Raw genomic sequence first — 72089 nt, forward strand, 5'->3', positions numbered from 1 at the left:
GCTTTTTCCACTGTAAAGTGTCAATTCAGAAAATGGAAAGAAGCTCCTGGCTAGGGACTATAACTGCAGTCAAAAGAAAGAGACTGAAGCTAGAAGGACTCAAGTCTGGACTCACAGTCTGTTTTTGAGTTTGGGGGGAGAAATTGCTATGGACTAAAGTAGGAGGTGAAACTATCCCTGTGTAACTTTATACCTATATACACCACTAGAGGGGGCAATTGCTCCACATCGGTGGTCTCTCTGCTTGGCTGAGAAGGTACTTACTAAGGTGAGAGACCCCTGAGGTCCCAAGGGTCATTTTAGCTCTCCCCTGCCCAAGTGTGGCCTGCATTTACTTAGCAAATATCACCCAGTTTTGGATGAGGGAGGCATGCAGGCATCATCTTGTGCCAGGCAGCTGGCTGTTTCCCCCCACTCTTAAAGAACTCCAGAAATAGACTCCAGCATCTCCCTTGGCTGCTGTTACAAGGCTGTCAGTGTTGGCTGCTGGCCACCCATAGGCCCTGAGACAGGAGCCAGGTAAGGGCAGATAACCCTCCCCATCCCCACCCTTCACTCTGGGTGATGGTGATGCAAAGGGAGAAGTGGCTCCTCCCTCCTGCCCAGGAGACCCAGGCACCCGCTTCCATCCTCTGGCCACCTCAAAGGCCATGCCTGAGAGCAACACTTAAACCCGTGGCCTGCGCACCCAGAGCCCGGAGCCCCTTCATCTGCCTCTTGAGCTCCTGGTCCTCAGAAGCACCCTTTGTGGGGGTGAATTTGGGCTCATGAGAAACCCCATTTAGAATCTACTCCCACCCCTCCTTGCCCCCAATGCATCTGTCTTTGCTTCATTCCATCTGGTGTCCTCAGAGGAATGGCTAATTAAATTGAAAAGAGCTGGCCTATTTTTGGTGTTTTTCAGAGAAGACCGAGAGGAATAGCCACAAAGTTTGGAAAGAACCCCAGGGAGACTGAAAAGTCCTGGAGTTGGCTGGTTGTTCTAAGATTGGCGGGTCCTAAGTCCCGTAGGCTGTCTGCTCCAATTAAGGTTTCCCATCCCAGTCTCTGGGTCATCTGATTTGGGAATGGGGTAAAACCTGGAGGAAGGGGAAATATTCTCCTGGGGGTTCTTGATTCACTCCTCCCAGAAGAAGAGACAAGCTCGTTTATTGGGCTTTGTTTTTTGTATTTTGGGTTTTTTTTTTTTTTTTCTGCCAAGTCAGAACAGCAACTGTACCAGTTTTGGGGAACAATACTTGTTCTCTGGAGAAAGATGGCAGGAGTTGGGGTGAGGGGGTGAGATGTGGAGGGGAGGCAGGGTGGAGCAGAGGTACAAATCTCTATCTTAGGTTCCTTTACTTGCATTTGAACAAATATTGTTTCCTCCCAGAAAATGACTTTCTACCCAGAAAGAAAACTCATTATGTTACCCTCCTATGTGAAAACACCCTTTGGCTTTTTATTTATCTGCTTAATTGATAAACTCCATAACTGGACCTATAGCGTTTCCTTTAAGTCAACCCAAGCCTTTCTCACCAGATTCAGTTCCTTCCATCCTGTGTTCTAGACACCGTGAGTGTTTCACCATCCTTTTTCACCTTTTGCTGTTCCCACACATTTCAAGACCTCTGCTAGGAATTCCCTTCTCTGCGTAGCAGATTTTAATTGTTGATGGACTTGCAGTGCACTTTTACCTCTCTGAAGCCTTTTTTTTTTTACACTTCTAGGAATTAGTCACTGTTTCACTCTGAGTCTCCAGAACTTTCATAATAGCTCCATCATACCTCTGACCAAACACATTATAGTGATTTTTTTTTTACGTCTCTGTTCTATGTAAAATATTTGCTCCTTGAGCAAGGAGTGAGTTTTATCCATCCATATAGCCTGATCTCCAGCACGGAGCCAAGTGAATATTTACTGATGAATTGCTTGATCATCAGGACATCACTCTGGGAAGTGGAAGAAATCTGTCCTCTAGAGAACCTAGTAGGGAAGATAGTTCAGAAAGTTCAGGTAGGCAGTTCAGAAATTGATCCTTCCCAGGTGAGGTGAGAAGTCGTGTGTGGAGTCAGAGAACCACAGTCAGGTGGGTGCCTTTGTCCATGGCTGTTATGTAAAATTTCAGGCGTGAGAGGGGCGCCTGGGTGGCTTAGTCGGTTAAGCGTCCGGCTTTCGCTTGGGTCATGATCTCGCGGTTCGTGGGTTTGGGCCCCGCGTCAGGCTCTGTGCTGACTGCCAGCTCAGAGCCTGGAGCCTGTTTCAGTCTGTGGCTCCCTCTCTCTCTGACCCTCCCCTGCTCACACTGTCTCTCTCTCTCCTAGAAATAAATAAAACATTAAAAAAATTAAAAAAAAAAAATTTCAGGCGTGAGAGATTTGAAACTTGACCTTGGGTGGATCCAGTTGCTAAGTAAGTGGCATTCTGCTACAGTGAAAGACAGTACTCCCAGCTCTTCGCTCACCTGTCCCCCAAGCCCCGTCTCACATTCCCACTTCATCCAAGAAGCCTTCCCTGAATATTCCTGCTCCTGCCTCTAGCTGGACTGCTAGGTTCTTGAAGTTCTATCGTCATTGGACAGCACAATCATGGCGCATGTTTTGTGTCCCCACATTGTTAGTCGGTGCTGATGAAATTGCCTGCTTAGGATCATAGAGACTGTGTTGTACGTACTCTGCCCCTGCCCCTCTGGATCTGCTCCCACTGCTCTCCACTGGGCTCTGTGCCCCGGAAGTTTGGCCTCTTAGGATTGCACCAGCCTGATTCTCTTCTCCTCTGGCTTTCAGTTAGGTTTGGCCAATGGGAGGCATAGGAGTAAGTGGAGATGGCAGCCCGTTCTGCCCCTTGCTTCTTTCCTGCTGGCCAGAGGTTGGCAGTGTTTCTCTTCCTCAAAGGCCCTCTGTGGAGTGGCCACCACCTTCTCCTCATTGGCAGCCATGCCTCTGAGATTGCACCAACCGGTCCCTCCCCTTGGCCAATGTGGCTATCTCCTGGGTACTTAGTGTCCCCTGATAGTTTCCTATCACCCTACTCCAGTCTTGTAAATAGCCTCTTCATCAGATTCTCCCCATTATTTCACTTTGAGTGGGAATTAGACACGATGGCCCTACCCTCTGGTGTAGCTCCGAGCCTGTAGGTTTCTCCAGATGGCCGCTCAGTGTTGGTGCTTGGGCCTGAAATTATTGATCACTTTCCAGGAGCTTTACATGCATCTGCATATGTCCCACTCCCCTCTGATTTCTTAAATGTTCCAGCCAGAGAACATGAACATTTGTCCCCAACCTGAGGAGTAACCTTCAGGGAGTTTGGGGTTCCATAATAGTCCCTGAAGTCACAAAGAATCCTGTCCTTTCCAATATGTTCCCTGTTTTTCTGAACTAGTTAGAGCTACAAACATGGAATGGCTTTTTGTTTCTTTTGGGGGGGGTCCCAGTTTCTCCCTTGAGCAATCAACCATCAAGTCAATAATCTTCAGTGCTGTAGAATGTGCCCCTGCCTTCCCTCTCCCCCACCTCCATTCCCCAAGTTCAGGCTCCTTGAGTTCAGGCTTCTCAGGACCTGCAGCTCCTGGGTTCTGGGACTCCCCGTTCAACAGCACCATATCATCCTGCGGGAAGCAAGTTTTCGGACCCCTCGTGATCTCCAGACCACTATCCAGACACCCACTGCGATGAAACAGGTGCACTTGAGTCTGCACACTTTCAACTGTAATACACGGGCATCTGTCTTACCAGGAGGACTGGAGCCAACGGGCCTTCTGGCTCAAGGTCCCCCAACTTCTCAGGAGCTCAGAGCTGAACAAGGAGGGCTTTCGCTTGCTGACTTGCTTCACCTAGTTCTGAGACTTCAGTAAAAACTCTTCTCCTGGGAACCTCTCTGTGTGCTGTCCTAGTTTGCCTAGGGGGCCCTCAGAGCCAGATCCAAAACCAGCTGCCTAAAGGGAAACTGAGGCCGAGAGAGGAGAGGCAGCTGCGGCCCTGAGTGGCAGGAGAGCGTGGCTGGGGGACGGGAGAGGGGACAGGTGTGCTGTTGAAGGTCATCAAATGCTGACATTCTGAACTGAGAGGGTTGGAGATGAAGATAGGAGTGCGTGCAGGGGAACAAAGCAATGGGAAAGAAAAACTATCGGGGGCATGTGTGCATGCACGCACACTAGAAAAAGCTTTGGCCAAATTAAGACTTGTGGAGCCAACCTCTCTCCCTTCAACTCCTCTGCCTACACTGCCCCACTGTGGGTTATCACCCTCTCCCAGCGCCAGGACTGGGCGCTGATTGTTTTGCCTGGGGTAAAGACCCACTGACTGCGCCCCTCCCCCCCACACCTCGGCCTGAATTGCCCCTTCCCACTCTGCTCCCGTTCCACCCGGGCCGCATAAAGGAGAGCTGGCACCCTCGCCCACGTAGCACCTCCTGCCAGATTGAGACACTTGAGCTGGGAGATTACCGGAGCTCTCTTTTTAACCATCTCAGCTCATGTGACTGGCTCCGGTCCAGGCAGACAGATGCGGGCCAGCACTGCAGGCAGGGCACACAGCGCTATTTTATTTCCTACCCGGTTCTCTTCAGGCAGGGCTGGCAGGGTGGGGCTCTCTCATTGTATTTAAGCCTCAGCTGGCGCCACCGAATTGCCCCAGCCTCAGACTTTGCCCCTTTCCCAACCCTGTAGGTAAAAATAACCCCCCCCCCCATTTTGGCACCTTTGGGGAGTTGGAGGAGGGTAGGGGAAGAGAGTTGCTGAGAATGCACCGTAAACACCTCATGGGGTGGGGGTGGGGTTGAATGGGGCACTTTCTTTCTTTCTTTTTTTTTTTTTTTTGATAGCAGCAGGGGAGAGTCTGGCTCCAAACTGAGACTCTGCTCCCAACCAAAGGGACAGGGAAGAGTGTTTGGTGTTTCCGCTTTGGGCCTCAGTTTCTCGCTTGTTCCTGTCAGGAATTGCCTGGGCACCATTCATTCATGATCTTTCAGGCAGGAGGCATTGTAGATAATGGTGGCCAGTGGGGGGCATGGTCATGGCTAGGGATGGATGGGAGCAGCCACAACAAACATCCTGTGCTGATCTCCACCCCCACGCTTTATTTTTTTTCACTCCTAGGGCATCTAGTGCACCATCATATGTATCTCCTTGAATGTCAATTCTTTACCCGAGCTTTACCTTTCACCAAATTTTGAGAGCAAGAATTTGTGTCTAATTCATGTTTGAATTGCCCAGCCCGGTGCCTGGTGCACGGAAGACGTGAGAGAAGAATGGAGAAGGCAGGTGGAGAAGGGGGACAGGGGGCTTAGCGCCCCTGGGGAACACGTAGCTGTGTGGGGAGGGGAGGACACTCCCAGGGCTGGGATGGGGGCACTGCCATTGCTCTCTTCCTTGTTTCTAAATTTACCAGCCTTGACTCTACAGTCTGAGAAATCACAGCCTTGCCCCCTTCTCCAGCCCCAGCTCCACCCAGGCTTTTCCCGCTAATGCTGCACCTTTCTCCGGGGAAGCAGTTGTTGAATTTAGGGCCAGGAATAAAGAAAGAATGGGGGATTACTCTCCCTTTGAAACGCAGCTGCCTGGGGCCAGGTTCGGCTTGGAATGGGTGGGTGGGGGGCGTGTGTGACCCTGCAGTTGGGAAACAGTTGTCCCTGCAGGAAGACCGGCCACGGAAGCGCCTGACCCCTGTTATTTTGGCAGGATTGAGGGGAAGCACCTGTGGTCCGTCCCTCTGCTTGGCCTCCTCCGTCTCACTCCTGCTGCTGTGCCTGGACGGTCTCTCTAGCACTTTGAAGCAGAAAGTGCTTTTGGGTGCCAAGGAAAAGAAAAGGGCTCTTTTTTTTTTCTTAATGTTTATTCATTTGTGTGAGAGAGAGAGAGAGACAGAGACAGAAAAAGAGAAGGAATGAGCAGGGGAGGGGCAAAGAGAGAAGGAGACACAGAATCCAAAGCAGGCTCCAAGCTCTGAGCTGTCAGTGTAGATAGAGCCCCCGGTGTAGATAGAGCTCAAACCCCTGAGCCATGAGATTATGACCTGAGCTGAAGGGTATGCCTAACTGACTGAGCCACCCAGGTGCCCCTGGAAAGGGACTCTTGAATGAAGGCTTCCTGGAAGGGACTGGAGCCAGGACAACATGGGACAGCTGCTCAAAAATCACAGAACAGGATCTCAGGGAGGGAGATTCTGAATCTGTCCAAGTACTCGCCTGGGTCTCAGGCACTGGGTTTGGTGATGGGACAGAAGTAAACAATGTCGATTTAGCAACTGGAGAAAACAGCAACGCCGGCCAGCAAGCTGTTGGAAGGAGGTAGGCAGGGAAGGAAGGGCGGTGGGGAAGTCTGGTGTCTGCGCCTTCCTCCTCCTCTGTGCGTCCTCTGGATAGTGAATTTGGGATAGAATTGATATCTGAGGAGGGAGTACCAGGAGTCGAACCCCTGACCTGAAATCATGCCGGAGAAACCCCAAGGGTGACCCCACCTTTGTCTTCAAGGGCAGAAATGGAAGTGAGAGCCATGTAGCTTTGGGGATAGTGTATCTTTCTCCTCCTTCAGCTCAGAACACAAGGCTTAGGCAAGAACATTCTCTTCTGAATCTATCTCCCCTTCCTGCCCCATTCACTTACAGATTTACACAAATTTAAAACCAGAGCAGAGCGTAGGTAACTTGGGAGTTTTCTCTAAACCCACTGCCTGGCTTTTGTTAAACAACAGAACATTAGGAACATTTGGTCTGCGATGCTGTGGATGCTCCCATCTCTGACAATGCCACTGGAGTGCCCCCCTCCCCCCACCGGCCCTTGCTCAGTAAGTCACTGTTGAAAGAATAAATGCACTAACAAAGGCCTGTACGGACATGCACTGGAAAGGCAGAGATGTGTGGGCTAGGGCTCCACCCTGGGAATGATTAAGGATTCTCTGCAGTGGTTCGGATTGGGTATCCTGGATCTGCTCCTGCATCAGGAGCTGTCAGCAGCCAGATACAAAGGCAGGGCCGGACAGCATTTGTAAAACAAGGTCAACTTGTACCCAGGCTCATGCTGTAGAAAAATCAAGACCAGACCTTAGCATTGTCACGGTCTAGCTGCGGTCACTTCAGGTCTCTGCCTCTGGACTGAAATTACCTCCTGGGTAATGAGAAGCAATGGACGACACACCTATCATTCCCATTGCCATTTCACTGCCTTCTCTAAGCTCTAAGTTCCGATAGTTTTGGCCTTACCATGGTCCCAAAAGCCGTGGGGCTGTCCTGGCTAGGGGTCTACTGGATCAGAAGGAAATCTGAACAGCCTGTGGAAGGCTGATACTCTTTTTTACTTCTGCCTGGCTTATGGATTCTCTCAAGGCCCAGCTGCTTTCACGTTGAGTACAGAAGGTCCTTTCCTAGCTTTAGGCTAGACTCTCAAAAGGCAAAAAGCCTGTTCAAGAACCCAGGGGATGATTCAAGGGCAGAAGGCAGCCCTCGAGTTCAGTGTCCACTTAGCTCCTGTTGCCAGGGCAAGAGTGAAGCAGGGCCAGCTCAGAGGCAGCCGGAGCTGAGTTGCCCACAGGCCCCTAAGAACTTTGTTTCCCTTTCCTTCCATTTGCTCACTTCCCTTAGGTTTTAAGTTATTCCGTGATACAAGGCCTTGGCCTAATAAACGCACTGAAACTTCCCAAATAAACTGTACTTCTTGAAGCTGCTTATTAGGATTCATCCTTAAGCTTGGGCCCCTGGAGGCTACATGTAAGAAATCCTGATAGGACAGCTGTGGCTTAGGGACCCCGGGAAAGTGTCTATCCCTACCAGACTTCCCATTTCCCTTTTCCACAAAGCCAGGGTGTGTCCCGGGCTCTGAGGAACTAACAGAATAAGCAGAATCTCTGTCAGGCCCTCTCTCATCCTACCCCTTGTCCATTTGTTTCCTTTCTCATACATGTTCTCTCTCTCTCATTGTCGGCACTGATAATCCATAGCGACTGGTACTCGCTCACCACGCTGGGCCAGCTGCGGACGTTCTCTTACTTGGTTTTGAAACAATCATGAGCTGCCAAAAAATTCTCAAAGCATTTCACCTTTATTTTTTAATAAAGACCCCCACCCCAAAACAAAACAAAACAAACCCATGGAGTCATCTATGCCAAACTATACTTTCCAGAGGAAGCGTGTCAGCAGATTCAAATGAACAATGATAGAATCCCATGATACCAAGATGATTCAAACCTGATGCTTTGAGGCTGACATCCTGAGCTGAAATAGTCAGAGGTCACCATCTGGCCTGATTTGGGGGCAGTCCTTTCTTTTTAGTTTATCTGTGTGGTGGCAGAGGAGGTGAGGTTCTTTCTAGTCAACAGGCAGGCAGGCTTCTCCTGTTATAGAAAAATTGTGAGAGTCTAGGCACGACTTAGTGGTTGGTGAGCTATATTAAGAATCATATTCTCTCCTTCAGAGTCTAGACGATGTATTTGTAGCTCTGGCTTATCTCAGGGGTTATAGATCTCAGGGACCAGAGCTTTTAGTCCCTACATGGATGGGTTCACTGGGATGCTTAAAAACTTGCCTCACTGAAATTAGCACGCATAATTTGACAGACACTTGGAAAAGGATTGTCCCCTAATCACATTATGGTTGAAGGCCAGGTTAGGAAGTAAATTCTTTTAAATTCCTAGGCTGTGGGAAGTACAGGTTGAAGATGAAAGTGGGGCATGTTGGACTGAGGATATTAAAAATACTTTTTAAAACTGGGAAGCTGATCCCTGGCAGAGGACGACTCTTCCCTGACGTGCCATTCACTCATCTTGTTGCTCTCCCTGTTTGGAAGAGTCCAGGGTGTTCGTATAGTGGATGGTGTGGCTGCTCTCCGTGCAGTGAGTTACGTTGTTCTGCAGACCAGTCATCTCTGACACCCTGAAGACCTGCAGGAACACCTGCTCTGGGAGCTTCAAAGGAAAAGATGCTTATCCTTGATTCTCAGAGGAGAAAAAGCATATGCACGCAGCCCAGAACAACCATTGCCACTTTTCTACTTCCATGTTGAAGACCTCAAATCACAGATACATGAGACACAATTAAAAATAAGCGAGAAAAAGCTTTCCGTGGTTGACGAAAGCAGTAGGAGTATTGTGAGGAAAGCTTAGAAGCATTTATCAGCTGCTACCCAAAATTTAGCATTTGACTTTAATTATGCCTACTTAGGAATTAAGCAAAGCAGAAAATGTTTCAACACGACCAGCTGCTGCAGACCCAAACTGTTTCACAGTTGAACTTTTTATTTAATCTTTTCTGTTGCTTTTTTGATCATGCAGTAAACCCCACTCTTAACAGATTAAAGGTTATAAAAATTAAAATATAATGACATTAGCCAGCTAACCCATTTTTCCCAAACCTTCTTAAAACACCATGAGACCAAAGCATGCTACGATAGTCATATACCAGTGTTGTCTGGGAAGAGCCAGGCTCCACCCTCTCTTCTTTCAGAGTCCCTGTGGGACAGAAGCAGAGTCCTTATACCATAGTTAAGGTTATGGCTGCATTTTTCATTATTACCAAGATGTCAAATACTGGACCAGAAGGAGGTGCCCTCATATAACCCTTCTCCGCTTACCCTTTCTCAGAGGAGAGACTGGAGAATGGAGATTGTGTGGGTCAATTTAAAAGACAAGAGGTGAGCACATTCCTGATACATGGAGGGAAACTGCACACTGTGAATAGCATTATAACTGGTTAATTTAGAGCATTAGGAAGACATGGGCTTGCCCATTTGAAGCTTACATTCCAATAAAAGGGAACTCATGATAGCATACGATGAATGAACAGATCAATCACCCTGAGGCCAGAAGGTAGGACAGAGTCTAATACAATGAGCAGTATTAGCTGGATTAACCAATTTCCCATGTTGAAGGAAAAAAAAATGACTTCAGCAAATGAAATAAAACAGAAATTCCTACCCTACTCTTTTCATGGTGTCAGTAGCAATTTGGAAACTCAGTTCATTCTGTCAATTTAAAAATCAGTAGAAGTCAACCAACTTGACCTGTTTAATGGAAATGATCAGAAGAACAAAAATGGCTGACGGGCCAACCACAACTGTCATAAGACAGCCTGACTCTCTGCACTAACTCTGATCTAATTCAGTCGCTCACCGCTGTGGGCAGGGATCCAAGAAAAGAATGTAACAGGGGCTGAAAGAAGGGGGCACAAGATAACAGCCTCTAAAAACGACAACGTGGCCCTAATCTTGAAGCGGACTCCAACCTCCCCAGATCCATCTGGCACAACCACCACATCTGACAGCAGCCCACGGTCTCCAAACATGAATTGGCTGCAGAGGATGGGCGTGCCAGCCTGAGTGACTCTGCTCCGCATCACTCACTAGGTTGCCAAACTTAGGCACAAACACATCCATCCACCTTCTCGGAGCCTTTTAGAATGTGTCTACGGTGTCACGGGTTACCTACAGCCTGTCACTTGGCCCGGTTTCAGGAGCCTAAATGTCTACTCAATGTACAGAGAGAGACCACATGTCCACCTCAGCCACAGGCTCCCTGGTCCCGTCACAGACGGCGTGGGCTGACCAAGGAGACTCCACACTAAAAACAAAAACACCGAAATCCAGGGCCCAGCACACGTGTTTGGGGCGGCAATCCTGGTGACACTGTTTGCTTAGAAGAGCAGGTCTTCCACCCTGATAACAACGAGCAAAACCACCTCAACCCTGCTGGGCGGAGATAACGCGGGGGATCCTTACGCAACTCCTCCGTCAGGTAGTAGGTTCAGCGGGCCCCGGAGGGGCCTAACAGAGGTGCGTGTTCCACTGCCTTCTGTCAACCAGGAGGAAAGGAAGCCATTCAAGTTTTAAATAGTGCAGCTGCTCAGGCACCAGAAGCACCAGCACGTCCCCTTTTCCAGAGGTGGAGGCCTCAGTCTGAACTCAGCCTGGGGGCTAAGGCCACACTCTGGACATTGCTTCATTCTGTCCACACAGCCTGTGCTGTGGCAATCAGAGTGCTTTTGGATAAGGCAATAGTTCCTTAAGTGGTATGCCCTTGGCATTTCTCTTCTTCTGGTTATTGCGTTGCCCAGCGAGCTTATGATCTTCCGATGTCACGGAGCTTGCAGAGACGAAATCCTACAGTAAAAATGGAACTGGGTCATCCTGAGAACAGTGTTGAAGAAAGCAACAGCCTATGTCCTGGGGCACACTTGGAGGGCAGAGTTCGGGCGCACTCTTGGAGTGTGGAAGGAGACGGGAACAAAACAGTAGCACTGAGGTATTTAGTTGTTGCACCTTCTCCACCCTTCCAAGGAGGACATTTGGCTAGCAGTTAGCCTTATTACCAGCCCTCACTGTTTAAATCTTAGCAGAGAAAAATAAAGTATGTTGAAGTGAAGGAAAAAGAAATGGGTTACCCCTAAGTTTCTGGATTTTCTTGTAACCAAAGTGCAATTAGAATCTAGGGAGCAGTCTTCAGTTTAAACAACTGAAAGTAGGATAAATTGTGGCACACTGAAGTGGCAGAGAGCAAGGAAGCAGCAAACTGTAGTTAGGTTTATTGGATAATGAATTTATAAGGAAGACAGTCCAGGGAAATGAATCAAGAAGCCTGGTCTCCAGGTTCTAAGAAATTAGGGAACTGTAGTCTGTATGCTGCTTCTACCCTTTTTTTTTTTTTAAGTTTATTTATTTGGAGAGAGAGAGAAAAGTGAGTATGGGGGATGGGCAGAGAGAGGGGAAGAGAGAGAATTCCGAGCAGGCTCTGTTAGTGCAGAGCCTGATGATGTGGGGCTTGAACTCACAAACTGAGATCATGACCTGAGCTGAAGTCAGATGCAGGTGTTCCTGCTTCTATCCTTTTAACATTCATCTGGGCAAAGAAGCTGCTTTATGTTGCTTGGAGACGGGTGTGGGTGGGGTAAAGTGATACATAGGACTTAATTTTCAAACCAGCACTTGGTAAAGTGGTAAGACATTTGGAAAACGCTTTGCCCAGGAAACAAATCAGAAGCAAAATAATCATAAAATAACAACATAAAATAAAATTGGCACAAATCATAGTACTGAAAGAAAGAGCGATGACTCATTTGAGAAGCAGTGACACCACTTCTTCAAGTGACTAACAGCTCCTGGAACCTTCCCTCATCCCATAATCTGCTGAGCCCTTTCACCTGGAATGTTCCGCAGCATGCCGTGCTGGAACAAAAGGGCTAGCTTCCGTTCTGTTCCAGAACCACAGCGGTGTCCCAAACCAGCCCTTTGGAACAGATGCTAAGAGAAACCAGACACAGTGAGGAGGGGTCAGGATCTACTTCCTGTGATACTGGCTGTCTTGAGAGAAAGGGATTTAACCCAGTAGAATACGCAAGGTGATGTACATCTGACGACAATGACGAGGATACATTGACCTATAAAAAGTCATTTAATGTACATTCCAGGATGGCCAACGCAGGCTGGTTAGGTTATTAGCCCTTGAAGAGTTCTGTTATAGACATATAAAAATGTTTTGCCGTGTTAAAAAAAAGAAATCTAATCTAACAAAAACATATCCACCAATGGGCTTGTGTCTTTCCCATGTTCAGGTCTGCAAGGTAATTAAAAATACATACATATGCATCTCTGAGCACAGCACTGCCCATTAGCTAATGAGTTTTGGCAGTACACTGCACAGAGGTATACCACCATTGGATTCTGACATTAAGTTAGCTTTCAGCTTATTGGCTATTCCGACAACTGGAGGCAGCTTGGAACCCAGTCCCTGGAAAGCATTTGCAGGATTTACCACCCGTTTACCTGACACCTTTTCAATGGTCAGAGGTCTGGGCACAGACTTACTAATCCAAGGATGTCTTAGTGCTTGAGCCGGGGTCAAACGGGCAGAGGGGTCCCAGTGAAGACACCTTTTCAAAAACTCTATGAACAAGTAGTCGTCACACCCTTTCAGTGCTGTCACCCAGTCTTTGCTGCCTGGTGGCCCCCGTTTTTTACCCCTGCGTGAGCGACCCCCCACGAGCACAACCCTCCCATCTGCCTGAGTAGTCACGGAACAGTAGCGAGGTAGGCCCTTGGAGTTAATGAAGTACTTGGCACGTTTGGACTGCTCCAGAAGTTTCGGTGGTGGCATCCCTAGCAGCTCCATCATACAGGCAAGCTGGTCTCCCTCGTCCTCTCCTGGGAAGAGAGGCTGCCCCGTTAACAGCTCTGCCAGGATGCAGCCGAAACTCCATATGTCTATGGGCGTGCTGTAGCGGCCCCCCAGGATGACCTCTGGGGCTCTGTAGAACCGAGACTGGATATATGTGTAAAGCTTCTGGTATTCGAAACAGCTGGACCCAAAGTCAATGACCTTGGTTGCGCTGCGCCCATGGTGTTTCAGGAGAATGTTTTCTGGCTTCAGGTCACAGTGAATGATCTTATTTTTGTGAAGAGCATCCAAGGATTGCAAGATGGATTGAGCAAACTTGCGAACTAACTGGACACTAAAACCCTGAAACTTGTTCTTTTTAATTAGCTCATAAAGGTCTATGCTCAGCAATTCGAAGGCCATGCAGACGTGGTTCCGGAATGTGAAACTTTCCAGCATGTGGATGACATTCATGCTCCCAGTTTTGTCCTGCTTTTTGAGATGCTCCAAAATCCGGATCTCCTCAGCTGCTTGCCGATGGAAGCGCTTTTCGTTGCGCACCATCTTGAGGGCCACATACTGTCGAAGTTTGTGATCGTAGACCCGGGCGACCTGCCCAAAACTCCCTTTGCCAATAATTTTCAGCACCTCATATCGATAAGCTAGATGGTCACGAGGTACATGAATATAGGCCCCATCTGCATCATCATATCCCCCGTTATTGGGACCACCGATCACTCCATGTCTCTTTTTGGCATTTGGACCCACGAAGTAAATTTCTGGATAATTGACGATCTCCAGCTTCTCGTAGGCAGTGAGGTGGTGTTTGTACTGCTTCAGTGCTTGCTCTGGAGTCAATGGCACCACTTTTGATGCTTTGGCGGAACTGCTGGCTTTTACCGCATTCAAGCTCTCTGCACTTTTACCCTGAGAAACGGTGGGAGAACACTTTTCAGAGTCGCTGATGCCATCCGACTGGAGAGTATCAGATCTTCGATTGCCAAATTCTTGAAACAGCTGTTCCACCTTCACCTCACCTCCACTGAGAAAGCGCTGGGTGTGGTCTCTTGTTAACTGCTCAGCAGTGGTCTATGGAAAAGAAAAATGAATGTAATGGAAAAGCCAGTAGAAACACTGAAGGATGTAAGAATCCTCCCCCTGACTCAAAGACAACGCAACTGTCCAGTCACATAGGTTACACTGACCCAAAAGTGAGGCAAGACAAGCAGGAATCTCTAGAGACTTGTGTTCTATCGATCTCAGACCCCCCGAGTACAACGACCCCTTCGGCCCCCTACACGTGCCCTGTTTTGTCAGAGACAGATGGCCTTCCTCCCAAGCCCTACACGTGATAGGTTCCTTCTAGTAGGCACGTCTTTCTACTGAGAATCTTTTCACCCCATCCATTCAAATCCTACAATCTTTCAAGGCCCAATTCAAGCCCTCTCTCTTCTATCTAGAACTACCCTAAGTCCATACTAACTAATCTTAATTGTAGCTTTTCAAACCTGTATCACAGAATCTGCACTTGATTATATATGTACTGTTTCATACTGTTTACTAACTGTTTCAAGTATCTTCCCGAATATTAAGGGCATATACAGGATCAAAATTTGCACATTTTAGTGTTCTATTAAAAACAAACAAACAGAGGGGCGCCTGGGTGGCTTAGTCGGTTAAGCGTCCGACTTTCGCTTAGGTCATGACCTCGCGGTTCGTGGGTTCGAGCCCCGCGTCGGGCTCTGTGCTGACTGCCAGCTCGGAGCCTGGAGCCTGTTTCAGTCTGTGATTCCCTCTCTCTCTGACCCTCCCCTGCTCACGCTGTCTCTCTCTCTCTCTCCTAGAAATAAATAAAACATTTAAAAACAAACAAACAAACAAACAAACAGAAAAAGGTACAGGGTGCCTAGGTGGCTCAGTCAGTTAAGTGTCCGACTTTAGCTCAGGTCATGACCTCAGTTAATGGGTTCGCGTCCCACATCAGGCTCTGCGCTGACAGCTCAGAGCCTGGAGCCTGCTTTGGATTCTGTATCTCCCTCTCTCTCTGCCCCTCCCCCGTTCGCACTCTGTCTCTCTCAAAAATAAACAAACATTAAAAAATTAAAAAAAAAAAGGTGCTCTATAAATGATAAATCACCACTAAGGGACAGAGGAAGGACTTGAACTCAGGTCTCCTGTCAGTCCAGCACCCTTCCCATGAACACAACTTGGCACCAGGTTCTCCCCGTGCCTGAACTCCTCTCCACCTAGGGCTGAATGATGACTGTGGCCTGGAATTATACAAGGCCTCAATATTTACTCCCGGGTTCCCCCCAAAAATGACTGAATCTTTCTAGCTCAGCTCACTGAATCACAAGAGTTCTAAGCCAAAGAGGGCTCCTGAGATCATCTGGGCCGGTTGTTTAAGTATCTGATGAAGAATAGTGAGAATCCAAGGTCCTGGGGGATAAAGTGGGGGAGGTTCTTGTAAAAACTCTCTCCCTAAGAGATTAAGTCTCTCTCTCACCTACACCTACACCCACTCTTTCTCAGCAAGAGCCTAAGTGATAATGGCATACTACTTTTTTTACTTGCATTTGCTTAACATTCTCCTTCAAGGAACAGTAACCCACAGAAGAAAGCTTTACTTATTCCTTTGAGATGAAATACAATTCTTTGAAGTTAGACACAGGAAAGGAAAAGGACAAAAGACAAATACTTTAAAAAATTGCACACACACACAGAAAAATTAAGAGGGTGCTATAAGGAAAGAAGAAAAGAAATGGAAAGGTAATGATCCAAAGTGGCCAAATCTTTAAAAAAAAAATTGTTTTTAATGTTTATTTATTTTGGGGAGAGAGAGAGAGACAGAGTATGAGCAGGGGAGGGGTAGAAAAAGAGGGAGACACAGAATCCGAAGCAGGCTCCAGGCTCTGAGCTGTCAGCACAGAGCCCGATGTGGGGCTTGAACTCATGAACTGTGAGATCATGACCTGAGCTGAAGTTGGATGCTTAATCCACTGAGCCACCGAGGTGCCCCCAAAGAGGCCAAATCTTTAAACACAAGAATTTTAATCTAACTCAAAAAAAAAAAAGTACATAGCCTGTTACCTAAACAACAATATAAAAGATAATATATAGGGGCACCTGGGTGGCTCAGTGGGTTGGGCATCTGACTTCGGCTCAGGTCATCATCTCATGGTTGGTGGATTCGAGCCCCGTGTCGGGCTCTGTGCTGGCAGCTCAGAGCCTGGAGCCTGCTTTGGATTCTGTGTCTCCCTCTCTCTCTGACCATCCCCTGTTCACGCTGTATTTCTCTCTCTCTCAGAAATAAATAAAAACATTAAAAAATAATAATAAATAAAAGATAATATATAAATAGCAACAAAAAACAAAAGATGAAAAAATTTAAGCGTTGGCAAATTTTAAATACAGCTATAGTTATGCAAGCAGGACACATAGTTCCTGTCTGCTCCTTTCAGGTCATTTAATCAATTTAAACATTTGTGGAGTCCTGTAGTTACAAAAACAGGATATTACAAGATTGCACACAAAGTGAAGTTGGCAATACAATGGTAGCCACACTTCGGTATGTGGACATTAAATAAAGAGATGACATATGGACCCAGAAAATTCTCTCTGACACTAAAATCGAGAACTATCACTGGTCAAGAAAATAATATAGGCCTGCTGAGAGAACCCAAACATCTTGCTAAGATGTAAATATACTGCAATGTTTTTCTTAGCAGTGATTAAGTCAAATAACTATCCCTCATTTTAAGTGGTTTTTTTTTAATGTTTATTTATTTTTTAATTTTAACGTTTTATTTATTTCTGAGAGAGAGAGACAGCGTGAGCAGGGGAGGGTCAGAGAGAGAGGGAGACACAGAATCTGAAACAAGCTCCACTGAGCCACCCAGGCGCCCCAATGTTTATTTATTTTTGACAGCGACAGAGAGACAGAGGGAGACAGAGCATGAGAGGGGGAGGGGAAGAGAGAGAGGGAGACAGAATGCGAAGCAGGCTCCAAGCTCTGAGCTGTCAGCGCAGAGCCTGATGTGGGGCTCTAACTCAGGAACCACGAGATCATGACCTGAGCTGAAGTCGGATGCTTACCGGACTGAGCCACACAGGTGCCCCATTATTGCTGATTTTAGGGATAAAAAAAAAAAAAACAGAAGAGGGTCCCATCCATCCATCCATCCATCCATCCATGTGACATTCACAGGAACCCTTACTGTTCACTATTACAAGTGCTGAATAAAACAGGTGTTCTCAAGGAAGTCCAATATGTGAGGAGATAGACTGGCTCAACTAGGGAGTTACAATTGTTTGGTTTTAGGTGGATTTACATAACAAGAATGAAACTCTGCATGCAACTCAGCTAGTTTTCTTTAAAATTTTTACTACCTAACTTCAATGCCATCTAAAGACTTAGCACTAGTATTTTGGGGACACATGCTGGAGAAAAGAGACGTCAAAAGGCTTGGGATGGAGTCCTGGCTCTACTGCTTAAAAGCTGTAGGTCCATGGGTAAGTTGTTAAACTTTAGCTCAGATTCTTAGCCTCAGATTCTTTACTTATAAAATGTGGATAATAATACCTACTTACGGGATGCTGTGTAAATCAAATTATAATTAATAATATATGTGAAAGACCCTTACAAGCTATAAAACATTTTACAAACACTGGTAATAAGCAGGCAAAATTCTCAACATATTAAGGTTTAAACTCATATACGCCCTCTCTTTCTCCTTTCGGTTCATCTCTCTGTGGTCCCTCCTTCCGTATCTTCTGTCTCCCTCCACAGATGTCTGGCACTAAATAAATACCTCTTCTGCACATGGTGGCGCCCACTACAGACCTTCTTTTAGGAGGCGTGGAAACAACTCACCCACTTTCTCCCTGCCATAAAATGTGCTTTCAACTTGCTATACCATTTAAGGTGTTACCTCTCCAAGATATATGAACTTTAACAGCAGATCAGTGCCTTAACCCAAAGGAATGACTCTCTAGGAACTGTGGTTATCCATGACACGCTGGTAGGAAAAGTATTTGGGGTCCAGGGTCCATCCCTGGGTATTTCACCTATGCTGCCTACATGTAAGGCTGTGCGGGCTCTGGAAGTCTTCATTTCCATCTGTGATAAAGAATGGGTCTTGGGCACAGAACATGAATATGAATGGATATGTTACAGAAATTTCATTTCCACAGAACTATTACAATAAGATTAAGGATGCCATTTGGATTTCCTGACTCATGGTTTTTCCTTAAAGTGAGCCTAAATCTCTCTCCCTGCAAACTGCATCTTATTCTGCCCTCTGGAACGACATAATGTCCAGATTTCATGATCCCAAAAAGGGGCTGTCCTGCCCCCACCACTTTTCCCTGCGCTCATCATCCCCATTACATCCTCGGCCTCACACGGCCTGCGTCTGGCTGCTTCCTATCCTATTCACATTCTCAATGCAGGCTGCGCTTTATGTCTCTCTTGGAGTGTGGCTCCCAGAACAGAACACAGTACCTCAGGTACAGTCCACTGTGGGTTATCAAGGTTTGAATCTCCAGTGAATCTGAAGAATTCCAGGAAGGAATTTTTCCACACAGGGACGGGGTCTCTTCTCAGGTCTCTTTCCTTCCTGTAAATAACTCAAATACTGGCCTGAATCAATTATGTATCAAGACTGTTGTGCTATAAATAAAATCTTCCTTCCATTGTTCTAGCAGAATCTACCATTTGCACACAAGTTCAAGTAGAATTGTTATAATACTATATATTTCCAGTCCGCAGTTATAAGCACAGTAACTGAGCAATGTACATCATCAATTCTACCAACTATTTTCTTAATTATGTAACTATATCCAGAGAGACAGATAATGTCAGATTAATCATGTTTTATTTAAGAATGTTTTACGTACACTGCTAATTTGGAGGACTCTTGACATTTCAAACAGAATCTGAAATTCTCAACTGTGTTAATCAAGCCTTGAAGATCCTGTTGAGAAATTCCAGAAAGGAATATCCTTCTCACCCAGATATGAAACACTACTCTTTCCCTAGCTCTTGACCCTAAATCTGCAACACAAAGCTTAAACCCAATAAAGCCCCACAAGCAGATGACTTACAGTTTACAGTGAGAACGTAAGAACACCTTGGATAAACTAAGCTTAAAGGCTTTGTGGAAAGAGCAATAGGGTCTGGGGATGGAATCATGCCTTAATGAACTATAAATGCCACCAAGAGGTCAGAGAGCATTGTTTTCAACAGAGTTTGCAAAGATACCATTAGGGTAGAATGTAAAACACCCAATTTCCCAAAAAACTGTTACTCTGTATGCTATCCAGAGACATTCATTTTGATCCTGAAACATACAGTGTAATTGACCTACTGGGAGGTGGTGATTAGCACTGGTTAACTCTAAATTGAAGTTAAAATGAACTTTAAATCACATGTTAATGCACCAGCCCAACTGAAAAGAGTTTCCTACAGAGACACGCTAACTGGCAGCCAGTAACGAAAAAAACCCAGAGTCAACCAGAGGAGTCTGTGGTTCTGGAGTTCTGAAAGGTTTTCACATATTAAAGAAATAAGCTTGTTGAGAATGGAAAGGAAACTTACTGTACTCCAGGGAACACGTTAAAAATAGGGTGACCAGCCTTCCAAATATATTTAGCCAATACTTTGTACTATTTTTAGCCTTAGAACTAGTGAAAAAGATTGATTTTAATAGCAAAAGCTAACAAAAGTTGGAAAGGGCTATGAAAAATGCAAGTAGTTTTTTTTAGAATATAGAAACTGGGGCGCCTGGGTGGCTCAGTCGGTTAATTTGGATCTTGTTTTCGGCTCAGGTCATGATCTCACAGTTCGTGATACTGAGCCCTGCCATAGGCTCTGCGCTGACAGAACGGAGCTTGAGATTTTCTCTCTCTCTCATTCTCTGTCTCTCTGACCTTCCCTAGCTAGAGTGCATGTGCACACACACTCTCTCTCTCAAAATAAATAAGCATTTAAAAATATATTAGAATATAGAAACAATTTTAGGTCTTTAAAAAATTTTTTTAAATGTTTTATTTATTCTTGAGAGAGAGAGAGAGAGAGAGTTCAAGCGGAGGAAGGGGAAGAGAGAGAGGGAGACACAGAATCCGAAGCAGGCTCCAGGCCCGGAGCTGTTAGCACAAAGCCCGACCCTGGGCTTGCACGCATGAACTGTGAGACCATGACCTAAACCGAAGTCGGATGCTTAACCGACAGAGCCACCCAGGTGCCCCTCACAATTTTAGGTCTTAAATACAGAAATGTGAAGGAGAAATATTACAAATAGTCTATTTAATTACTCAATTTGGTCATTAGGTGATATATGCATCCAATTTTAAAGTCACAGAATAGCTTCTCCCTGTCATGGAATTCCTCCAAGCCCTGTTCTCCCTACTACTCTGTGTATGCTGATGGAATATGAATTAATTTTTTTATTACCTTAAGTAAAACAGTGTCAAAAGCTAAATGTCTGCAAGGTCCAGAATGATTAAATGCATCAAAAACCAAACTGTATTGTTCAAGTTTTATTTATGATCTATTAAGTGATTCTCTTTAGCATACTAATAAGCTAGGACTGCATTTTTATCTTGCAGGGAAAAAAAACTTGCAGATCTATGAATTCAGGAGTATTATCTGTTCTCGTTCTTGTTGAAATGAACCTTTACAATACACTATGTCATTCCACACAAAAATAAACATTCCCTAGATAAAAGTAGCATAGTATTTTTTCCCTCATGCCATATAATTTATCCCAGTGATTGAAAGGAGTAAGTGGGGCTCCAAATCCAAATCATTCTGTAAAGCTAAACTTGGACCACAGAAATTGTTATTCCAAAGTCAAGAAAAATCAAAAGGAAACAAAAGAGTCTCACTGAGTTGCCAGTGAGATGTAATTGTACCTTGGGCATTAAGTAGCACTTCCTTCTTTCCAAGACAACCAGAGAGCACAGAACAAGTTCATTTACTTACATTTAGTCTTCTGGGTGGAGGTGGCTCAGAAGGATTGCAGAGTACATTTGAACAGGGTGGACATTTGGTTTCATCTATCATCATGAAGGTATCATAGACACCATCCTCCAATCTAGTTGAAAGGATTACAGATAAAATCCATCAGTGACTTAAGTATATAAACTTGTATTCCTAAAACACTGTGTCTTTACTGCTTCATATCTGCCACAAATAACTAATACAAATAAATGTCTACACTGCATTTTGGCATTGAATACAAACAACTAGGGTACTTGGCAAAAGAATAGAGAAAACCCAACTTCTCTCTTTTTCCTTTTTTAACAAAGGATAGCATTCTAGATTTGTATTTTGGAATAGTTATAACAAGTCTTACTGTGCAAATGTGGTTAACAAGAGGGACTATTGGGGTGCCTGGCTAGCTCAGTCAGGAGAACATGCAACTCTTGATCTTGGGGTTGTGAGTTCGAGCCCCACACTGGATGCAGAGATTACTTAAAAATGAAACGTTTAAAAAATAAAAAATAAATAAAAATAGGGACTATGAAAAGGATCTCATTTAACTTACTACATGAAAATAAAGGCTGGCTTAAATCTGAAGCCTAAAAGCTAACTGGCTCAGGAAAATGAAAAAAAAAAAAAAAAAAAAGGAGAGGTAACTGTATTTTAAAAGTCAGAGCTGTGGATTCTAATCTCTGCTCTACCACTAGCTGTTTACTACCTTCTTTTTTAAGTTTGTTTTCCACATGTTATAATGGGAAGAATAGTTCCAGTCTGCACACTTATACGTCTTACAGGCAAGAAATAAAAGGCTTTCTTAGGGCTGTCTTCTTTTCATTATTTATTTACATACCTACTTAACATCTACCTAACTTGTAGAAATGTACAGTGAATACAAGTACAAATCTCTAAATTACACAAAGTACTGAATTTTACTTCTTTACCCACTCCATTTTCTAGTGGATGGTGGAAGGTAAATGCTAAATGATTAAGGACCATGTCCCTGTTTCTTCACGCTGTGCCTCTGCCACAAATGAGGGAGAGGATTTATTTAATCCAAAAGATGGTCCTAGATACTGTATTTCAACCACCATTAAGAACATGAATTTCCCAGTCATACACATCAGCCTTTCATTGTATCATTTTTACATAATAGACTACAAATACAATGATGATCACGAGGTTGCAGGGGAAGGATTTTTAAAAATCTTTTAAAGCATGCTGAAATATTTGTTTTAATTTCAATCTGTAAAGTTGCCTTTAAAAACTTGTAAAATTAGTTCTAGAGTTTTCTTAATTAATGTGTTACAGAAATACAAATTTTTTAAAAAGTACAAATATTCTTGAAATATTCTTTATAAAAACAGCTTCACGTTCTGATAGAATTTTACATATCTTTAATGGACACTGCTTCTCTGACAACCAAAAATTCTGGATGCGACTGACTCTTTGCCAACAGCATGAATATAACAAATAAAATGGGACAGGCGTCCACAATCACAGAGAAAAATACAGACACTTAAGACCTACAAGTATTCTTATAAATAGGCAGAGGAAATTACCCAAAGGAAGTCTGCATGCAAATGAGCGGGTGGGGGTGGGGGTGGGGGTGGGGTCTCTAGTCTCCTTTTAGGTGTAAAATACAATGCGAGGCGGACAGTTTCTCAAAATAGGATCCCCTGAAAGCCCTACTTAGCGCAACCCTTCACCTGCATATCCCAAGCCAGACCGCACCCCTCACGGCAAACCCCAAGAGTTCAGCCCTTGGTTATTTGCTCTGAGCAACAGGGCTTCTTTGGAAGGTATTTGCTTCTTGCCATCCCAATTTGTTAAAAACCCCTACAGAAAGTGCCAGCTTCTTAGAGTTGCTTACCATATCCGCGATCTAGGGCTGCTTCTCCTAGCTCCGCTCCAGCCCCCTCCTCCACTCACCGCGAGCTGGGGGGAGGGGAGCTGATGGAGACTAGGAGGGTGGGCCGGTCCCCGGGACGAGATCAGACTCCTTCCCTCGTCCCTGCTACGGGGGGTTCACTCCACCTCAGCCTAGGCCTTCCCCGCCCCCCGGCTTCGCCAGCCTGCGCCAGCCGCCCACTCGGGAGCCCCCAGCCCGTTACCCTGCGCCGCCGTTACCTCCGCTGCTGGGGCGGGAGTCCGGCTCCGGGCGGCCCCGCATCCTTCCGTCCGGGCCCGCGAGCTGTGCCTCCCATCCGCTAGCTCGGGACCCCTGGGGGGAAGGGCGGCGGTTGGAGGGTCCGACGGGCAGGGTCCACCTGCGCTGGGGCGGCTGCCTGCGGGACCGCGACGCTTCCCAGGGGACTCTCGTCCAGACTGCAGCTCCGCGCGCCTTTGCTCGCGACTGGCCCGGCCGGAGTGGGGAGACGAGCGCCAGGGGCGGGAGGAGAGCCAGGGGCGGGAGGGGGAGCGGCGTGGTCGCCTAGCAACAGAGGCACGCCCTGGGAAACGCCTCTGCGCAGTTACGCGATGACGCCAGGGGGCGGGGTCCGAGGCTTCTCCCTGCGGTGCGGCGCTCTCCTCCGCCCCGGGCGCCGGCTCCGGTAGGTTCGCGGAGGGGCGTCCATTGCTGCGCGGCTCGCGCTCGCTGGCAGGGGTCTGTGCCGCGGGAGGGAGAAAGGCCCCGGGGGAGGATTTGTGGAAATAGCACTTAACCCCCAGCTTCTGCCTCAGAAATGCAGGCGCGCCCCTCAATGGTCTGTTTTTCAGCGCCTTGTAGCCTAACCTTAAAACCTTCCGTGAATATGAATCTTAAAAAAATGAATGAAAAGTGTAATTTCTTAGGCTTTCCCAAGGAGAGGCTTCTCCACCCACCGAGGGGTAATGAAAGCAATAATAAAAACGTAACAAGCAATAATAAACCCATTTAGTGACTCTGTACCAGCGCTTACGAACATTATTTAATCTCAGTGACCATACTATGTGACACCCCCCTTTTACAAATAGAAGTAGGATACAGAATTTAAGCTGACATTTGCCAGACTGCCCTGCAACGGGATGCTACGATGGTAGGGCCAAAGAGCCGTTTTACTGATGAGGAAACTGAGGCCAGAGGAGCCGTTCTTTCCCGGGACCTTGTGGTTGGAATTCCCAGCCTTCCTCTGGTTGCGCCAGTCCCCCTGGAAGACTTCCTGGTTTTTTTTTTTTTTTTTTTTTTACCCTCAAGAGAATATTTGGGGGGGGGGGTTTAAATTCTTTTCCTGAAAAGTGAAGAAACCTCAGTAACTCCAATATTAAGCAGATTTCGATCATTGGAACGACAAATGAGAAGGACGGAGGTTGAAATAGAAGAACGACAAGTGTCGTTTATCTTAAGCGTGGTATCTCATCCGATTTCCTAAACCTACAAAGCACGAGGCCGACAGACCCTTCCGGACAGAAACAAACGTCTCTAAAATGTCGAACAGGGGCGCCACCTCGTGGGACTTGGGGACTCGTTGTCCCACACCCGCATAGCATAGTTCATAAATCTGAAAATTGCCATCCAAGGCTCATTTCCGTGTGACCAAAAGTCATATTCCCTGTTCTCCTGCCTCCAAGTAAAAATGCCCTTAAGGATCCCAAAGGCTTCTCACTTTATAAATTAAGGATGTGTCAGTTTGGGGAACTTCATTCTTTGTGACCAAAGTTGCTTTAGCTTCTCGATGATATAAATATAAATAAAACTTGGGATTCTTAGAGTTATTCTAATTTTATGAGTGAGCTTTTGTGGGTTTTGCCCCTCTGAGTCACACCCCCAGCAGTGCTACTTCCTTTCCTAGGAGTTTGTGGTAGGGCTCCTGTAGAAGCTTTTGTTTGAAGAGAATGTTCCATGGCAACAAAAAGTTGGACTAGGTTGTTGCTGAGGTCCTTCCGGCTCTAAGATTGCAACATTCTATTAAATAATCCCTGTTCGTAGTACTTATGCAGACCCTGGACCGCTTTACAGCTCTGAGCATTCAAATGGGACTTGCTTCCACAAGTTTTCTTGCTCATTCTGAATCACTCCTTTGAAGGGACCGCATGTCAGGTTTCAGACATACCCTCTGTGAGCCGCCCTGAAGCGTTCCAGCTCCCCTTCCTACTCTGGAGGTGGGAAACAGAAGCGTCCTTTATCTTTAGCCTGTTGTTCTCATGGTCAAGGGAAGGAGGACTCCTTGGAGGTGCTGGAGCTTCTTGGATCTCTGGCCTTAGTGGTTTAAATACTTTCCAGATTTCTTCAGAGTCCCTGTTTCATAACACTGTGGCTTGGTTAAACACTGGGCTGGGTTAAAGTCCAGTGGAAGGATCTAGCAGGAGCTTCCACACCCCCTCAGAGCTGGTATCTTGTGCCCCCTAGCTCCCGGGCAGCTTTCACACGCTTCACGTCCTTTCTTCCCCTTCCAAAGCCCCACTCAAAAGTAATTAACATTGCCATTATCTTTCTCCACATAGTTAAAGCCAGATTTAAAATGCTAACTTGGATTAGCCAAATAGAAGTTGCCTGCCTGACCTTTGAAACTGGCTCTAATAAATCTGCAAAATCAGGAAACTGTAACAAACAGACAAAAAAATGGAGCTGTTCCGGGGACTTCAAAACTCAATGGAACATTTGGAATGTGATCACAGCAGTTCCAAATGTATAGAGTAAGAAAATATCCCTGTGGCCGCATTCACCTTCAATTTTGGGATGAGATAGCTGTCGGTGGGTTAAATTTAAAATTGTTTCATTGCTATGAGTTATTCTTTACAGCACAATATGCCAATACGCAATATGACGTATGAATCACAAATTGGAATGCATTTAAAAAATCTTTTGGAGAAAAATTCTCCCTTTCCCCTAACAGTATTAACCTCAAATTTGCCTAAGCTCCAGAAACATGTGCCTGCTATTTTTTTCAGAAATACAGAAATCTAGCTCACTGAAACCCTAAAACCATGATTTTTCTGGAGCCCCACCAGTCTGCCTTACCAGACCCTGGGAAATCAGTTCAGTTTTTTCCAACTCTGCATTCAGGGTAAATAAATGCATTTGTGGAGGTTAGGGTTTGGAATTAGGCAAATGCCTTGTACTCTTAACTACCTGCTCCTACTACACAGCCTCCCCCGATACCTGCCTTTTAACAGGTCTCTGGCTACCCTGACCTTCAAGGCCCATGCAAGCACAGTATACCTCTTAAGCCACCTTTGGGCAGTAGAGGCCCCACAGGCCTATACAGCAATGATTCATTCCCAATCAGTGGCATTGCCTCAAGAGTAAGAGAAAGCCCACTCCCGACGCCTCTTATGGACCTGTTGGCTGTTGGGGGTCCCCAGCTTCTGCTGCAATCAAGCTTCCCAAGTGTGCGTTGTTGGAAGATACCCTGGCTAAGCTGCCCAGCCCTGCCTTAGCAAGGCAGTCCAGATTCTTCCAGCTTTGCTTTGAGCAGGAATATGCACACTGTGTAGGTTAAGGCTTGAAATTAGGTAAAGCTAGATATCCCCAATAACCTGCTCTTGTGACCTAGTCTTGCCCGACATGGCCTTTTTCCCCATCCCTCACTGCCCTGACCTGTGCCATCAGGGAATATGTGGACCACACCCATTAGCAGGCCTTTAGCTATGGAGGCCTATGGAGCTCCGGCCAGATGCAAACCACCTGAATAGCCTCCGGGATGGAGGGAGGCCACCACTTGAAAATTGTTCTGAGGTGGTAGCTTTAAACTGGCAACAGTCAGCCCCCTTGTGAACCCCCACTGCTGGAGTCCTGGGCATCCACAGCAATCAGGGATCCCACGTGTCCCCATTTGGACTCGCTTGCTGCCTGATGTGGTGTCTGCTGACAGGGTGTAAACTAAGCATATGTGAGAGTATAGGGACCTGAAACAGGGCAAGTGTCCTGAGAGGCCTGATCACGAGAGTGGAGTCTTATGATTAAGAGGCATCTGCCAAATTCCAAGCCCTAACCTATACATAGATATTTACTCCCCCTGAAGGCAGAGCTGGAGGAATTGGACTGTCCTGCATACGATGGATATGGTGAGCTGGATGGAATATCTTCCAAAAAGAGATACTTGGAAGCCTTAATTGCCGCAGAAGGCCAGAACACTAGCAGAAAGTAAGTCCACATGAAGTCCATTCCAGGGATCACCCCAAAGCAATTTTCCGTGTGGGGCCTCCTCCGCATTTGAGCCTATGGAGGTGACTGGGGATGGGATCTAGCTACATATCCCTAGAGAGCTCAGCCTGCCCAATGGCGCCTGATGGAATGCATATGGCGCACACACAGATCGTGCTGGTCAGTGTTGCGAGGGAAGTGTTGGGAAAGGCTGGATGACAGGAGGGAGCTCCAGGGGGTACAAAACTTCAGCCCAATTCAAGGTGTACCTTCCATTATAGAATATTCACCCTAAGGGAGAGCTGAAGGTTTTTCGACTCCCTAGACAGGGTGGCGACAAGTGGCAGGCAGGACAGGGTATTCTTTATTAGAAGATACCTGGGAGTCATTGTTTCTAGTGAAGCCCGGGACTCCATCAGGCACCAGGGCCACATGGGGACTGACTGTTGCCCAATAGCAGCTGCCACTTCAGAGCAATTATAAGAAGGCTCCGCCCGACATCGCCGGGGGCCATACTCCTGGTGGCTATCCTGGTGGCTATGCTAGTAACTCTGCTGGTAGCTGGGGCCTGGCCAGAGTTCCATAGGCTTGAGGGCCAGGCCTGCTCAACTATGACTCAGGGGTGTGTACTGCGCATGTGCAAGCAGAGCAGGTCTGGGAGGAGAAACACCTGACCAGGGTAAGTGGCGGGGACTGGTTACTGGAGCAGGCTGTTGGGATTATAAGGCATCTGCCTAATTCTAAGCCCTAACCCACACAATTGCACATGTCCCCACTGAAGGCAGAGCTGGATATCTGGATGGCCTATCCAGGGCACGATCATGCAGGCCGGTCAGGTCTTTTCCAAGAAAAGACACCTGGGAGCCCAGCAGATAGGAAGTCTACATGGGGACTGATGGTTGATCTTTTTAGGCATTGACTGAGACCAGTTTTGGGGAGGGTGGGCTCCCTCTATCCTTTTTTTTTTTTCCTTAAATAGTTTATTGTCAAGTTGGTTTCCATATAACACTCAGTGCTCATCCCAACAAGTGCCCTCCTCCATGCCCATCACCCCCTTCCCTTCTCCCCGACCCCTATCAGCCCTCAGTTTGTTCTCAGCATTCAAGAGTCTCTCATGGTTTGCCTCCCTTCCTCTCCCCAACTACTTCCCCCCTTCTCCTCCCCCACAGTCCTCCGTTAAGTTCCTCCTAATCCTCCTATACGTGCAAACATATGGTATCTGTCCTTCTCTGCCTGACTTATTTCGCTCAGCATAACACCCTCAAGGTCCATCCATGTTGCTACACATGGCCAGATTTCATTCTTTCTCATTGCCATGTAGTATTCTACTGTATAGATGAACCACATCTTCTTGATCCACTTGTCAGTTAATGGACACTTAGGCTTTTTCCGTGTCTTGGCTATTGTTGAAAGTGCTGCTGTGAACATTGGGGTCCATGTGCCCCTATGCATCAGCACTTCTGTATCCCTTGGGTAAATTCCTAGCAGTGCTATTGCTGGGTCATAGGGGAGTTCTATTGTTAATTTCCTGAGGAACCTCCACACTGTTTTCCAGAGGGGCTGCACCAGTTTGCATTCCCAGCAACAGTGTAGGAGTGAGCTCCCTCTCTCCTTGAGGCATGCAGGTGAAGAGGAGCCCTAGTTCCACAGGCCCTGTAAGCCCAGGCTGCCCAAAGAGATACGGACTGTGTACACACAGGTTGTGCAGATAAGGGTAGCCAGGGGCCTGAACAGGGCCAGTGGGGAGGGGCTCAGTCACAAAAACAGGTTATCAGAAGTCCCTGGCTGGCATCTGCCAATTTCCAAGCCTTAACATGCACAAAGGCACATATTCCTGCTGAAGGCAGAGCTGGAGGAATCTGGACTACTTTGCTAGATCCTGCCAATAGCACACACCTGGGAGCCTCGATTGCTGGCAAAGCCCAGGACTTTGTTAGGCAGCCAGTACATGGGGACTGTGGCCAGTTTAAAGGTGCCACCTTAGAAAGATTTTTCAGGTAGTGGACTTCCTCTAGCCTGAGGAGATTACCGTGGTTGGCTTCCCACCCAATTTCCAGAGGCCTCAAGGGCCCTGGCAGCCAAAGGCCTCCTGCTAGGGTGAGGGCTAGGCATGTACCAGCCTCAAAGATCAGGGTAGTCAGGCACCTGGAGCAGGGCAATGCGGGGTCAGGCGGGTCACAGGAGGGGGCAACATGGAGGTACCCGGCATCTGCTTAATATTCCCATTGAAGGCAGCATTGGAGTAGACGGATGGGGCAGGCTGGCTGGCTGGGGTACCCTCCAATAAGAGACACCTGTGAATCTTAATTACTGGGAAAGCCTGACCCTATCAGGCAGCCGTCCGAAAGTGGCAGACTGTCACCAGTATCAAAGCTGCCACCTCAAAAGGATTTTCGAGGTATAGGCTCCTGTTACCCCGAGGCCATTCAGCTTGTCGGGTTCATGCTGGAGTTCCGGAGGCCTGGCGTGCGCCCTGGAGCCCCCTGGGGAAGCTGGCAGGGCGAAGACCTGGGCATGTGTGGCTTTGCACAAGTCAAGATAGCTAGATACCTGCACCAGGGCGATGTTTGGGGTGCTGGGTCACAGGGAGGGGGCATTAGGGGTATAAGGTGTCAGCCTAAAGTACAAAGCCCACATACCCAGTGTGAACTCTTCCCCCAAAGGCAGAGCTAGAGGCTTTTCTACTGCCCTGCCGGAAGGGGCTGGAAGTACAGGCTTCCCTCCACTCAGAGACACATGAGGGTCCTGGTTTCTAGAGAGGACAGTATGTTCATAGGGGGACTGGCTTTTGCCCACTTGTGACTTTCAGCTCAGAGTGATTTTTTGGAAGGTGAGCTCCCTCCACAACGTTGGCTATGCAAGTGGTTGGGGCTGGTTGAAGTTCCACAAACTTGGAAGGCTGAGTGTCCCCAGGGTCGGCATATGGGATGAGTACTGCTCATGTGTGGGCTGCACAGGTTAGGGTGGCCTGGGACCTGGAAGTATTGGGTGTACCCGGCAGCTGCTTAGTTCCAAGGCTTAAACTGTGGGCCTGGCCAGAGTTCCTCGGGCTTGGAGGGCCTGCTGGGTCTTCACATACGAACTGTGCATGCACAGGCAGGGCAGGTCAGAAGAACAAGCTATCTGATCAGGCAAGTGTTGGGAGACGTCAGGTCACTGCGGAGGGTGCTGGGGGGTTACAGGACATTTGCAGAATTCCAAGACCTACCTTACACAAATGTACATATTCCTTTTTTTTTTTTTTTTTAATTTCTGAGAGAGAGAGAGAGAGAGCGTGAGCAGGGGAGGGTCAGAGAGAGAGGGAGTCACAGACTGAAACAGGCTCCAGGCTCTGAGCTGGCAGTCAGCACAGAGCCCGACGCGGGGCTCGAACCCACGAACCGCGAGATCAATGACCTAAGCGAAAGTCGGACGCTTAACCGACTAAGCCACCCAGGCGCCCCACAAATGTACATATTCCTATAGAAGGCTTAATTGAAGTCATCCGGGCTGCTTTGCTGGGGCTGGATTGTGCTGGCTGGCTAGACTACCCTCCGATATGAGACACGTGTGAGCCTTGATAGCTGCAGAAGCCTGGAACCCCAGGAAAGGGTGAGTACCTAGGGGAACTGGCTGTGGCCAGTGAAAAGCTGCCACCTTAGAAAGATTTTCATGGAGGAGGCGCCTGGGTGGCTCAGTTGGTTAAGGATCCTACTTCAGCTCTGGTCGTGATCTCATGGTTTGTGAGTTAGAGCCCGATGTATGCTGACAGCATAGAGCCTACCTCAGATTCTCTGTCTCCCTCTCTCTGCCCTCCTTTCCTCCCAGCCCCATGTTCACCCTCTCTCTCAAAAATAAACATTACAAAAAAAAAAAAAATAAGAAAAGATTTTCACCGGAAGGAGATCTACAGGCCTAGAGTGCCCCCTGCAGGCCGAGGCCAGCTGATACAAGGTAGGCTGCGCATGTGCGAACCACGCAGGTCAGGAGTGGAGCAGGGCAATATTAGGAGAGGCCTGGTGACTGGAGGGGGCTGTTGGGAGTACCTGGTGTTTGCTTAATTCCAAGCGTTAACATACACAAGTGTGCCTTCCCCCTGAAGGCAGAGCTGGAAGAATCTGGACTGACCTGCCAGAGTTGGGTTGTTCAGGCTGGCTGGAGTAGCCTGCGATGAGAAACACCTCGGAGTTTGTTGCTGAAGCCTTGGACCCCCGCAGACAGTAAGTGCATGTGGGCACTGGCTTGTCACCCATTTGGCGTCCCCCTCAGACCTATATCCGGAGGGTGGGCATCCTTCATTTCGAGGCTATGCAGGTGGTTCAAGATGGGCGCTAGCTTTGTAGGTCTGAGGGCCCCACTGCCCAGGTGTGACTGATGAGGTTCGAATTGCACATGCATGGGGTGCCCATGGCAGGGTTGCCAGGAACCTTCAACAGGGCAAGTGTCACCAGGGAAGTTTTTGGAAGTACCTGGCATCTGCCAAATTCCAAGCCTCAGCCTGCACAAAAGTGCCAAATCACGCTGAAGGCAGAGCTGGAGGACTCTGGGCTGCCTCGTCAGAGTGGGGCAGGCTCAATGTTGGGGGATTACCTTCCTGTAAGAGACACCTGGAGGCCCTGATTGCTGGAGAAGCCTGGGACCCCACCGGGCAGCCCGTCCAAATGGTCTGTTGTCGGATTAATGTTCCTGCTTCAGGCTGATTATCTGGGGGGTGGGTTCTCTCCACCCTGAAGGTGGGTGGGGAACATCCTGGGCTCCACTGGCCTGGAGGGCACCATCTGCCAAGGGTGAGCTGAAGGGTGCTTGGACTGCCCGTGCTTGGGCCATGCGGGTCAGTGTAGCCACAGATCTGAATCAGGGCAAGCTTCTGGAGAGTCTGAGTCAAACAGCAGGCTCTTGGGGATATGTGGCATCTGCCTAATTTCAAGGCTTAACCCACACAAATGTGCACATTCCTGCTGAAAGCAAAGTTGGAGTACGATGGAAGGGACTGGCTAAAGCAGGTACCCCTCCAATAAGAGACACCTGGGAGCCCTAAAGTCTGAAATACCAGCACGCAGTCAGTCTGCAAGGGCACTGACTGTTGCCTATTTTAGCAGCTGCCTCTGATCAATTTTGCGGGAATGGGCCCCTTCTATGCTTAATGCTATGAGATGGTTGGGAATGGGCCCTAGCTCTGTAGGGGCGGATGGCCCTGTTCACCCACAGGTGGCTTTTGGGGTACGCACTGTGCATATGCGGGCCGTGCAGGTCAGGGTAGCCAGGAGTTTGTAGTCAGAGAGACAGGGCGGGTGTATGGGGAGGCCAAATCACAGGTTGGGGCTATTAAGGGTATCTAGTATCTGCCTAATTCCAAGGCTTGACCTGCACAAAGATGCATATTCCTACAGAGGCCGTTTGGAAAAATCTGGACTGCCCTGCCAGCACAGGGCCAGGTGGGATGGCCAGAGTACCCCCACCCCCCCATAAGAGACACCTGGGGGTTTTGATGGCTGGAGAAGACCAGGACCTCAGTAAGCCAGCCTAAATGGGGACTGGCAGTTACCAGCTTAAGCAGCAACCTCAGAAAGATTTTCAGGGGGTGGGCTCTCTCCACTTTGGAAGCTAGCCTTAGTTCAGGACTGGCGTGAATTCCAAGGGCTTGGAGGCGGAGTCTGCCTATGGTTGGCTTACAGGGTGCGTATTACACAGGTGTGGGACTCCCTGTGTAGTCCAGGGTAGCCGAGGACCCAGAACTCAGCAAGCATCTGGAGAAGCTGGGTCACTGGAGCAGGCTCTTGGGGTCACAAGGTATCTGCCTTATTCCAAGCTTTAATTTATACAAATGAGTATATTCCCACAGAAGGCAGAGTTGGAGCCTGATGGAAGGGATGGTCTGGCTAACGGGTACCCTCCAATAAGAGACATCTGGGAGGCTAGATTGCTGCTAAAGTCCAAAAGAGTAGCATACATGGGGATTGACTACTGCCAGTTTAAAGCTGCTGCCTCAGAGATTTTTGAGGTGGGGAGGATGGACTCCCTCTACCCTGAGGCCATTCAGGTGGTTGGGTTCAGGTTGGAGTCCCACAGGCCTGGGGTGCCCCCTGCGGCCCGGGACGGGTTGACAGGGTGCAGTCTGCGCATGCGCACTCTGCAGCTCTGTGTATCTGGGACCCTGTTAAGGAGCGATGTCAGTCAAGGCTGAGCCTCAAAAGGGGGCTGTTAACGGTAAAGTGATGACCAGGGCCCCTGGGTGGGTCCAACCCTTGGTTTTAGCTCAGGTCATGATCTTGTGGTTCGTGATTTGGAGCCACACATCAGGCTCTGCACTGACGGTTTTCTCACAGAAGGCGGAGCTGGAGGTTTTCCAACTGCTTTGCCGGAGGGTGGGCGGGCGGTGCTGGGCTGGGCCGGCAGGACTCAGGATATCCTCCATTAGATACCTGGGGGGGGGGGGGGGGTCCTGGTTCAGTTCACATGGTGACTGGTTTTTGCCCATTTGCAGCTTTCAGCTCAGAGCAGTTTTCAGAAGGTAGGTTCCCTTCGTGCTGGCAGCTGTGCAGGTGGTTGGCACCCAGCCAGAATTCCACGAGCTTGGTGGACTGGCTTGGGGATGTGAACTGCTTGGGGGTGCCGGCTGCATGGTTCAGGGTAGCTGGGAATCTGCGACAGGACAAGTGACCTGTGAGGCTGGGTCATAAGAGTGGGCTAGTGAAAGTACCTGGCGTGTGCCTCATTCCCAGCCTTAGGCTATACACATGTACAATATTTCCCATGAAAGTAGAGCTGGAAAAATCTGGACTGCCTTGCCAGGGCAGAGCAGGATGAAATGGCTAAGGTACTCTCCAATAAGTGACAGTTCGAAGCCGTGATTGCTAGAGGATCTCAGGACCCCATTAGGCAACCAGCCCAAATGGGGACAGTCTTTTACCAGTTTAAAGCTGACAGGGCGGGTACGGTCCATGTGTGGGCTGTGCAGGTCAGGGTAGGCATGGACAAAGTTGGGGAAGTCTGGATCACAGGAGGAGGCCTTTGGGCATAACTGGCATGCTCCTAATTCCAAGCCCTAACCTACAAATGATCCACATTCCCCTTGAAGGCACAGCTGGAGAAATCTGGAATGCCTGATCAGGGATGGATAGGGAAGGTTGGCTGAGGTAGCTTCCAATAAGAGATACGTGGGAGACTTGATTGCTGCAGAAAGCTAGGACCCCAGCAAACAGTAAGTACACATGAGGACTGTCACCCATTTCTATGGCTGCCTCACAGCAATCTTGGGAGGTAGTTTCCTTCCACCCTTGAGGCAATGCAGGAAGTTGGGGATGTGCCCTAGCTCCACAGGCCTGGAGAGACCTGGCTAGCCACGGGTGGCTGACCGGGAGCAGACTGCTCACGCCAGGAGGTGCAGGTCAGAGTAGCCAGGGACCTAGAACAGGGCAATGTCAGCAAGGCTGGGTCATAGGAACAGCTCTCCGGGGTGCCTAGCATCTGTCTAATTCCCAACTTGAATTTACACAAATGCACATATTCCCCATGAAGGCTGTTTTGTTTAGGGAGGCAAATAACACTCAGAGACTGATTTTTGTCTTGGCCAACAATGTATTTAACAATGGTTCACTGCGCGAATTTCACAAGCCAATAGCATATGAGAGAAGGTCTTTTCATTAGATAATACAGAACTAACATATTCCAAACCAATGTTAGATTAATCACACTGTTGTTCCAGGTGAGGAGAGATGAAAGGGAAAAAGTCCCAAATATGGCTCAGGTGTATCTTTACAGGAATTGGTACCCAGGAGAGACAGCTTAGCCAACTGGAGCTGACATCCAGCTGCCAGTGCTAAAGTAAAAGTCCCATGTTGCTAGGGTACTGTGCCAGCACGAGAGGACCAGGTGTTGATGGGCAATATGATTTCTGTAGGGACACTGTATGGCTTGTCCCATTGCCTATAAAAGAGTCCTGTTTATGGAGGCAGGAGCTAATTGCCCCAAGGTCTTCGAGAGTCCATTTAGTTATTTATTTAGAGAGCGTGAGAGCGAGAGAGCATGAAAGTGAGAGCAAGAGAGCGTGCATGTGTGGGGGTTGGGGGGCGGGGAGAGAGAGAGAGAGAGAGAGAGAGAGAGAATTCCAGGCAGCCTCCAAGCCCAGCGCAGAGCCTGACATGGAGCTCACTCTCACAACCATGAGATTATGACCTGAGCTGAAATCAACAGTTGGATGCTTGACTGAGCCACCCAGGCACCCCTCGAGAGTCCTTTTAGATCAGTGAAGTATTCCTGTCTTGCCCAGACCAAACCCTCTCAGATAGTCCTCATGATCCCTCAGCAAATATAGTTTAATGCCCCTTTGTTTTAGTTGCTTCTTTATATGTTTTCCATGGTTAGGCCCCAGGGGTCTCCTTAGCAGCTAGGCTACTAAGTTCTCATGAGTGAGAACAGATGAGATGGTGGCATCTTGACACAGCTTCATTGTTCTATCCAAACAACTTCACTTCTAAGAGCAACCTTATTTTTGTCTTTGTTGTAAATAAGTGGATTTGAAATCCTGCCCAACTAACACACAACAGTCTACCCTGTGATTCAAATCACACACACTAATTAATACTAAGGGGTCTAATGTCCTGCACAAATCTAAATTAACAAAAATATCAAAGCACCCCATGATTCTACATGACTTACAATATTAATCACAAACAGTCCTAATTGGAGAGTAGTTTTCCTTTGACACTCTTTAACACAATAGTTTAATGACCAGTTTAAAACTATATTCCTAATATTTTTGAGATAAGCATTACAAAGAACTCTTTAACGTGTTACGATGTTTCATCTCCAAACAACCAAAAGATAAGCTTCTTGAACCACTCAGTTCAATGTCCTTGACAAATATGTTTCCAAGTGAAGATCATCTTTATAAAGCCCCGGGGGGTACAGGCTTGCACAGCTCTATCAAGCACGTGTTCTACTGCCATAACCCTAGAATTTAAAAAAAACTTTAACCCTAGGATAATTTTATTTTATTTAAACCCTAGCTGTCATTATTTTAGGGAATGCATGTGTTGGTTTTCTTTTGAATTCCTGCAGTGGTTTTGATTTTATTCATCTTCCAAATGGACTTTTACTTAGGTTTTTAATGTCTGATTTACCTTTATTAGATTACTTTGAGGCAATTCAGTGTGAAACATTTTTCTGGTTGCTTTAATAGCTCTTTATCTTTTATTGTCCTCAAATAATAACTTTTTTGTTCTGTTGACATAGTCATTACCTTTTGTATTTTTACACATCACATCATGTAGTAGTTTCCCCTTGACCCCATTAGAGTTGGGTGAGCTTTGGTTTAGAGCACACTCTCCTGGTCCAATTTCCCATATTAAATATAACTGGTAGAAGGGCATCAAAGCCATAGTCATAGGTACTTGTATGGAACTTATGCCATAGGTATATCCAGAAGTCCAGCAATAATAAAGGTATTTTAGTTCATTCCAGCAATGTATCCTTAGGAACACATTTTCCTTCTATTATGAAGGGTCTTCCTGTGGCTTTACTCTCCCTTTTGATATTGGGAAACAGCATATGTAGGTAGCCTAATGTCATGTTTCCTTCTTTAAATGCCAATATTCTAATTTCACAGTTGCCCAAGGAATTAGAGCCATTAGGATGTGTGATATCTACTTTGCTTCTGGTTGGGCTGTTATCTCAGGCAGCCAATATCGTCTTGAGATTATAGGTGTCCTAAGACTACTCCACATATCAACCATTCCTAACTGTAACATTGGCAATTAACAGAGAAACATGTTTTATATAGTTTTTTGGCATTATTGTTAGTGTTTTCTCCAACCACTTTATGTCAAATTTCCATTGCTTTATTTACTTTCGTGTGAAATTTGTTTTGGCGTATATTGTACATATTTTCATCTATGACCCAGCAACGACAAAGATACCATTGCATGTATGTTACATTGAGATTGGTTTCAAAAATTGCAAATGTAATGTGGTTTGATAGATTTGGAATTAAGAGCGGCTGCCGTTGTTGCTCCAGTTAAACCTGCCAGTCCGACAAGGGAGTATAAAGGTTTTCTTCCCTTCAGTGAATCTGTTTTTGGCATCCTTTGTAAATTGAGCATAAATGAAGATGGATAAAACTGAACACAATTAGGGTATCTGTATCTGGCTAGAAAGTCTTACATGTTAAATTTCAAGGTATAGGCTACTATTGTAGAGTGTGACTGGGAGAGGTTTTATTAACATACATTCCCCTATTCTTGGGGTAGAAATCCATAATATGAGAAAGAAACCTCTGTTTCTTATGTGTCTGCTTTTTTTTTTTAAAAAAAATGTTTATTTTTGAGAGAGAGAAAGAAAACACGAATGGGGGAGGGGCAGAGAGAGACACACACACAGAATCTGAAGCAGGCTCCAGGCTCCCAGCTGTCAGCACAGAACTAGACGTGGGGCTCAAACCCATGAACTGTGAGATCATGACCAGAGCCAAAGTCTGATGCTTGACCGACTGAGCCACCCAGGTGCCCCCCTTTTAAAGTCTGGACATAATATCCAAAGACCTATTGTTCACATTGTTCATTCAGATCTATTTTCTGACAGGTGACTATGGGCTAAACTGTAAATTGAGAGTGTAATAAATGATCAATTTTGGGCCTATTTATATTTAAAGATATAGGTACCCATTCTGTGTATTCAGCAGCTGCTCTTTTACAATAAAATGCTAACACACAGATCAGGAACTAAATCCAGGTTATTTTCAGAGTCTCTGTGATGTGTCCAATGCTGCCTCAATTCAGTAAGATAAAAGTACAAAATTCAGTACCTGGTTGCCTTAGTGTGTATGCTGGGTTTAATCCCAAAAGCCAGTTAATAGTTCAGGCCAATCTTCATCCTCCAAGTCAATGTCTAATAGCCTTATTGTTCAGAATCGTTGTTGATTCTTACGGAGATTAAAATGGAGGTTGCCACTGCTTCATCAGCTTCCGTAAGTATTTGGTGTCTCTACAATTAAAGCTTTCCCAGTGAGTAGATCGTACTGACAGTGAAGAATGGGGTGGAGAGGCTGGGTTCGGTGATGCTGGTGATGTTGATGAGTCCTTCTTTGCAATAGGGTGACTAGACTAGTGAACCCTGGAGAATGCAGAGGATGTCATAGACGGTGCAGTTGTGCTGGACCAGAAAGTGGCATTCCAGTTCAGAACACTGGCACAACTGCTATCGCCAGAGCTGTCAGAGGAGTATCATAGCTGTAATGAGTAAGGTAGCCAACGGTGAGCAACAGGCCACAGAGCGTGACCAGCAGGCAACACGCTGCACTGACCAGCTTAGGAACCTTAGTAGGGTTAAAGATGGAATCCATAGTGGATTCATGCCTGCAAAATAGTGTCCTAAGCATTTTTAATTCCTTCTTGTTCTTGGCACTCAGGGATATCTATCCTTATTATTTACATTGTTGCCAATATTCCTTCTAGCCTAGTCACCCTGAATCATGCTAGGCTAAATTTTAGGCAACTGGTGTCAGTACCATAAAGATGGTGTTCTTCATGCCTGACATATTCACAGGGTCATCATATTATTTTCTTTAATATGATGTAATATAGTTTTTAGTCATCCAGTAGGTTTTATTGATGGCAGGTGCCATAATTTCCCTAGTTGTGTGTGTGTGTGTGTGTGTGTGTGTGTGTGTACTATTCTTTTTCTTTTTTTTTTTTATGAATAGTTTTCCTTCTAATTTAGATCCTGGGTGTTGTTAGTGTTCTTATCTGTATAGGTGTTTGCAATATTAATTCGATAGGAGTCTTTCCATTCTTTGTATATTTATCATTTAGAAATCTTGCCACCTTCCAGATTGGTTTAGTCAATGCTTCTATATCAGGCTTATTAGTCAGCTTCTTCCTGAGCAAGCCATTACTGCTTTCGTTTGACCCAGACATGGTTGGTTTGTAGTTGTAAGTGCTTTGTGTCTTATTATGCTTTGTTCTTAGCAGATTCTTGTATTTGCTGTCCTTTGAAGTGGGGTCCCTGATCTGGTTGGGATACCATAGCAAGCAGTGCAGATTTCTGATGCTCTTGTGGTGGATTCTTTATCATTTTTGCTGCCAGGATAGAGTAAGCCTATTCCTGACCATGTGTCTACAAAGTGCATGCATAATTTGTTCTCTGGTACAGACAGGGCTCCTATACAATCATCTGTATAATCTGGAAGGGTCTGTCTACTTCTTTGACCTTACATGGAATATTCATTAGTGACCTCCACGCTTTAAACTTTCAGCAATGTCCACATTTCTTAATTTGGAATTGGAGGTATTTGGTAGGTATATACATGTTTCTTTTCCTAATCATGTCCTAGTGCTTTGTGTCCCAGCTTGATTTGCTTGGTGATATGTGCCCATGCAATGATCCAATCAATTGGCTTATTTGTGTGTTCAGGTTTTTTTTTTTTTAAGAATTTTTAAAAAACGTTTTATTTATTTCTAGGAGAGAGAGAGAGAGAGAGAGAGAGAGAGAGAGACAGTGTGAGCAGGGGAGGGTCAGAGAGAGAAGGAGTCACAGACTGAAACAGGCTCCAGGCTCTGAGCTGGCAGTCAGCACACAGCCCGATGCGGGTCTCGAACCCATGAACCGCGAGATCATGACCTAAGCAAAAGTCAGACGCTTAACAGACTAAGCCACCCAGGCGCCCCTGTGTGTTCAGGTTTTATGTTCCATTGCTTTACTTGTTTATGTATGGTTGCGTTTTGAATTGGTTTCCTCCTTAGTCATGAAGCATTGTGTTTTTTGTTAAACCTTGGCCTTTTAGTTTTTCTAGTGAGTTTGCCTATCTGGTTATTAAGTTTCATTACTTCAGCCTTGTCTTTCTGATGTGCAGAGACATATGTGATGAACATGGAGATGTTAGCCAGTGCTATTTTCTGCCATATTCTTACTCCATATGTTCATATTTCTTATTTTCCAGTCATTTTCCCAACCAAAGAGCCATTCCAATAGCTATTTCCCATGGGTCTGAGAAAGATATAGGTCATTCTGATGTTCTTTAACAGACTCTTCAATAGCCAATCTTATGGCTATTAATTCAGCATATTGTACTGATTTTTCTCAAGCCTGATTCTGTTAGACCATCATTAGTCCTCAAGGCTGCTGCCTGCCAGCATTCTCCAGATGGTGTCATGGAGGCGGATCCATCTATAAACCAGGCATTACTGAGTGCCAGGGACCAGGGCAGTCCCCACTGCCCAACTGCTGGACTTGGATAGGCTTGCCCTCAGGAATTCTGGCAAGTCTACCATTGACATAGTGGAGATTTTCTCAGTTCACACAAAGTTGACTCTCAATCTATTTATCCTGCTTAGAAATATACCATTTCCACGTTAGGACTTGATGGTCAGGAGTAACTTCTCTCTGTTTGTCAGGGGTCTGCTTTACCCACCCAGAATAAGCTGTTGTAGCTTAGGTGTAATTAGTTTGTTTTTGGTTAGTGGGTCTGTATTTTGTAGGGCTCACAGAGTACCCAGGTGAGCTTTTAATTGGTTGGTATCTGTTCTTGGACCATAGGAACTTCTTAGTCCAAAATACAGTTGGGTGATATTTGGGGGTCCTGTGGTGTTTCAGTCCACAGAGATCATGTTGCAAACCCTTGTGAATGTAGGCACTCTGGTTTATATCTAGAGTCCTCATTAGCTGGTGCCAGTGTATTAAAGGTTCTGACAGCATTTTTGAAATAAGTAAAGGCTGCCTTAGATGGGTCTCCATCTAAGTTCCCTATTTGTCCTAGTTATTTCATAAATACGTTTTAATATTCTCATATGTGGTATGTGGTATTTCCAATATCCAAACAGTCTTTATCAGTTTCTGAGCTGATGTTTTCGTGTTACACATGGAAAGCAATCTAGCTTGTCTGGGCTGGGTCTGGTATTTTCTGGGGCTTAATCTCACGACAGTGAGATCATAATCTGAGCCAAAATCAAGAGTTGGATGCTTAACCAACTGAGCCACTCAGGCACCCCTATTTTTATTTTTTAATTGAACTATAGTTGAAACACAATGTTACATTAGTGTCAGGTGTACAACACAATGATTTGACAACTCAATGTGTCATATCCTGCTCACCACAACTGTAGCTACCATCTTTCACCATACAATGCTATTATCATACCACCAATTATATTCTCTATGCTGTGTCCTTATCCCCTTTTATCACCATGACTGATTCATTCCATAACTAGTAGTCTGTACCTTCTTCACTTCACCCATTTTGTGCATCCCTCCACCCCCTCCCCTCTGGAAACCATCAGTTTGTTCTCTGTATTTATGAGTCTTTTTCTGCTTTGGTTTTTTAGATTCCGCATATTAGTGAAATCATTAAGTATGATTTCCTGTCTCCCTTATTTCACTTAATATAATATTCTCGAGGTCCATTCATGTTGTCAAAAGTGGCAAGATCTTACTCTTTTTTATGGCTAAGCAATATTCATGATCTATCTTCCTATCTGTATCTGTATATATCTTTGCTTAATATGCTCAATACCTACATTAATTCCCTTGGCAAGAATTTTGCCCTTGTTTACAACAGTGCCAGCAGCATGCTGGGTAACATTGTAGACACCTCCAGTTTTGCCTCAGTCACATTTGTGGGGCATTCGTTTTGAACAGTGTCCATTCCCTTGATATCTATAATATCATGTTTCTTGTAGATTTGCATGTATATGGTCAAAGGAACAGCTCTATATTTTCTAAAAGGCCTAAAGAACATATAGTGGGTGCCTCTCCTTTTTCCTTTTGTGTTGGTCATTTTGGCAAATTACTGGAAGATGGCCAAAAGGAAGCCAAGTTAGTGTTTTGTTTTTGTTTTGTAAATACCCAGTAGCAGAAATATTGGATCATATGGTATTTCTGTTTTTAATATTCAAGGAACCCGTATACTGTTTTCTCCAGTGGTTGAATCAGTATATCAGTATATTCCCACCAACAGTGCACAAAGGTTCCTTTTTCTCTACATCTTCTCAAACACTTTTTGTTTCTTGTCTTTTTGGTTTTAGTCATTCTAACAGGTGTAAAGTGATATCTTATTGTGGTTTTCATTTGCATTTCCCTTATGATTGGTGTTGAGCATCTTTAGTGTCTCTTGGGCACCTATATGCCTTCTTTGAAGAAATAGTTATTCATATCTTCTGCCTATTTTTAATTGGATTACTTGACCTCTGGTGTTGAGTTGTAGAAGTTCCTTATATATTTTGGATATGAATCCCTTATCAAATACATTATTTGAAAATATCTTCTCCCATTCAATATATTGTCTTTTTATTTTCTTGATGGTTTCTTGGCTGTGTAAAACCTTTTAGTTTTGATGTAGTCCCAATTGTTTTATTTTTGCTTTTGTTTCCCTTGCCTTAGGAGACGTATCTAGAACAATGTTGTTATGGCTGATGTCAGAAAATTACTGCCTGTGTTCTTTTCTAGGATTTTCATGGTTTCAGTGTTCACATTTAGGTGTTTAATCAATTTTGAGTATATATTGGCATATGGTGTAGGAGAGTGGTCCAGTTCATTCTTCTGCATGAAGCTGTCCCATTTTTCCAGCACCATTTATTGAAGAGACTATCTTTTCCCCTTTGTATATTCTTGCCTCCTTCGCTGTAGATTAATTGACCATATAAATGTGGGTTTATATGTTCTATTGATCTATGTTCTGTTTTAGTGCCAGTACCATAATGTTTTGATTACTACAGCTTTGTAGTAATCAAATGTCTTGAAATTGTGACACTTCCAGCTTTGTTTTTCTTTCTCAGGATTGCTCTGGCTATTCAGGGTCTTTTGTGGTTCCCTGCATATTTTAGGGTTATTCTACTTTTGTGAAAAATGCTGTTGGTTTTTTAATAGGAATTGCATTGAATCTGTAGGTTTATTTGGGTATTGTGGACATTTTAACAATATTCTTCCAATGTAAGAGCATGGAATATCGTTTGATTTCTTTGTGTCATCTTCAGTTTCTTTCATCAGTGTTTTATAGTTTTTGGAGTACGAATCTTTTACCTCTTTGGTTATTTGGTATTTTATTTTATTATTTTTGGTGCAATTGTAACTGTTATCTTTTCTTTTTTTTTTTTAATTTCTCTTTCTGTGACTTTGGTACTGTATAGAAAACCTGCCAATTTCTGGGTATTTAATTTTGTATTGGGCCACTTTACTGAATTCATTTATTATTTCTAATAGTTTTTTGGGTGGAGTCGTTAAGATTTTATAGATCATGTCATCTGTGAATAATGACAGTTTAACTTCTTCTTGACCAATATGGATGTCTCTTCTTTCTTTCTTTTTTGTTTTTTTGTTTTTTTGTTTTTTTTTTTGGTCTGATTGCTGTGACTAGAGCTTCTACTACTATGTTGAATAAAAGTGGCAAGAGTAGACAGCCTTGTCTCAGTCCAGACCTTAGAGTGAAAGCCCTGAGTCTTTCACTATTGAGGATGTTCTTAGCTCTGGATTTTTCATATATGGCCCTTATTATGTTAAGGTATGTTCCCTCTAACCCCATTTTGTTGACAGTTTTTAAACATGAATGGCTGTTGAGTCTTGTCAAACTTTTTTTTTTTGCATCTATTACAATGATCATATGATTTTTATCCTTCATTTTGTTGTTGAGGTGTATCACACCGATTGATTTACATACATTGAACCATCCTTGCATCCTCAGAACAAATCCCACCTGATCATGGTGAAGGACCTTTACAGTATGTTGTTGTATGCGGTTTGCTAATATTTTGTTGAGAATTTTTGCATCTATGTTAATAAGGGATATTGGCCTATAGTTCTCTTTTTTGGTGGTGTCTTTGTCTGGTTTTGGTATCAGGGTAATGCTAGCCTGATAGCATGTACTTGGAAATTTCCTCCCTCTTCTATTTTTTGGAATAGTTTGAGGAGAAGAGGTATTAACTGTTCTTTAAATGTCTGGTGGAACTCCCCTGTGAATCTATCTGTCTTGGACTTTTTGAGTAGTTCAGTTTCATTACTTGTAATTGTTCTATTCAGATTTTCTGTCTCTCCCTGGTTCAGTTTTAGAAGATTGTGTTTCCAGGAACTTCTTTCTTGTAGCTTGTCTAGTTGTCATATATTTTTTTGTAGTATTCTCTTATAATCCTTCATATTTCTGTGGTGTCAGTTGTTACATCTCCTCTCTCTAGTTATTGATTTTATTTAAGTTCATCCTTTCTCTTTTTTCTTTTTTTCTTATTGAGTCTGGCTAAGGATTTTTCAAAGAACCAGCTCTTGGTTTCATTGATTTTTCTCTATTGTTTTTTTTAAGTCTCTATGTCATTTATTTCTTCTCTAATATTTATTATTTCCTTTCTTCTACTCACCTTGGGCTTTGTTCTTCTTTTTCTATTTCCTTTAGGTGTAAAGTTAGATTGTTTAAGTTTTTCCTTATTTCTTGAGGTAGACCCATATTGCTATATACTTCCCTCTAAAAGCTGCTTTTGCTGTGTCCCACAGATGTTGGACCATTGTGTTTTCATTTTAATTTTTCTCCATGTATTTTTAAATTACTTCTTCAATTGTTTCATTGACCCATTGGTTGTTTACCATTATGTTGTTCATGTGTTTGTGTTTTTTCAGGTTTTTTCCTTGTGATTTATTTCTATTTTCATACTATTGTGGTTGTAAAAGGTACATGATTTGTATGATTTCAGTCTTCTTCAATTTATTGAGGCTTGTTTTATGGCCTAATGTGTGATCTATTCTGAAGAATGATTTTCATACATTCCAAAAAAATGTGTATTCTGTTTTTGGTTAGAATGTTGTGTATATATCTGTTATGTCCATTTGGTCTAATGTGTCATTCAAAGACCTTGTTTCTTCATTGATTATCTGAATGATCTATTCATTAATCTAAGTGGGATGTTGAAGTCCCCTACTATTTTTGTATTCACATCAATTTAACATTATGTTAATGGATATATCTTCTTGTTTGACTTATCCTTTTATCGTTATGGAACACTCTTTAGTATCTGTCACTTACAGTCTATGTTTTAAAGCATATTTTTCTGGTATAAATATTGCCACCTGTTGTTTTTTTTTTCCCCACTTCCATTTGCATGGCAAATGTTTTTCCATCCCTTCATTTTCAGTCTGTATGTGTCCTTAGGTCTGAAGTGAATATCTTTTAGGCAGCATATTATTGGGTTTTGTTTTTTCTAATCCATTCCACTATTTTGTGTCTTTTAATTGGGGCATTTAGGCCATTTATATTTAAGGTAATTATTGTAGATAGATACTTATTACCATATTTTTTTTTTATTTTCTGGTTGTTTTTGCACCTCTTTGTTTCTTTTTCTCTTGCTCTCTTTGTGATCCATGAGTATCTGTAATGTTTGGCTTCCTTTCACTTTATTTTTCATATATCTGTCATAGATTTTGGGTTGTGGTACCATGAAGTTCATATATAACATCCTAAGTAAATAACTGTCCATATTAATTTGATGGTCATTTAGGTTCAAACATGTTCTAAAAAATAAAAACAGAAAAAAAACTTTTTCCCCCTTTTTTACCCTTATCTTTTTATTCCCTTCTCTGTTTTATGTTTATGTTGCCATATTTATATTCATACTTTTATTTTTTAAAATTGTTTTTTAATGTTTATTTTTGAGAGACAGAGAGAGAATACAGGTGGTGAAGAGACAGACAGACAGAGAATCCTAAGCAGACTCCAGGCTCTGAGCAGTCAGCACAGAGCCTGATGTGGGTCTCAAACTCATGAACCATGAGATCATGACCTGAGCCGAAGTTGGCTGCCTAACTGACTGAGCCACCCAGGTGCCCCATATTCATATTTTTCTTATGTCTATATGGCCATTTCTTTTCCACTTAATGAGGTACCTTTAAATCCCTTTAATATTATAAGGCTGGTTTAGTGGTGATGAACTCCTTTCTTTTCTTTGGGAAACTCTTCATCTGTCCTTCAAATCTTGAGTATAACCTCACTGGGTAGAATATTTATGGTTGTACGCTTTTTTCTTAACAGCACTTTGGATATATTATGCCATTTCCTTCTGGTTTACAAAGTTTGTGCTGGGAAATTAGCTGATAGTCTTAGAGATTTTCCTTGTAGGTAACTTCTTTTTTTTCTCCCTCTTGCTGTATTTAGGATTCTGTCTTTATCTTTAACCTTTCAAATGTTAATTATGTGCTATGTGTGGTGTGGACATCCTTTGGTTCATCTTGTTTGAGACTGTGATTCTTGAACTTGGATGTTAAGATTTCAGTTATTTCTTCCAAAAAAATTTATTTTGAGAGAGAGAGGAAGCATGTGTACAAGCAGAGAAGGGGCAAAGAAGGAGGGAAAGGAAGAGAGAAAGAATCCCCAGTGGGCTTTGCACTGACAGTGCAGATCCGAAAGTGGGACTCAACTCATGAACCATGATCATGACTTGAGCCAAAATGAGGAGTCAGATGCATAACCAACTGAGCCACCCAGGCGCCCCTCTTCAAATTTTCTGCACCTTTATCTTTCCTCCTCCTCCTCCTCCTCCTCCTTCTTCTAGGATCCTTATCATGTGAATGTTCATTTGATGTCCAAGAGATTTCTTAATCTATCCTTATTATTTAAAATTCTTTTCCCTCTTTGTTGTTCACCTTATGTGCTTTCCATTACCATATCTTTCAGATCACTGATACATTCTTTTAAATCCTCTAATCTGTCAATTTCCTGAAGTGTTTTTTATTTTAGCTATTCTATTCCTTAGCTCTGATTGGTTCTTTTAAATATCTTCTGGCTCTTTAATGAAGGTCTTACTGAGAGTTCTTCCATTCTTTTTTCTTGGCCACTGCATATCTTTATAATCATTATTCTAAAGTCTTTATCAGCCATATTGCTCATCTCTATTTTACTTATTTTCCTTTTTTTTAAAGATTTATTTTTACAGTTGATTTTATTTTTTTATTTAATTTTTAAATGTTTTTTAATTTACTTTTGAGAGTGAGAGAGGCAGAGAACAAGTAGGGGAGGGGCAGAGAGAGAGGGAAACACAGAGTCTGAAGAAGGCTCCAGACTCTGAGCTGTCAGCACAGGGCCCGATGTGGGGTTTGAACTCACAGATCGTGAAATCATGACCTGAGCTGAAGTCAGACACTTAACTGATGGAGCCACCCAGGTGCCCCCCATTTTATTATTTAGAGAGAGAGAGAGAGAATATGAGCACGCGTGCACAAGGAGGGAGGGGTAGAGAGAAGGAGAGAATGAATCCCAAGGGGCTCCGTGCCATCAGATCAGAGCACAATGCAGGGCTTGAACTCATAAACTGTGAGATTGTGACCTTAGCCGAGATCAAGAGTTGGATACTTACCCAAATGTACCACCCAGGCACCCCCATTTTACTTATTTTTCTGAGTCTTTTTCTTTTTTCTTCTTTCGGAGCATATTCTTCTGTCTCCCTATTTTGCTGGACTTTTTGTATTTTTTTCCCTATGTATTGGGCAAAACAGATACTCCTACAGCTGGTGGAGTGGTCTTGTATATGGTCACCCCTATGAAGATTGTGTGTGCTTGGTGACTTTTGCTGGCTTTTGGAGCTCTGGCTGTAGTACTAGTTACACTTTTAAACCATGGCTTTTTACAGAGATAATGAAGATGGGGAAAATAATTACAATAAAAAGAAAAAAAGAAAAATGAAAAATAGAGAAGGAAAAGAAAGGAGAACAAGAAAGAACAAAACCAAAAAGAAAACAGAACAAGACAAACTTTAAAGATTAAAAAAATCAAATAGTAAAAATTAAAACAAACACAAAACCACAGCTTGTTTTTTTGCCCCAACACTACAGGGCAACTGGTGCAGGCTTGTGGACCCTGGGCTCACTGAGATTGGAAGCTCACTATGAGCTGGACCTTGCTCCAGTATGGCCTTTTCAGATGGAGGGAGAGAGAACGTTCCTGCAATTCCTTGGCCCTTTTAAATATGGCTTTTCCCCTGCTGTGCTCCAACATGACTTGGGCTAGTGTGCGCTTCAGGTCTCTGGGCTTGTTGAGGTTGCCTGCTTCCTGTAATAATCCTGAACTGCCAGTTACGCCAGAACCCTCCAATTAGGGCATCTGAACCAGCCCCTGATGGTAGCCAGATCTGGCTCTGATCTGGGCTTTTGAGGTTGCAGTAGAGAAAATATTCCCTCAGTTCCTCAGCCCCTTTAAAGTATAGTTCTTTTTTCAGTGTCCCAGTACATCTAGGGCTGGTGTGGGCTTGTGGACCCTGGGCTTGCTGAAGCCGCAAACTCCCCAAGATGACTGGACCTGTTGTTATGGGGAAGAGAACCCTCCTCTGGTCTAGGCTCCTAAGGTGGAGTGAGAACATAAACCATGCGGTTCTCCAGTCCCTCTGATCTGGAGGGCATCCTGCAGGTCCTCTGCCACTTGGTAGAGTTCTAATTTGTCTGTTTTATATGCTAGTTGCTCTTTTAAATGGTGTTTTCTTTTTTCTGCGTACAAGGACAGAGGGATCTGTTCCTGGTACTGTCACTTCCCACTGCAGTTTGCAGCATTGGGGGTGCGTGCTCCCTTTGTCACCGTGCTTCCATCTCTCTTGCTGTTCTGTCTTCAGGTTGTTCATTAGCTGCACATCCAGCCCTCAGTTCTTCAGTAGAAATTGTATTAATAGGTGTAATTCGGTGTGTTCCGTAGAGGAGATGAGTTCAGAGTCTTCCTACATCACCATCTTGAACCCCAGAAGTCCCCAGATTGAACTATAATATCCTCTTGAGGCTAAGAAGCCAAATACTTGTCATCAGACTTCACTTGCAATACCTATAGATTTGAGTTACTGTATCTCTTCTTGAGTTCTTAAAAATATCCTGAGTTTCTAGGGGCGCCGGGGTGGTTCAGTCAGTTAAGCGTCTGATATTGGCTCAGGTCATGATCTCATGGTTTGTGGGTTTGAGCCCCACATCAGGCTCTCTGCTGACAGCTCAGAGCCTGGAGCCTGCTTTGAATTCTGTGTCTCTCTCTGTCTCTGCCTCTCCTCTGCTCATGCTCTGTCTCTCTCAAAAATAAACATAAAAAAAAAAAATCCTGAGTTTCTTATACCTGCCAGGAAGTAACCTTCTTTGCTTACTTGGTACGGAGGTGGGAACCCTGTAAGCAAGTGTCAGGCTGATTTTCCAAGAGGCTTTTTATTGGCTCAATAGAGTCAATCTTAGTTCCTGAAAGGTGTCTGGTTACATCTGAGTTTATGCATTTTTCTTCCAAATATGATATTAATCTAATCAAAGCCTTGGTAATATAACCTATGTTTGCAGTGGTGTCCTGTTACAAGAACAGATTCTTAGGAACTTAGACAAATAAGTATACTGCCATGAAAACATAAGAATACTCACTGAGAGTTTCTTAATGATGGAGGGGTCAGGTAGGGAGAAAAAGATAAATATTTCAATTCTGTTTATATAGGTATAACTTACCAAATTGGTATAAGTCATAGTTAGTTTAAGAGGAAAAGTCTTCTAAAATTTGGAAAATAAAATTTAAGGAACCAGCAATATTTCAAACAAAAAGTCATGATAATTATAATAATCTTCATTAGTTTATTCAGCCCCATGTAATTAATATTTGTTGATCTTAGCATCATAAAACTACTATGAGAAGATATAAGTTTCTCCATTAGAACTCTGTAAATTCTTACCCAGTTCAATAGTATGATGTTAGAATTAGAGAACTTTATTCTAGAATACTTGTCAGAGCCTTTCCCCTGAATCTCCTTGAAGATGAAACACTATTGCAAAAGCGTCAGAGTAAAACAGTAACTGCCTGTCAATGACAGAAATAAAAATGGCACTGGCTAAAGATCTAATTCGTTTATTACTATGAAGTTGACAAGAAAATTTGATTATTTCTGTGATATACTACACTTCAAGATAATAACTAAAATTATAACTGATAACATACCAGGACATAACAGATTTCTAGGAGTTTCAAATAATTTCTAGAACACTTGCCTTAATATATATTTACACAAATATAATCTAAGAAAGTATAGTGTGTCTTGTTGGACAGTCTTTCTCACGTAATTTAACATAACAAATATGTCTAACATATTTAACATCCCTCTTTTATGAGAAGAAAGTCTTTGAAATTTTCTAGGGACCCCCTAGAAATTTCAAAATTTAGTTTGGGGTCAAAAGATTTCATCTTAAATTTTGTTTTGGGGAAGTTCATTAAAAAAGAAAAAAACAAAGTGTTTGGATACTTGATTAAATAGCTTTTCCGATCATTGTAAAACAATATTTAGTTATCCATTTAACCAAAGTGGCAATTAAAGACTTTGCAGGCAAATGAGGATTGTTGTAAAAAGCCTTAGCTCCTTTTTTTTTTTTTTTAAATTGAAGTATGGTTGACGCACAATGTTACATTAGTTTTAGATGTACGACATAATGATTGGACAACTCTATACATTACGCTAGGCTCACAAGTGTAGCTACTGTCTGTTGCCATATAACACTATTACCATATCTACTACATTTGTTTCATCTTCTCTGTGTTATGCATTTTATCCCCATAACTTATTTATTTTAATACTGGAAACCTGTACAACCCACTCTACTTCATTCATTTTGCCCATCCCAGGGCTCCTCTGGCAACCATCAGTTTGTTCTTTGTATTTATGGGTCTGTTTCTGCATTTGTTTGTTCATTTCCTTTGTTTTTTAGATTTCACAGATAAGTGAAATCATATGGTATAGGTCTTTCTTTGACTTATTTCCCTTGGCATCATACCCTCTAGGTTCATCCATGTTTCTGCAATGGCAAGATCTCATTGTTTTTTACGGATGGGTAATATTCCATGGGGTGTGCGCGCGCGCACACACACACACACACACACACACACACACACATCTACTTTATTCATTCATCTATCCATGAACAGTAGAGCTTCTTCCAATCTTGGCTATTGTAAATAATGCTTCAATAAACATAGGGGTACTATGTTTATATATATAATCAGTGTTTTATTATTCTTTGGGTAAATACCCAGTAATTACTAGATCATGATTTTTAATTTTTTGAGGAAACTGCATACTGTTTATCATATTGGCTGCACCAATTTGCATTCCCATCAACAGTATACTTTTTCTCCACATCCTTGACACCACTTGTTTCTTGTGCTTTTGATTCTAGCTATTTTGACAGGTGGAAGGTGATAGCTCATTGTGGTTTTGATTTGCATTTTCCCTGATTATTAGAGATGAACATCTTTTCATGTGCCTGTTTGTGATTATTGGATCTTTGGAGAAATGTCTATTTGGGTCCTCTGCCCATTTTAAAATTAGGTTTTCTTCTTCATCAGTATTATATATGTTCTTTATATATTTTAGATATAACCCTTATTGGATATATCATTTGCAAACATCTCCCATTCAGTAGGTTGCTTCTCATTTTGTTGATGGTTTCTTTTGTTGTGCAAAAGCGTTTTTATTTATTTGGTGTAGTCCCAATGGTTTATTTTTCCATTTTTTCCCCTTGCCTTAGGAGAGATATCTAGAAAAATGTTGCTAAGACCAAAGTCTAGGAGATTACTTCTTAAGTTTTCTTCTAGGAGTTTTATGGTTTCAGGTCTCACATTTCAGTCTTTAGTCCATTTTACATTATTGTGCATGCTGTAAGAAGTCCAGTTTGATTCTTTTGCATATAGCTGTCTAGTTTTCCCAGCACCATATATCAGAGAAACTGTTTTTTCTTTATTGTATATTCTTGCCTTCTTTGTTGTAGATTAATTGACCATATAAATGTGGGTTTATTTCTGGGCTCTCTGTTCTGTTGATCTGTGTCTATATTTGTTTCAGTACTATACTGTTTTGATTACTACAGCTTTGCAGTATATCTTAAAATATGGGATATTGATACTTCCTGCTGCTTTCTCAAGATTGCTTTGGCTATCTGGGGCCTTTGTGGTTTCGTTCACAATTTAGTATTATTTGTTCTAGTCCTGTGAAAAATGCTATTGATATTTTGATAGAGATTACATTGAATCTGTAGATTTCTTTGGGTAGTATGGACATTTTGACAATATTATTTCCTCTAGTCCATGAGTACAGAATATCTTTCCATTTGTCTCATCTTCAATTTTTTTTCACCATTGTTTAATAGTTTTCAGAATACAGGTCGTTCACCTCCTTTGTTATGTTTATTCCTAGGTATTTTCTTTTTGGTGCATTTGTAAATGGAGTTATTTTCTTAGTTTTCCCTTCTACTTCCTTATAAACATATAGAAACTGCTAATTTCTGTGTATAATTTTGTATCTTGCAACTTTGTTGAATTTATTACCTTAATAGGTTTTGATGGAGTCTTTAGGGTTTTAATGTATACGTCATCTGCAAGTAGTGACCATATAACATCTTTCTTACCAATTTGGATGCCTTTTATTTCTTTTACTTATCTGATTACTGTGGCTCAGACATTCAGTACTATGTTTAATAAAATTGATGAGAGTGACGTCCTTATCTTGTTCCTGATCTTAGATGACAATTTGTTTATCACCGTTGAGTATGATGTTGGCTGTGGCTTTTTCATATATGGCCTTTATTTAGATATTCAGATATATTCCCTTAAAACCCTCTTTAGCAGTTTTTTTTTTTTATCATGATGATGTTGAATTTTGTCAAATGACTTTTCTGCATCTATTGAGATGATCCTTTAGCTTAATTTTTTTTGTCAAGTGGCATATCCAATCAATTGTATTTATGAATATTGAACCATCTTTGCATCTCTGGAATAAATCCTACTTGCTTGTGGTGAATGATCCTTTTAATGGATTCTTGAATGTGGTTTGCTAATAATTTGTTGAGGACTTTTTTTGCATCTTTCTTCATCAGGGATTTTGGCTTGTAGTTTTCTTTTTTTGAGGTGTTTTTGTTTGGTTTTGGTATCAGGATAATGCTGACCTTGTAGAATGTATTTGGAAACATTCCTTCCTCTTCTATTTTTTTGAAATAGGTTGAGGAGAAGAGGTGTTAACTTTTCTTTAAATGTTTAATAGATTTAACCCATGAATCCATAGGTCTTGGACTTGTGAGAGTTTTTGATTATGAATTCAATTTTGTTACTAGTAATTAGTCTGTGCAGATTTTCTACTTTGTCTTGATTCAGTTTTAGATTACATGTTTCTGTCAATTTGCTCACTTCTAGTTTGTCAAATTTTCTGGCATATAATTTTTCATAGTATTCTTTTATAATCCTTTGTATTTCTGTGGTACTGATTCTCCTGTTTCAGATTTTGTGTTCTCTATTTTGTAATGAATCAAAGAACCAGCTCTTGATTTCATTGATATGTGTGTGTGTGTGTGTGTGTGTGCGCGTGCACGTATTTCATTTCTATTTCATTTCTACTGATATTTCCCTCCTACTAACTTTGGATTTGTTTATTGTTCTTTTTCTAGTTCCTATGTGTAATGTTAAATTGTTTATTTGAAGTTTTTTTCTTGTTTTTTGAGGGAGGCCTGTATTGCTATAAATTTCTTTCTTAGACTGGTTTTGCTGTGCCCAAAATATTTTTAACTGTTGGGTTTTCATTTTCATTTGTCTCCATGTATTTTTTTTTAATTCCTCTTGGATTTCTTCATTGACACATTGGCTCTTTAGTAGCATGTTGTTTAGCCTACAGGTGCTTGTGTTTTTTCCCCAATTTTTGTGTTATTGATTTCTAGTTTCATATTGTCGCAGATGGAAAAGATACATGGTATACTTTCCACCATTTAAAATTTGTTGAAACTTGTTTTCTAACATGTGGTCTATCCTGGAGAATGTCTATGTGCACTTGAAAAGCATATGTATTCCGTTGTTTTTGGATGGAGTGTTTTGTATATATCTGTTAAGTTCATCTGGTCTAATGTATCATTAAAAGACACACTTTATTGATTTTTCTGCCCGGATAATCTGTCCATTGGTGTAAATGGGATATTAAAATCCCCTACTTTTCTACTTTAATGTCGATTTCTCCCTTCATATTTATTAAGATTAATCTATTTTTTCTTCAAAAATTTATTTTATTCTAGTTAACATATATTGTAACATTATTTTTAGTAGTAGAATTTAGTGATTTATCACTTACGTATAATACCCAATGTTCAACACAAGTGCCCTCCTAATACCCTTTAGTCATTTAGTTCATCCCCCACTCACCTCCCTCCATCAACCCTCTGTTTTTTCTCCATAATAATCCCTTATGGTTTGTTTCCCTCTCTTCCCCCTTTCCACATGTTCGTCTGTTTTGTTTCTTAAATTCTACATATGACTAAAATCATATGGTATTTGTCTTTCTCTGCGTGACTTAGCATAATATACTCTAGTCCATGTCCTTGCAAATGGCAAGATTTCACTCCTTTTGATGGCTGAGTAATATTCCCTTACACACACACACACACACACACACACACACACACACAAACACACACACACACACACACCACTTCTATATCTGTTCATCAGTTGATGAACATTTTGGCTCTCCCCATAGTTTGGCTGTTGTTGATAATGCTGCAATAAACATTGATATGCATGTACCTCTTTGAATCTGTGAATTTGTATCCTTTGGGTAAATACCTAGTAGTGCAATTGCTGAGTCATAGAGTATTTCAATTTTTAACATTTTGAGGAACCTCCATACCATTCCCAAGGTTGGTTGTACCAGTTTGCATTACCACCAACAGTGCAAAAAGCTTCCCTTTCTCTGCATCTTCACCAACACCTGTTGTTTCTTATGTTGTTAATTTTAGCCATTCTGATAGGTGTAAGATGCTATCTCATCACAGTTCTGATTTGTATTTTCCTGATGATGAATGATGTTGAGCATTTTTTCATGTATCTATTAGCCATTTGGATGTCTTCTTAAGAAAAGTGTCTATTCATGTCATCTTCCCATTTCTTCACTGGATTATTTGGTTTTGGGTGCAGAGTTTGATAAGTTCTTTATAGATTTTGTATACTAACCCTTTATCAGATACATCATTTGCAAATATCTTCATCTATTTCATAGACTGCCTTCTAATTTTGTTTGCTGCTTTCACTATGCAGAGGTTTTTATCTTGATGAAATCTCAACAGTTCATTTTTGCTTTAGTTTTTCTTGCCCCTGGAACATGTCTAGTAAGATGTGGCTACAGAAGAGGCTGGAGAGGTTGCTGCCCATGTTCTTCTCCAGGATTTTGATGGATTCGTGTCTAACATTTAGGTCTTTCATCCATTTGAATGTATTTTTGTGTATGGTGTAAGAAAATGGTCCAGTTCCATTTTTTTCATGTTGCTTCCCATGGCTATTTGCTAAAGATATGGTTTTTTTTAATTGGATATTCTTTCCTGCTTTGTCAAAGCCATTAGTTGACCATGTAGTTGTGGGTAAAGTTATGGGTTTTCTATTCTCTTCCATTAATCTCTGTGTCTGTGCTTGGGCCAGTACCATATTATCTTGATGGCTACAGCTTTGTAATGTAGCTTGAAATCCAGAATCATAATGCCTCCCAGTTTTTTGTTTTTCAGGATTGCTTTGGCTATTCAGGGTCTTTTGTGGTTCCATACAGATTTTAGGATTGTTTGTTCTAGCTCTGTCAAAAATGCTGGTGCTATTTTGACAGGGATTGCATCAAATATGTAGATTGCTTTGGGTAGTATAGATACTTTCATAATGTTTGTTTTCCTAATCCATTAGCATGGAATGCTTTTCTGTTTCTTTGTGTACTCTTCAATTTCCTTCAAAAGTGTTGTATAGTTGTCAGATCTTTTACCTCTTTGGTTAGATTTATTCCTAGGTATATAATTATTTTGGGGGCAATTGCAAATGAGATTGATTCCTTGATTTCTTTTTTTGCTGCTTCATTATTGGTGGATAGAAATGCAACAGATTTCTGCACATTGATTTTATATCTGGTGACTTTGCTGAATTCATGTATTCTAACAATTTTTTGTTGGAGCCTTTTGCATTTTCTATATAGAGTATCGTCATCTGTAAATAGTGAAAGTTTGACTTCTTCCTTGCCAAATTAGAGCATTTTATTTATTTTCATGTCTGATTGCTGAGGCTAAGACTTCCAGTATTATGTTAAATAGTAATGATGAGAGTGGACATCATTGTCTTGTTGCTGACCATAGAGAAAAAGGCCCTGTTTTTCTCCATTGAGGATAATATTAGTGGTGGGTCTATCCTATACAGCCTTTATGATGTTGGGGTACATTCCATCTATCCCTACTTTCTTGAGGGATTTTATCAAGAATGGATGCTGTATTGGGGCACATGGGTGGCTCAGTTGGTAAAGCTTCTGGTTCTGGCTCAGGTCATGATCTCAGGGTCTGTGAGTTTGAGCCCTACATTGGACTCTGCTGACAGCTCAGAGCCTGGAGCTTGCTTCAGATTCTGTGTCCCCACCTGTCCCCCCCACCCCTGCCACAGCTCATGATCGATCTTCCTCTCTCTCAAAAATAATAAACATTAAAAAAAAAAAAAGAATGGCTGCTGTATTTTGTCAAATGCTTTTTCTGCATCTGTTGAGAGGATCATATGGTTCTTATAAATGTAGTGTATCATGTTGATTGATATGCAAATATTGAACCAGTCCTATAGCAGTCAGGAATAAATCCCACTTGATCACGGTGAATAATCCTTTTAATGTACTGGTGAATTCAATTTGGTAGTATCTTATTGAGAATTGTTACATCCATGTTCATCAGGGATATTGGCCTGTAATTCTCCTTTTTAGTGAGGTCTCTGGTTTTAGAATCAAGGTAATGCTGGCTTGTAGAATTAGTTTGGTAGTTTCCCTTTCATTCCTATTTTTGGAACAATTTGAGAAGAATAGGTATCTTCTTTAAATGTCTGGTAGAATTCCCCTGGGAAGCCATCTGGCTCAGGACTTTTGTTTGTTGGTAGATTTTCAATTACTGATTCAATTTCTTTGCTGGTTATGGGTTTATTCAAAATTTGTATTTCTTCCTGTTTCAGTTTGGTAGTTTGTATGTTTCTAGGGATTTATCCATTTCTTTCAGATTGCCTAGGTTGTGGACATGTAATTTTTCATAATATTATAATGGCCTGTATTTCTGTGGTGTTGGTTGTGATCACTCCCCTTTCATTCATGATTTTATTTATTTGGGTACTTTCTCTTTTCTTTTTGGTAAGTCTGGCTAGGGATTTATCAGTTTTATTAATTCTTTCAAAGAAGCAGCCTTTAGTTTCATTGATCTGTTCTATTGAGTTTTTGTTTGTTTCTTTGTTTCTATATCATTTATTTCTGCTCTCATCTTCATTATTTCCCTTCTGCTGGCTTTGGGCTTTATTTGCTGTTCCTTTTCTAGCTCCTTCAGGTGTAAGGTTAGGTTGTGTATTTGAGACCTTTCTTGCTTCTTGAGATAGGCACAAATTGCAATATACTTGCCTCATTGGACTGCCTCTGCTACATCCTAAAGAGTTTGGCCTGTCATGTTTTCATTTTTCTTTGATTCCATGTGCTTTTCAATTTCCTCTTTAATTTCGTGGTTCATTCTTTGGTAGAATGTTCTTTAACCTCCAAGTATTTGGTCTTTCCAACTTTTTCCTTGTGGTTGACTTCCAGTTTCATAGTGTTGTAGTTGAAAATATGCATGGTATGATCTCAGTCTTTCTTTACTTGTTGAGGGCAGATTTATGACCCAGTATATGATCTATTCTGGAGAAGCTCTGTGTGTATTCAAAAAGAATGTGTATTTTGCTGTTTTAGGATGGAATGTTCTGAATATATCTGTTAAGTCCCTCTGGTCCAGTGTGTCATTCAATGCCATTGTTTCCTTGTAGATTTTCTGCTTAGATGATCTGTCCATTGCTGTCAGTGTTAAAGTCCACTACTATTATTATATTATTGTCAATGGGTTTCTGTATGTTTGTTATTAATTGATTTATGTATTTGTTTTCCATCAAGTGGGGGGCAAAAATATTTTCAATTATTAGATTTTATTTTCTTGAGAGATGGATCCTTAAATTATGATTTAATGCCCTTCGTCATCTATTACAGTTTTTGGTTTAAAATCTAGTTTTCTTGATATGTATATGGCTATCCTGGCTTTCTTTTGGTGTCTGTTAGCATGATAGGTTGTTCTCTATTCCCTCACTTTCTTTTTTTAAATTTATTTTTAATTTTGCTTTTATTTATTTTATGTTTTAAATAGTTTTTCACATTGGTTTTCATATAACACCCAGTGCTCATCCCAACAAGTGCCCTCCTCCATGCCCATCACCCCCCTTCCCCTCCTTCCCACCCCTATCAGCCCTCAGTTTGTTCTTGGCATTCAAGGGTCTCTCATGGTTTGCCTCCCTCCCTCTCCCCCACTATTTTTCCCCTTCTTCTCCCCCATGGTCCTCTGTTAAGTTCCTCCTAATCCTCCTATGTGTGCAAACATATGGTATCTGTCCTTCTCTGCCTGACTTAATTCACTCAGCATAACACCCTCGAGATCCATCCATGTTGCTACACATAGCCAGATTTCATTCTTTCTCATTGCCATGTAGTATTACATTGTATAAATATACCAAATCTTCTTGATCCATTCATCAGTTGATGGACACTTAGGCTCTTTCCATGTTTTGGATATTGTTGAGAGTGCTGCTATGGACACTGGGGTATGTGTACCCTATGCATCAGCACTCCTGTATCCCTTGGGTAAATTCCTAGCAGTGCTATTGTTGGGTCATAGGGGAGTTCTATTGTTAATTTTTTGAGGAACCTCCACACTGTTTTCTAGAGAGGCTGTACCAGTTTACATTCACACCAACAGTGTAGGAGGGTGCCCGTTTCTCCACATCCTCACCAGCATCTAGAGTCCTCCAATTTGCTCATTTTAGCCACTCTGACTGGCATGAGGTGGTATCTCAGTGTGGTTTTGACTTGTATTTCCCTGATGAGGAGAGATGCTGAGCATCGTTTCATGTGTCTGTTGGCCATCTGGATGTCCTCTTTGGAGAAGTGTCTGTTCATATCTTCTGCCCATTTCTTCACTGGATTGTTTGTTTTTTGGGTGTGGAGTTTGGTGAGTTACTTATAGATTCTGGATACTAGCCCTTGATCTGATATGTCATTTGCTACTATCTTTTCCCATTCCGTTGGTTGCCTATTAGTTTTATGGATTGTTTCCTTTGCCATGCAGAAGCTTTTAATCTTGATGAGGTCCCAATAGTTCATTTTTGCTCTTGATTCCCTTGCCTTTGGGGAGGTGTCAAGTAAGAAATTGCTGTGGTGGAGGTCAAGGAGGTTGTTTCCTGCTTTCTCCTCTAGGGTTCTGATGGTTTCCTGTCTCACATTCAGGTCCTTGATCCATTTTCAGTTTATTTTTGTGTATGGTATGAGAAAATGATGTAGTTTCATTCTTCTGCATGTTGCTGTCCAGTTCTCCCAGCACTGTCTGTTAAAGAGGTTGTCTTTTTTCCATTGGGTATTCTTTCCTGCTTTGTCAAAGATTAGTTGGCTGTACACTTTTGGGTCCAAATCTGAGTTCTCAGTTCTATTCCATTGGTCTATGTTCTGTTTTTGTGCCAATACCATACTGTCTTGATGATGACAGCTTTGTAGTGGAGGCTAAAGTCTGGGATGGTGATGTCTCCCGTTTTGGTTTTCTTCTTCAGTATTACTTTGGCTATTCGGGGTCTTTTGAGGTTCCATACAAATTTTAGGATAGTTTGTTCTAGTTTTGAGAAAAATGCTGGTGCAATTTTGATTTGGATTGCATTGAATGTGTAGATTGCTTTGGGTAGTAATGACATTTTAATTGTATTTATTCTTCCAATCCATGAACATGGAATGTTTTCCTATTTTTTTGTGTCTTCTTCAATTTCCTTCATAAGTTTTCTATAGTTTTCATCATACAGCTCTCTATATCTTTGGTTAGGTCTATTCCTAGGTATTTTATGGTTTTTTGTGCAATTGTGAATGGGATCAGTTTCTAGATTTCTCTTTCCATTGCTTCATTGTTGGTGTATAAAAATGCAACCGATTTCTGTACGTTGATTTTGTACCCTGCAACTTTGCTGAATTCATGGATCAGTTCTAGTCGGCTTCTGGTGGAGTCTTTTGGGTTTTCTACGTAGAGTATCATGTTGTCTGCGAAAAGTAAAAGTTTGACTTCTACTTTGCCAATTCTGATGCCTTTTATATCCTTTTGTTGTCTGATTGCTGATGCTAGGACTTCCAGCACTATGTTAAACAACAGTGGTGAGAGTGGACATCCCTGTCGTGTTCCTGATCTCAGTAGGAAAGCTCTCAGCTTTTTCCCATTGAGGGCCATCCCCTCATTTTCATCTGCTGATGTCTTTTGGTCTAAAATGAATCTCCTTAGGCAGCATATAGATGGGTCTTGTTGCTTTTATCCATTCTGATACCCGATGTATTTAATTGGAACACTGAGTCCATTTACATTGAGGGAGATTATAGAAAGATATGAGTTTAGTGCCATTGTGTTACCTGTAAAGTTGGTGTTTCTCTTGATGTTCACTCTTCTTTTCTAGTCTTTGTTGCTTTCGATATTTTTTCCCTCAGAGTGTCCCCTTTAAAATTTCTTGCAGGGCTGGATTAGTGGTCATGAACTCTTTTAATTTTTGTTTTCTGGGAAATTATCTCTCCTTCTGTTATGAACAACAGCTTCTGCTTAATAGAGTATTCTTGGCTGTATTTTTTTCCCCCATTCAGCATGTTGAATATATCCTGACATTCCTTTTTGCCCTGCAAGTTTCTGTGGACAGATCTTCAACCCTGATCTGTCTTTCCTTGTAGGTGAAGGATGTTTAGGATTCTTTCCTTGTCTGTGTAATTTGTGAATTTGACTATATATGCCTTGGCAATGGCCGGCTTTTGTTGAATTTAATGGGAGTTCTCTGTGCTTCTTGGATTTTGATTTCTGTGTCCTCTCCCAGATTAGGGAGGTTTTCAGCTATTATTTCCTCAAATAAATTTTCTTCCTCTTTTTATCTCTCTCTTCTGGGACTCCTGTGATATGAATACTGTTATGCTTAAAGGAGTCGCTAAGTTCCCTAAGTCTACATTCATAATCCAATACTTTTGTTTGCCTCTTCTTTTGAGCTTCATTATTTTCCATAATTTTATCTTCTATATCACTATTTCATTCCTCTACTTCATCCATCCTTGTTGTCATGGAATCCAGTTGGGTTTGCATCTCAGTTATGGTTTTTTACATTTTGGTCTAATTTGGCCAATTTTTAATTTGGCCTAGATTTTAGTTCTTTTATCTCTGCAGTAAGGGATTCCCTAGTGTCTTCTATGCTTTTTTTTTTCAAGCCCAGATGGCAGCGTTATAATTGTTTTAAATTCTAGTTCAGATATCTTTTATCTGTATTGATTAATCCCCTGATTATTACTGCTTCCTGTTCTTTCTTTTTGGGTGAATTCCTCCACCTTTTCATATTATCAAGGTAAAAAAAAGAAGCTAGATCCTAGGTGTGTCTTGTTTTGCTTGTTAAAAGAAGCTAGATTCGGGGCACCTGGGTGGCTTAGTCGGTTAAGCGTCCGACTTTCGCTTAGGTCATGATCTCGCGGTTCATGGGTTTGAGCCCTGCGTCGGGCTCTGACTGCCAGCTCAGAGCCTGGAGCCTGTTTCAGAGTCTGTGACTCCCTGTCTCTCTGACCCTCCCCTGCTCACGCTGTGTCTCTCTCTCACCTAGAAATAAATAAAACATTAAAAAATTTTAAAAAAACTAGATCCAAATATATAAATTAAAATGAAAAAAATTAAGAATAAAAATAAAAGGTTTTCTGTATCCCAAGATGGATGGGGTAAAGGACAAAAATGGCAACAAAGGAAGCTGGGTTCTATTTTCTCTAGAGTTGAGCTTTGTATCACTTTATGATCAGTGGACTTGGTGTGTGTGAGGGGTTTGTGCTGGTCTTCTGGTAGTGGGGCTTGCTCTGCTGATTCTCAGGAGGACTTGCCCTAATGGAAATGCATCTGTAGGGCATGGGGAGTGAGGCTTGGTGTGACAACTCCAGCCTCCACTTGGTGGCACTCTTTGGATCACTGGTGTTGGTTGGTGCTGATGGGTGGGGTGAAAATGGAGTCACTCTGCTCTCTCCTGCCTGGAGCAGAGAGCTTGCACAGCTGCTCTTCAGGAAGCTCTCACAAATGAGCAATCAATCAACTCTCTTGTCTCCTTGGCTTCTACCTGACCTTCACCCTGTCTGTGTCTGAGATGTCTGCCTGTCAGGCAACATGGGAGGGCACTCCTGTGTTTTATCTCTGGTGTAAGGTTGGGTTTCAAAACTGCAAATTTTAGAGATTCATGTGGTATGGACCATGCTGATCCTCTAGGGGAGGGTCTTGCTCACTGTGGTCAATGCCAGCTTGTCCTAGAAGCTGTTGTGTGTAGTGGTTCAGAATTTATGGTAAAGCACAGCAGAAAGCCTGCACCAAAACTTGCTGCCCTCAAACCATCCTCATTCCTATTTTAGTGCATGGGGTAGCATAATGGCACCCACCAGTTCTTTGGCGCCAGAAAGGCCATGCCACCTCTCCCAAATGCACTCCAAGCAGGGGAACTGCTTCTCCTCATGTGACCCAGGGGATCCTCAGACCACACTGCCTGCTTCTGGGTGTCTGCTCTCCTTCCCTACAGGAGCACAGCTAAGCCCACCAGGTACAACCCTGGTGAATGACAGACCTCTGAAGCTTCAAAGTCTGCACTCTGCTGTTTATAAAATCTTACAGTATTTAGTCTCCCTCCTTTTCCAGTCAATGGTTCTGAGGAAGAGTTTTCTTATGCAGTTCCCTGCATGTGCTTTCACTATTTGTTCTCTCCTCTCTGTGATCAGGGCTCCTCCTCCATCACAACACCCAGAGCTCTTCTCTCCCCCAAATCAACTCTCTGCACCTCATACTTTCCACAGTGTGGTGTTTTTCTTTCATCTCTAGTTGTGCATTTTTGCTCTTAGTCCTCAGATAGTTTCTTGGGTGTTAAGAATGATTTGTTATTTATCTAGCTCTGTTCAAGGGATGAGGCAATCCTAAGCTCTCCCCTACTCCTCTGCCATCTTAACTCTTCCTCCCTGTTAATATTTGCTTTATGTATTTAGATCCTCCAATGTTGAGTTCATAGATATTTACAATTGTTACATCTTGTTGAATTGACCCTTTCATCATTATGTAACGTACTCCTTTGTCTTTTTTTTACAGTGTTTGTTTTAAAGACTGTTTTGTCTAATGTAAATATTTCTATCATGTGGTTTTTTTTCTCTGCTTCTATTTTCATGGAATGTCTTTTTCCATCCTTTCACTTTCAGTCTGTATGTGTCTTTAGTTCTGAATTAGTCTCTTGTAGGTAGCATATAGATGGGTCTTATTTTCTTACACTTTCTGCTATGTTTTTGATAGCATTAAAATAACATATTTAACATAATTATTAATACATAGTACTTACTGCTATTTTCTTCATTGTCTTCTGGTTTTTGTAGTTCTTCTCTGTTCCTTTCTCATGATTGATGACTTTGTAGTGGTGTTGTTGGCCTTATTTCTTTGTGTGTGTATCTATTAAAGGTTTTAGATTTGTGGTTACCATAAGGTTGATATATAACTTCCCAAGTATATAGCAATCTATATTAAGTTGATGGTCCCTTAAGTCTGAATACATTCTGAAGAATTTTTTACTTTCCCTCTCCACATTTTATGTATCTGTTGTCATATTTTACATTGTTCATTCATAATTTTCTTCTAACTATGGCCTTTTATTTTCCACCTAAAGAAGTACACTTAACATTTATTGTAAGGCCAGTTTTGTGGTGATGAACTCCTTTAACTATTGTTTGGGAAACTCTATCTCACCTTCCCATTTAGAGTGTTCTTGGTTGTTCCCCGTCTCCCCTCCCCTCCCTCTCCTCCCCTCCCCCCTTTTAAACTCCTTAAATATTTCCATCTGGCCTGCCAAGTTTCTGCTGTAAAATCAGCTGATATCCTTATGGGGTTTCCCTTTTAATGTAACTTTTTGCTTCTGTCTTGCTGCTTTTTAATGGTCTCTTTATCTTTAACGTTTGAAATTTTAATTATTGTATGTCATGGTTTGCACTTATTTGAGTTCATCTTTTAGAAGCTCTGTGCTCCCTCACCTGGATGTATGTTTCCTTTTCCAGGTTAGGAGAGTTTTTAGCTATTAGTTTTTCCAATACATTTTCTGCCTCTTTTTCTCTCTTCTCCACTGGAACCCCTATAATACAAATATTTTTCTACTTGCTGTTGTCCAAGATATCCCTTAATATGTCCTCATTAATTTTTTGTTTCACTGTTCAGCTTGGATGCTTTCCATTACCCTGTCTTCCAGATTTGATCTGTTCTTCTGCATCTGTTAATCTACCCTTGATTCCCTCTGTTGCACTTTTCATTTCAACTATTGTATTTTTTCTTTTAAAGAGAGAGTATGGGCAGATAAGAGGGGCAGAGGAAGAGAGAATCCCAAGCAGGCTTTATGCTCAGTGTAGGGCCTGAAATGGGGCTCAATTCCACAACCTGGGGATCATGACCTAGGCTGAAATCAAGAGTTGGATGCTCAACCAACTGAGCCACCCAGGTGAGCCTCAGTTATTGTATTCATATCTTATTATTTATATTTTATATCTTTTTGTTGAAGTTCTTCCACTCTTCTCTGTAGTCCAGTGAGCACCTTTGTCAGATGTACTGTTTATCTCTTTTTTTATTTAGTTCTTTTTCTGAGTTTTTTTCTTATTCTTTTGTTGGGAGCATATTCCTGTATCTCCCCATTTTGCCTGACTTTTTTTTTCTGTGAATTAGGTGGAACAACTACTTCTAAACTTGAATGAATAGTCTTGTGTATGATTGTCCCCTTTGTAGACTTTGTTCCTAGGGACTTTGGATAGCTAGAGCTGTAGTTGACATGCACTGCAGTTCAGGGGCACTCCATGCTGGGGCTGCCTTGGTAGGATGGCTAGAGCTGAAGGAAGTGTGGTGTAGGGTGGTTCAAAGGCTCTCTGTGTGAAGGGTACCCTGGGCAGAACAACTGAGGCTAAAGTGGATGAGAGCCAGAGTGGTCCCTGTGCTCTCCCTGCTAAGGGCTCCCTGGTACAATAGCTGAAGTGGGTATGGGCTGGGGGATTCTGGGTTGCTCCATACAATGGGTACCCTGGAAGGATAGCTGTATGAAGTAGGTGTGGGCTGAGGTACCACTGGGTACTTAGGGTGACTGGAGCCAGAACCGATATGGGCCATCACATCCCAGGGTACTGTTCATAGGGACACCTGAGTTGGGTGGCTACAGCTGAAGCAGGCATGATCCAGGAGGTCCCAGAGAACTGTGCACTGATTGTGCCCTAGGGACCACCTGGAGCCAAAGTTTTATGAGTCTGGAGTGTTTTGTGCCTGTGTCACCTTAGTGTGATAGCTGGAGCTGTAGTGAGCAGTGCCCTAGGTGTCCTGTTATGCACTGTTCTGGGAGCTCATGTGGGCTCTGGGCTTGAGGCTCACTGAGGCTCAAGGGACTCTGGCAAGAGCATCTGGAACTTGGTCCTGTCCATGCTATTAAGGTGAAGAGGGAATATAAATTGGACTCACCAACTCCTTTGATCTGGAGAGAGTTCCAGAAACTCTCCCACCATTTGGCAGAGACCTAAGGTTCCTTTATACTCTAATTCCTGTTTTAACCTGTGGCTTTTAATTCTGTGCCCAAAGGTGTCTGGTGCTGGTATGGGCTAGGGACCTATTATCATTGAATTCTGTTCTCATCTGCACTGTCACAGTGGAGGGGGAGTATAAACTGTGTTCACTACCCCCTCACCATTTGGTGGTATTCTAGGGCTGGGTCTTTAGTTGTTCTTTTAAACCAGTTTTTATTTTTTCCTGTGTCTCTGGACAGACAAATCTATTCACAGTCCATCAGTGCTATCCTTCCCCACTGTAGTTTGCAGCATGGGGAGGGGACGTTCCCTTCATTACCATGTTTCTATTTCTCTTGCCATTCTGTAGGTGGTCTATCAGGTTTTTGTTTTTGTAAGTAATCTAAGATCTGATAAAGACAAAGCATAGAAACTTTGTTTTTCTAGGTAGATTAAAGGTAAGGAAAAGCCTTTGTTTACAATTTCCTATTAAAACCAGACCAGTAATGCAAGAAGACTGTGTAATAGAGAGAAACACAAAATTTTAATTTTACATAACCTTACTTTTGATGTTAAAACTCTTTTAAATTTCATTTTTATCTTGACCATGTATTCCCATTCTTTTTAAAAATTCCTTTTCCACAAAACTTTTACAACTTTTTAAAAATTCAGGTTTTGTCCTACGTTTTTCCTATATAAATAACCAGCTTCATTGTTGGACAAAGTTACTTCTCCCCCCCCCCATTCCTTCTCAATTTTCACTAGATCTTAATGTTCTTGAGGGTTAAAAGTGTTAATATGTGTGGCTAAAGATATAAAAATGAGTAGTAAGCACTTGTGAACTGCTGTACCAGCATTCTTTAGATCGGCAAATTTATGAATACATTTTATAATTTCTAGAAATGTGCTTTTTCACAGAACAATCTTTCAATAAAGCACAAAAGTTTACTATCAGACCCAAATTTATCTTTAGTTTCTCTGTAATAAGTAAGCAAAAAGTAGATAAATAACAAAAATGTTAATTTCTAGACATAGATTTATCTTACTTAGGAACAATCTAGATTTTCAATGTATTTAACAGCTCATCACTTAACCTAGCAAGACTTTAAAGTTTTAGATTATCAAAAAAAGTTTATCTAAAATGCTTTTATCTTCCATCTATTTAATTTACTTAACATAAAATTATGTTTACATTACCCACAAAACTTCATGACATATCAGAAAACCCAGTCATTTTTCCAAGCTATTTTTTGTTGTTTCTTGAAAAAATTTGAAATCTAGATAACATGAATTCATTGCCTTTTACGATTTTAAAAAATGTTTTATTTATTTCTGAGAAAGAGACCGCATGACCAGGGATGGTCAGAAAGAGGGAAATACAGCCTCTGAGCTAGCTGTCAGCCCAGAGCCCGATGTTGGGCTCGAACACACAAACTGTGAGATCATTCCCTGAGCCAAAGTCAGACACTTAACCTACTGAGCCACCCAGGTTCCCCTCATTTGCCTTTTAGAAAAGCTAGGCAGTTTTTATTGCTGATAACTATAAAGCATGTGTATTTTATTAAACCAACTGTTTTTTTCCCAGATCACATGAACCTGAAATTCAGTTTTTATTTGAGAATTTTATGAACACTTAATTTTTATAAGCTCTTAATTTTCTTTGAGCCAATGAAATTAGAGCTCTTTTACAAATTTTGACAGTAGAAAAAATACTATCAAAGAAACAAAATACATCTATAATGTATATACATTCATGTACATATAGACAAATAGAAATATGGCAGGTCAATACAGATAAGATATAGTATTTTTCTATATTTTTCTATGTCTATAATGTACATACATTCACATACATATAAACAAACACAGAGATCTTATAGCTTGTTTTAGAACAATACAAACCTTGCTAGTTCATACAAAATAGTTGGAATAAATTAAGTTTATTTGCTTACATAGCTAAAATCTTTCACTGTTTTTAGAGAAGGCTTTGTATTTGTCCTTGGAAGTAGAGTTTGGGCACAAGAGCTCTTTTAGCAGTTTGTGTTTTAAAAAGGCCTCTTCTCTCTTTTTGCTCTTTTCCCTTTAGTCTCAAGTGACTGTGGGCTGTGTTTACATTTCAAAGACACCATATGCTCTATAACTTTAGGGACTGAGAAAGACTGCAAGTTTTTATTTCTAAGAGTTTAGGGGTTATTGGAACAAAACTTTCCTGTACTTTAAAATGTACAAAATATCAGAATATTTGCCTATCTATAAGCATTTTGAGAGGAAAAAGTGAGGCTTGGCGATTGGTAACGATAGATGGGCTTTGATTTGTTTGTAGAGCTGCATTTCTGGTTTTGGAGAGATTTTAAGACAAATACTGTTGTTTTTAATTTCCCAGAAGAACTGAATTACAGCCTGGAATATTAAGGGAGTGACCAGCTTTTTAAATTAAAGTTCTATCAGGGACTTTCTTACAGCCTTGATTAAGCATTTAACAAAGGCCTTCTTTCTGAGTATATGATTCAGTGCTGGCTTCTGTTAGTCCCTGAACATTAGTCTTCTGCTAATCATTTGTAGGAGGGCCTAGAAGAAATTTTGGTCATCTGTTTTTCTGTGAAAGCGGTGTTGTACATGGCTACTAATCTTTCTAATTCCTCTCTAAATTTGGTAGAATCTTCTGAAAGAGGAGATAAAAGGGCCTTATAATTTAAAAGGTATGTTGCTTTTCAGGAAACAATTTTTTTTGTTTTTTGGTCAGGGTAGGGTCTAAGATACATCTGCAAAAGACGTTGTGTGTTGTGTAAGAATGCATGAAGCTGGCACAGCCTGATTACAGAGCCTTATAAAATAGGAGTAAAGTGAGCGTTAATGCTAGTTTTGGTTTGTGTTAAATTCTTTTCCAGCTTTCAGCATTTGTGTTAGTGACCTGATCCTTTGAACGAAGAGATGAATTACAGAAAGCACTCTGGCCTCATGTAGGGAAATGAAAGTTAAAACAGGCAGATGGGCCAGATTTTGATAAGGGGAATTTAGCTTGGATGTGGACATTAATTGTTGCCTTAAATCTAATGTTTGTTCTTTCATCTTCTAAAGAGAGTGCCTGAGGCTAGCTCTTACGCTAAGAAGACAACGGGGAACTCCATACAAAATTTTTTTCTTTCAAACATAGCCAATATAAAGGATCCATTATCTGGCCACCAATGATTAGGATCTTCTTAGTCTTAATAGTGATTCAAAACAATAAGCCTTTTTATGGAAAGACTGGGGACAACTTTCCAGGTTTAAACCGTCGCTACAAGCATCCCTGGAGAGGGCACAGCTGATGCAGTTGCCATAATCCAAAGCTTTACTCCCCAAAATAGTCTAAGAAGGCAAACACCTTTGTTCCTCAGGTGGTAAGAATGGTGTAGTGAAAACAAGTCTCTGGTCTCCCGTGAAAACAGGAGATGCCTCCAGTCTGAACCACTGATCTGTATCACCAGGCAGGTGCTACTGGAATGGGACTTATCCAGTGTTAACAAGCAAGAAGGTTAAAAAAAAAAAAAAAAAAAAAAGCCCACAAGGGGCCTTTGTTATGACAGCCTCCCATGACAGCTACCATAGCTGGATAAGGGGAGTGCTCCTCATACCTGTGGATCTTGGAACCCCAGTGTATTTGGCCACCAGGGTGCACCCAGGTGAGTACACGCTCTAGAGGGCAGAGGCCAGAGAGATTATTCTCACTGGTCATAAAGTCAAAAGAATGTAGAACAAAACAAAAAGGGAAAAACCTTGGATTTATATAGGGGATCTATGGCAAAGTTTGTCCAAACAGATGGCAGTGTGAGGAAAACCGTGAACTCACCGGTATGTGAGGCTGGCTTGGACAGCAGGCTTAAGAGTTGATGCTTGTCTTATGTCCTATGGTAATTCCTTTTTAAGACAAATGACAAAAAAGAGACCAAGGTAAACGGTGACCATCTCTGGGAGGAAATGAATCTGTCAAATCACGAGTGTTCTGCCAAATTTTCCTGAGTCACTAAGCTCAAGAAAATAGTTCCACAAATATTTTCTCCTGCTAATCAAATTGAAACGAGACAGAAAAAGGACTCTCGCCATTGTCACATACATTAGACCATGCAGGCAGAGACTGGGGGGTTGGCATGGTTAAGATTCTTACCTTCTGACAGCTATTTGTTAGATGTCTCAGAATTTCTCAGCTGTGGTGCTGTCTGGCTAGTTACAGTTTGTCCTGGACTATGCTTGGGCAGCAAAAATTTTAATTTATCCTTCAAAAGTCCTTCTGGCTGGTCTGAGAATTAAATTGACATGGAGAGATTAACATCTGAAAGAAAAAAGCTTATATATGCACAAAAACCCAATATTAAAATGAAGACCCTCCTCCCAATGACCAATACATGCACCATTATATATGGAATGTTAATTAGTACAGAATTATAAACAGAACTCAGGCTAGGGTAGAAAATTAGTAGAAGTAACAAGGTTTTGTTACTATAGGTTTCTTCAGGTTGGAATTCCTTGTCTGACCATAAAGATATCTCTCTACCTCTTGGTACAAGAAGGGTAATTTTCACATGGAAGATTTATTTACTGTTTTCTGGAGACAAAGGAGGGTCAGTGTGTTCTCCCTGTACTGGACCTTTCTTCAGTAACTTTAATTCAAAATAATTAATATGCTATTGTGGAACATTTTGGGTGGCCCTGGTCCACCCCACACTGATAAAACCAGGACCCCATCAGGCAAGCCAGGCCAAATGGCCACTGTCATCATTTTAAAGCTGCTGCCCCAGAAAGATTTTCAGTAGGATTCCTTCATCCTAGAGGCTGTATTGGGGATCTAGGTCCACAGTGCTCAAGGACCCCAGCCACCCACACCTGGATAGTAGGGTGCACGCTGCACAAGCTCCCACCACACAGGTCAGAGAAGCAAATGGCCTGGATTATGTGGTGGCCGGAGAATTAAATTCGTATTGAACAGATTAATAGAGAAAACAAAAACAAATAAACAAAAAACGCTGACCGTGGGAAGCTGAGGCCCTCCAAGCCCATGGTGTTGGGGCTGGTTCCCAGCCACGTGGTCAGCCTCCAGAATGAGGAAAGCCCACTCCCTGCAAATCTTTCTGAGGTGGCAGTAGTCAGTCCCCATTTTAGGCTGATTGTCTGTTGCCTGGCCCTTCCTGGCAGGGCAGCCCAGATTCCTTCAGCATTATAGTTGTTGGGTATTTGTGGTTTCAAATCTGTTTATGACAAAGACCAAAAAAATGTCTTCAGAGGTTGTTTTGACAGAAGAATGAAGGATGTCATCATCTCAGGGGCAAGAACAAATAAGAAGTCAGGAGCTCAGCTGCTGAAGGCCCTGCTGGGAGCTTATCATTCAAAACATATAGAGAAGCAACTAAGGCCAAGGGACATCTGACCATAAATACTGAGTTTGTGAGAACTGAGAGCGTTTGTTCCGGGTAAGACAACACTTGCTCATCTAAAATAGTTCTTGAAGACCTTAGAGGCAATTAGTTCCTGCTAACTGGTAAAGGCAACTCTTTTCCTGGCAGTGGCAAGACATGCAGCATCTCTGCAAAGATCATCTTGCCCATCAACACCAGTGCCCTTGTTCCCTAGCAACATGCTCTAGGCAACACAGGACTTTTGTGCTGCCAGCTGGACTTCAGCTCCAGGTTGGCTGAACTGTCCCTCCTGGGTACCAATTCCTATAAAGCGTTAAAGAAACAAGTCCAAAACGGAGTTCTTTGCTCCTCACATCAACAAAACAAGACTTAATTACAGTTTCAACCTACTCCATGGATGTGACCTTTTAAAAATCAATCTGAAATTTACTGATCAGCAATAGTGAAGGTGATCTGCATGATTAAAAATACCAAAACCCCTACTCATCCCTTCGCACACACACACACAAAAATATCCTGGCTTGAAACAATCTTTTTTTTGCTAATAGCTTATTGCCCCATGCTCCTTCCTATAAAAACCTTCCCTTTTGTATAACTCCTCAGAGCATCTCTCCACTTGCTTGATGGGATGGTGCCTGATTCATTAATCACTCAATAAGCCAAATAGATCTTCACATTTACTCGAATTTTGTATTTGTTTTCTTAACAAAAGGTATACCTTAACTAAATTTGGACTTTATCCTTTTCACCTCCCCTTGTCTGGAACAATAGTATGATTAATCTATCGTTGTGCTAATGGAGAGAAAATGGAATAAGCATTACTAAAAGGGTGGTTAAAAATAGAGCCAGGGGGACATTGAGGAAGTAGTGCTATGTGTCTTTTGTCTCAAATTCTTAGCTAAAAGTTATGTTGCATGTTTAAATGGACATAAATGGACCTCCTACTTAACACTAGCTATAGCAACCCATCACATATAGATTACGGTAACTGTAGCTATACAAGCGCCAATCAATTAAGCCCCTCATTAAGTATTAAGTACAAAAAGGCTTAACTTATTCCCTG

General features: G+C 42.6%; 1 protein-coding gene across 2 annotated transcripts; it reads right to left on the reverse strand.

Annotated features, from left to right (window-relative positions):
- Positions 1 to 12317: 12317 nt before the first annotated feature.
- Positions 12318 to 23414, reverse strand: DYRK3 (dual specificity tyrosine phosphorylation regulated kinase 3). 2 transcript variants are annotated; one of them, XM_039252702.1, is made up of 3 exons: positions 23163 to 23414; positions 21036 to 21147; positions 12318 to 14140 (listed from the first exon to the last, which is right to left on the reverse strand). In XM_039252702.1, the coding sequence occupies exons 1-3, from the start codon at positions 23237 to 23239 to the stop codon at positions 12566 to 12568; spliced, it is 1764 nt and encodes a 587-aa protein (XP_039108633.1). In that variant the 5' UTR covers positions 23240 to 23414; the 3' UTR covers positions 12318 to 12565. The 2 variants fall into 2 exon arrangements, with proteins under 2 accessions (XP_039108633.1, XP_039108634.1); XM_039252703.1 differs by lacking the exon at positions 23163 to 23414 and adding an exon at positions 22906 to 23084.
- Between the last annotated feature and the right edge of the window lie 48675 nt (positions 23415 to 72089).

Source organism: Hyaena hyaena, unplaced genomic scaffold (genome assembly GCF_003009895.1).
Source record: "Hyaena hyaena isolate Hyena2069 unplaced genomic scaffold, ASM300989v1 scaffold_429, whole genome shotgun sequence".
Classification (NCBI taxonomy): domain Eukaryota; kingdom Metazoa; phylum Chordata; class Mammalia; order Carnivora; family Hyaenidae; genus Hyaena; species Hyaena hyaena.

Coding starts and splice junctions, on each gene's coding strand:
- DYRK3 (XM_039252702.1), bottom strand. CDS start 23,239: ATGGGAGGCACAGCTCGCGGGCCCGGACGGAAGGATGCGGGGCCGCCC. Junction 21,148..23,162: donor CTCCCGCCCCAGCAGCGGAG/GTAACGGCGGCG, acceptor CCTTTCAACTAG/ATTGGAGGATGGTGTCTATG. Junction 14,141..21,035: donor CTCCACCCAGAAGACTAAAT/GTAAGTAAATGA, acceptor TCTTTTCCATAG/ACCACTGCTGAGCAGTTAAC.